Source organism: Sinohyriopsis cumingii, chromosome 14 (assembly GCF_028554795.1).
Source record: "Sinohyriopsis cumingii isolate HCF-2022 chromosome 14, ASM2855479v2, whole genome shotgun sequence".
NCBI classification, from domain to species: Eukaryota; Metazoa; Mollusca; class Bivalvia; order Unionida; family Unionidae; genus Sinohyriopsis; species Sinohyriopsis cumingii.
In genome coordinates this window covers 4,209,122-4,281,210 of record NC_142974.1, presented here as the reverse complement: position 1 = coordinate 4,281,210, position 72,089 = coordinate 4,209,122, and the positions used below count along the sequence as shown (strand labels likewise).

Below are 72,089 nucleotides of genomic sequence, written 5' to 3'. Positions count from 1 at the left end.
TTTTTGTAAGTCTTTGGTAAAACTTGGCTGGGGATCAAACACACAACCTCCCACATCTGAAGCTGACACTCTAACCAAAAGGCCACCAGAGCGGTCATACAAAAATGGTACTAACAGCTGCCTTGCTCTGCACTCAACATTAAGAAGTTAGTGTTACCACTGTTCGGATTAGTGACAGGATAATGTGACTGGATGGGACAATTGCTACATATCTGCAGCATGATGCCCCAGTGCTAAGACATCACTATAAACTCACACTGCAGACATCGTAGTGATCTGACTGAAACATTGTTAAAGTTGCATTAAAAATCCAAATCACACACACACACACAAAATTGTTAAAGCTACATTAAAATTTTGAATCAAACACACACTTTAAGCAATAATATTCAGTTCTACTACATACTTTGAATCCACAAAACAAAGTATGACTTCTTCAACTTTGATTGGATATTATCTTTTTGGGGTGCACAAACGACTCTGTACATATTTACACTGGGGGCCCCAAGTGGCTGAGTGGTCTAAAGCGCTCTCCATTACGAATCACTGCCATCTCACCTCTGTCTGCATGGGTTCGAGTCTCGGATTCGGCTAATGTGGGTATGTGAGAAAGCTTGCCAGTAGCTTCTCGTGGGTCACTGGTACTTATTGGGGTTTTACCAGGTTCTTCCTCCGCCATTAATACTGGCCGCCATGTATATAGCCTATCCTGTGCTGAAAAATGGCATTAAATCCAACAACAACAACAACATATTGACACTGCCACAAAAGATGTATAAACAGCTTCATGTTGACACTGCCACAGGAGATGTATAAACGACTTTGTACATATTCAACACTGCCACAGAAGATATATAAATGACTGTACATTGATGCTGCCACAGAAGATGTATAAATAACTGTACATATTGACACTGCTACAGAAGATATACCAATGATTTTACATATTGACACTGACATAGAAGATGCTTAAATGACTGTACATATTGAAACTGCCACAGAAGATGTATAAACAACTGTACATATTGACATTGCCACAGAAGATTTATCAATGACTCTACATACTGCCAGTGTCAAAGAAGATGTATAAATGAGTGTACATGTTGACACTGCCACAAATGTGTACATGACAAACATAATGACACTGTCACAGAAGATGCATAAATGATTCTGTACATATTGACACTGCACAGAAGATGTATAAATTGCTACATAAAGACACTGCCACAGAAGATGTATGAATGACTGTACATACTGACACTGCCACATAAGATATATCAATGACTACATATTGACACTCCCACAGAAAATGTATAAATGACTGTACATATTAACACTGCCACAGAAGATGCATAAATGACTACATATTGACACTCCCACAGAAAATGTATAAATGACTGTACATATTGACACTGCCACATAAGATATATCAATGACTACATATTGACACTCCCACAGAAAATGTATAAATGACTGTACATATTAACACTGCCACAGAAGATGCATAAATGATTACATATTGACATTGCCACAGAAGATGTATAAATGACTGTACATATTGATACTCCCACAGAAGATGCATAAATGACTACATATTGACACAGACACAGAAGATGCATAAATGACTGTACATATTGACATGGACATAAAAGATGCATAAACCACTACATATTGACACAGACACAAAAGATGCATAAACCACTACACTGTACATATTGACACGGACACAAAAGATGCATAAATGACTGTACATATTGACATGGACACAAAAGATGCATAAACCACTACATATTGACACAGAAGATGTATAATTGATCTGAGTTTGCTTTACAAGCAACATTTTTTTGAAGCCCTTCCACGTTTAACAAGGAATTGTTGCTTTTTAAAACAGATGTATATTTTGACTTCACTGTTCCCCCTCCCCAAAGTTTTCTCACCCATATTCCAAAGGCAAGTGAACTTCAAGAAGCCCAAGTTGCATACGTAAATATCTACTTGCCTTGAATGATAAATCTGCCCCATAATGATTTTAGTAACCATAAAAATTTTTTAATTGTTATTGGTACATATTTATCACTCTAGCTCTTGCCATAAGAGTTCTAAGTACTAAAAAAATCGAAAAATATCATAGGGTATGTTATTTATCTTGCAGAGAAAGTGGGGGTGGGTTGTCAGTTAAGGATAAGCCCCAGACATGTTGCAGTCATGTATTTGGTGCACTGCACCTGCAGTTTTGCAAGAGGGATTGTGGGTTTCCCCTAAATTTTTGTCCATTGTCTTCCAGATCTTGACTCGTGCACTCTTGAAATAATTTTTTTCCACAAAAAATTTAAAACTCCATCTCATTTAGTGCTAGTATGCCTATGTCCATCTTGGTTTAACAGAGACCAGAAAACACCATCAAAACGTTAAGATGGCAGTTAAGTTCCACTTTAAAGCAACATTTCTGGAAATTGAAACATTCAAAGTTTGTAGTACTCTGGTTAGTTCCATACATGTAGCTGATTGATGAACTAGAGGAGAATATTGAATTAATCATGATATTGGTGTCAACACCATATACATAGGTACACCGTTACTGATTGTTAACCATTGTTACTTCCTTGGAGGGGGCCCTGAGTGGCCGAGTCGTCTGAAGTGCTGTCCATTACGGATCACTGCCATCTCACCTCTGTCTGCGTGGGTTCGAGTCTCAGATTCGGCCAATGTGGGTATGTGAGAAAGCTTGCCAGTAGGTTCTCGAGGGTCGGTGGTTCTTTCCTGGGCTTTCCCAGGTTCTTCCTCCACCATTAATACTGGCCACCATGTATAGCCTATCATGTGCTGAAAAATGGTGTTAAACCCTACAACAACAACAACTTCCTTGGACCCAGGCAACAGTTGGAGTGTATTTCATAGCACCTACCCCCTGATTCGGGAGTTGAATAAATTTTACATACATCGATGTGATTTGCTCATTCTCAGTTAACTTTTTGCATTTAGCACAGGGTTTTTACGTTATTGGTGGAACAAAACCTGTACATTTCTTTTGAGGGATACTTTTGTACCTTCTCTAGTTTAGCAGGTTGTAAGGCAGTAAATTAATACAGTAAACAAATCATTTAGCCATGAAATGGGATGGTGTCTAACACTTTATTTGATACATCTGACAAGAGTATTTGTCATCTTTTATCATGGTGACTGATGGAAGTTTCACTGCACCTATGGTTTATGAATAGCTTCTGGTTTTAGCAGTCCACTGGCAAAGTCACTGACCTTAATTTTGAGCCCTGGCATTTGATGAGAGAAGTCTGTGACCTTCAGCCTGTGCAAATGGGATGAATTTACAATACTAATTCATGTATTAAATTATTTTCAATTAGTGATGTACTTCTTCAATACTTTTCAACATAATGAGCCTTTCTTGGGGATAAACATTCAGTTTAGGTAACGCAAGAAAATGCACCACCAGTTTGGAAAAAATCTTAGAGAATTTGTTTTGCTTAAAGGCTAGGTACATAAAATGTAAATCTTTAAAAAGGATAAAATTTCCAACAGTTTGAAAGTGGCCATCCTTTAGAGCAGTAATGAAAATGGTTTAAAAACTTGTGTTTCAGGTTGGTTCTTGGCAGTACAGATCATCATGACCCTTGTTCTGATCCTAACAGTGGTCACTACAATCATGACCCTTCTCTTCATGATTGGATGTTGTCCAGATCGTCGGGCTGCCACCACACAGCTGACCAACAGCCTCCTTATGTTTGGACTTGGTAAGTTATGATTACATTACTTTGAAAAAACATGTATATCCAGCCCTTTCTCACCATTATAAAAAAGTTCCTGTTATAGACGGGTACTGTCTTGGATTCCATTTCATTGAAGTTATGTTTACAGCTGTATAGTTTACTTCATTATAAGACACTCTCATTATAAAGTGATATACTTTTTATCTCCCATAAACAGTATTAAAATGGCAGTGTAGTGTACTGTGGACAACATTATGGGGGAATATTGAAATACATGCTTCATTTTAATGAGCGAGTAACATACTATATACAACTTACCGTCTTGTAAGGAAGTATTGTTCAACTGATCATAGTGTAGTGAGGGAGTATTGTGCCATGTACATTATCATTATATTGAGAGAGTATAGTACAGTATGCATAATTATAATGAGTGACTATTGTGCTGTATCCATGTACATAATTACAATGAGGGAGTCTTGTACCATTACATTATTATAACAAGGGAGTATTTTACCATGTATATAATTTATAATGTGTTTATTGTACCATATGCATAGGGGCCCCGAGTGGCAGAGTGGTCTAAAGCGCTTTCCGTTACGAATCACTGCCATCTCACCTCTGTCTGCGCCGGTTCAAGTCTCGGATTCAGCCAATATGGGTATGTGAGAAAGCTTGCCAGTAGCTTCTCGTGGGTCGGTGGTTCTTTCTGGGGTTTTCCCTGGTGCTTCCTCCACCATTAATACTGGCCGCCATGTATAGCCTATCGTGTGCTGAAAAATGGCATTAAACCCCACAACAACAACCATATGCATAGCTATAATGAGGAAGTATTGTACAGTTATGTATATCATTATGATGGGACAGTATTCTACCATATTTTTTATTATAATGAGAGTATAATTTCATATGCATCATTATAATAATGACATGTTGTACCATATACATCATCATAATGAGATATTATTATACCATGCATGGGCCCCGAGTGGCCGAGTGGTCTAAAGCACTCACCATTCTGGATCACTGCCATCTCACCTCTGTCTGTGTGGGTTCAAGTCCAAGGCTCAGCTGCCATGGGTACGTGGGAAAGCCGGCCAGTAGCTTCTCGTGGGTCGGTGGTTCTTCCCTGGGTTTTCCATGGTTCTTCCTCCACCAGTTATACTGGCCACCATATATAGCCTATCTTGTGCTGAAAAATGGCGTTAAACCCTAGAACAACAACAACAACAACAACAATACCATGCACATTATAATGAGGGAGTATTGTATCATGTACACTATAATGAGGGAGTATTGTATCATGCACACTATAAGGAGGGAGTATTGTGTCATGTACACTAAAATGAGGGAGAACTGAACCATGTACATTATAATGAAGGGGCACTATACCATGCACATTATAATGAGGTGTTCTTGTATCGTGTTTATCATAATGGGTGAATATTGTACAGTGTACATTGTATCAATGCGAGTACTGCACCACATACATCATTATTATCTGGCAGAATTGTACCATTTAACATTATGATGTTGTACTGTACCACATACATCATTATTATCTGGCAGAATTGTACCATTTAACATTATGATGTTGTACTGTACCACATACATCATTATTATCTGGCAGTATTGTACCATTTAACATTATGATGTTGTACTGTACCACATATATCATTATTATCTGGCAGAATTGTACCATTTAACATTATGATGTTGTACTGTACCACCATGAATAGGACTGTAATTAGCAAGTTGTGCATCAATTGAGCTTAAATTTATGTACAAAAAATAACTTGTCTAACAATACAAGTGTGAATGGGTCGGAAAATAAATGCCACTCTAATTCCTAAAAATAAAACATGTATATATAGTCATCAACTCAGATGGGATTGATTTTCCCTTCATCAATAATTATAAAAGGATAAATTTTACATACATTGGCTTTTTCTAATCAAAATGGGACTATAAAATCAGCTAGGTCATTCAGTGGCAAACACTAACTTCAACTGCTACCCAACTTAAGGAACAAATCTTGTATTTAGTTAATGGTGATGGAAATTCAGGAGTTTTTGCCAGTTTGTTTGCACCATAACTGCAGTAGATGGTCATGTGATGGAAAACAAGTCATGTGATTAACGACAGCAGTCATGTGATGAAAAACAACAATCATGTGATGAAAGACAGCAGTCGTGTGATAAAAAGCAATAGTCATGTGATGAAAGACAGCAGTAATGTGATGAAAGAACAGTCATATCATGAAAGGCAGCAGCCATGTTTTATAATATAAGATAACCTCAGTCATTGTTGTACACTGGAAAATACAACCATACACAGAAAGGTATGTGAGAAATTGTATTCCTCTACTCTGTTATTATGCTATGTAAAATAATCTTTATCAGAATACTTAATACATTGCATCAAAACTCCATGCAGAAAATGATATTTATATTTTTATGGCTCAGATTCTAAATTGTAATTGTAAAATCTATATGATTATTTTGTAAAATTGTAATTTCTTTCTTTCCACAGGTCTACTGATTGCCATCTCAGTAATTATATTTGGTGTACAGTCTGACACAGACAGGCAGTGGCTTACAAGACCAGACCAAAACTTCCTTTCCTGGTCCTTTGGCCTTGTAGTCTTAGCAGGATTTTTTGCCATTTTCGCAGGAATGTGTCTGCTGGTTGACTCTCTTCGACTCAAAGCTCAGGCACGAAAGGAAAATAGAGAGCCTATGGGGGGCTACATAATGAAAAGGGCACCACCAAACTACTGATACTTCTGATGCATTTACCATATGCTACAAAAGACTTCTAAACCATGTGGTACATCAACCAGTTTTTGTTGTACAACACAGATGTCATATATTTCTCTTTTGTTAACACATTTTCTTACAGTTTATCACAAATTAAACTTTATTTGAATGCAAATAAAATAAAAACCTTGCCGTATAAATGATAGTCAGTATGATAAATTGTTTGGTGACAAAACTTTTTCCAGAACTTCGTTGTTACTGGCTTTATTCATGTTAATAAAAAAAGTCATTTGTAAATTCCTGAAATGATTTGTAAACATTTAAGATACTTGTATCATGGACAAGTGGCATTGTAGATTGCAGAAGTGATTTTTTATTTAAGCATACTTTATTGTGGACAAGTGGCTTCATAGAAGTCCTTAAGAAATATTGATGTGTTAAACTAAAACAATTTTTGAAAACAATATTTTTGTCTAATTATTTTCTAACCTGTTTCCAATAATGTACAGTACATCTGAAGTGTACTGACCATTTTCCAGCATTTATCAATGGAGTTGGGCTGTGCAGATGAATACCATACTTAATTGAATAATGACCCATGATTTTTAGGGAATCAACACAACCTCATCAGGTAGAAGCCACACATGAAATGGAGATGAATGAAATTTAAACGTGGTGAGAAGAGTTCAGCCAGAGACAGGAAATTTCACAATGTTCACTTTACACTCTGCAGCGCTCATTACCACCACAGGTGAAATACAGAGAAGACACTGTGCATATTCTATTTTTGCAAATAAGATTTTATGTACATGTTGATATAGACATGAATGCCAGTGGTACGAAATCATAGTTCTGTATGTCACTCAGTAACATAACATGACTGGTATGCCAGTGGTACGAAATCATAGTTCTGTATGTCACTCAGTAACATAACATGACTGGTATGCCAGTTGTAAATGTCACTTGTCCAAGGGACAAGTAACTTAGAAAAACTACTTGTCTCTTCCGAGTACTAAATAAAATAGTGACGTGAATGAGCTTACGAATCTAGCCCTGTTTAAATGGGTTCTTTTAACATTCCGTAAAGAATTGGTTCTTAACAAGAATGATGTAAATTTACTTTCAAATTTATTCACCTCTTTGCCGTTCGAAAATATACAATCGATCAACTTGTCTGACTGTTTTAAAAAATGCTTATCCATATTCAGGGAATGTCTTGTGACATTGTACAACATTTCTTTTGATATTGTTCATGAGAACTGTATAAATTTTTGTTTGTTGTACAGCACAGTATATAGTAGTAATCACTTATTTTAGTAGCAACTTTAGGATAATACTTTGCACAGATATATTTTGTTTTATAAAGAATTTGCTTGTTTTGTACATTGCTTTTATATCATTCATGATTATTATAAGAGATAAGATCAAGTAGACAATAAATTATTTAATGGTGTACCCAGGTAGTGGTTTCCTGGGTAAGGGCATTGTGGGAGATGGTCCAGTATATTTCCCATGCTATCAAGGACTTGTTATGTGTTTTTAAGTACATGTAGAACCCATTAAGACTGTTGCTACATTACATGACTTCACAAACAGTATTGAAGATTATTGCTACATAACTTTACAACCAGTTCATAAGATTGTTGCTACATAATGTGATTTCACAACCAGTCTGTGAGATTCTTGCTGCATAACTTTACAACCAGTCCATAATATTTTTGCTTGATAACATGACTTTACAACCAGACTATGACATTGTTGCTACATAACTTTACAACCAGTCTATAAGATTGTTGCTCCATAACACAACTTTACAACCAGTCTATAAGATTGCTGAAACATAACTTTACAACCAGTCTATAAGATTGTTGCTACATACCTTTACAACCAGTCTGTAAGATTGTTGCTCCATAACATGCCTTAACAACACTTTCAAGATGCATCAGTATATAAAATCATGTCGAAGTATGTAAATTATTATTAGCACAGGAATCATGTACTTAGTACTTGAAACATTTTTATAAGTAATCTGTTGTGTTTTTAAAAACAATCTTCATAGCAGTTGATGTTATTATAGCTGCTGAAAGGTACGTTATCAGATAAAATCAGATTGATAAAAATTCTGAGAAATTAAAATCAAACTGAATTGATTTAAGACAGTTTCTAAAATTTGTGGATGAACAACAGTGTGTGTCATTTTGTTGGATAGTTATTTTTAGCTGTGATTGTCAAAACCAGAAGACCTTATGATGGCCAATTATTCATCCATTATGTTGTTATTGCTACTCTTAAACAAGATTTTAATAAAACTTCACATTGATCCGAGAGTCAAGATTGTAATAAAACTTCACATTGATCCAAGAGTCAAGATGGTAATACAACTGCACATAGATTACAGAGTCAAGATTGTAATAAAACTTCACATTGATCCCAGAGTCAAGATTGTAATAAAACTTCACATTGATCCCAGAGTCTAGTTTGTCCTTACTGGAAATGGTGCCTCGTGTATCCTATATCACTACTCCTCTTGAATGGATAGTAGATCAACATGTGGTTTTCACAACAAGATTAATTATGACATGTAAATGGTTGTATATGAAAATGGAGCTGATTTGACATCCAAAAATGGCCACCATGGCAGGCATCTTAAAAATCTTGTTGTCACTATATGGATATCAGGTGCCCCAGGGAAACAACTGGTTAAAAGTACTCGACTTTACAGTTCACTCACATCTCAACTCTCAATCCCCCCAAAAAATGATGACATCAACATGAGGTTGGTAGTGAAGGTTTTTTTGACAATATATAATTTTTCCTTAATGAAAATAGTGCAGACAGGCTGTTACCATGGAAAACCTTTTATGACTATTCCATCTGGACGTTTTTATGTTTTCTCTTAAGACATTTCTTGGTCCTTTGTTAAATGATTCTGATCTATCCTCCAAAATGGCTGCCTTGGTAGCCATCTTAAAATTAAACATGTGGTTACATTTCTTGGCTGTGCCATAAAATATACATGACCTTGTGGTCAAGTCAAAGGTCATCACTTACTCTTCTTTTGTGAAAACAAAATATGTATACAGTAGAAGGTCCTGGATTATCTGATCCACAACACTGCAAACATAGTGAACATATCAAGGTTTTATCCTTACTCCACTTGAGGAAATGGTGTCATGGATATGGGATAAAGTAAGAAATATTAATGCTAGAAAATCAGTTTCTCATGAACATGTGATATAATTTCAATACTCAGCAATTAAACAGTATGGAAGAAGTTAAGAACCCGAGTTGTGAATTCCTACAAATTCTTTTCTCCTAGTAGATCATGTCTTGTGAGTTTCTGATTTTATTTTTTTGTTTCAACATCATTTGGGGGAATGAAAAAGAAACGCTGCTAAGATACAATTTCTGTGGCTTATTATTTCATTTTCATTTTTCCCATCCAATATTTTTATTTTTTATTTTTTAGAATAAAGTCGGCTATTTACATATTATTGTAATAGTAACATATGTGTAATGTTAATTTAAAAAAAAAATAAAGTGGATTGGTTGTGAAAAATTGTCAAATAAATATTTATATAAAAGAAAATGGAATATTTATGGGGTTTTGTTACTAAAGGAGCATTTAAGAGGACAGATTTAATAATTATAATTAATACTGTGCAGAGTTATGCTTCTCTTCCAAGGAGAAAAAAAGGCATATATAATATTTTTTTGTAAATAATAACAACTGATTGTATGTACAGAAATGTGTAAATATATCTATATCACGTATACCTTGCTAGTAGAAAGTGCTTTGTTTTTCCTTTTCAACATAATAATTGGACAAATGCATGCTTGTCATGTGAATAAAGTTAAATCACTGAGGTGGGGAAAGGGATTTTTGTGTGTTGAGTACATGAGTACAGTCAGTAGTTGAGATTTTACTCATTTGGGGATTTTGAGGTTTTGAGCTAAAACTTTTGAATCAATCTTGAATTTGATAAAAATCGTGATTTATAGAAATTAGAATCTCATGCTTTCTCGTTATAAGTGTCAGACTTGCTCAATAATTAGTTGTATTTTTTCAAGATCCCTAATTTAATTGATATTCATGATTTCATCAGATGAATGCATTGGGACCATATCATTGTTTTTATCATAAGCATGTGTAAGGAGATCCTTGGTTACAAAATGTATACAGTAATACAAAGCACAAATGTGGAAAGAGGAAGAAGAAAACTCCATATGTATACAGTACAGGTTTGGTAACTCAACTGTCGATCACTCAAATGCATATCATTTCTCAGACAACTTCAGAGCATTCCACAATCCTAAAAAGTGCTGAAAATCAAGGAATGACCTTAAGATGAAACCCAGACATTTTGGATCTGAAATGCTTTTTTTTTGAGGGTTAAGTGAATTTGTATTGATTGTACATGTCATTAGTGATCAGAACCCTTTATATTGGTATATGACAACAATTACTAGGAGTCTGTACAAAACAAAATTTTAAACATATCAAAGTGATTAACATGTAGGTTTTAATGGTCTTATCAGGAGACTGTATCTTGGGATGGTAGCTATGGTAGCTCAGTTCTTAGATTGTCAGTCTGATTCGACAAGAATTGCAAGGTTCACTGTGTCCTTTGAAAAGAGTTAGCTCCCATTTCATCAGCACCATATAGCCAGTAATGGTGTGAAAAATACCATTAAAAACCATTCCCCAGTAAAACTTAAGAGTTGTGTTCCCATATTGTAACTATATCTCATTATATCCTCCATTTTGTGTACCCTCCATTTTGTAAATAAACAGTAATAAACACATTTTTTTTAGAACTTGTGTCACTCATTTGTTTTTCCTGCTGGATAATCAGATAACGTAGAAACTGTGTCTATCAGACACTGTCAGTGTACAGCTTAATTAACATATCGGCTTTGATGCTGTAAAAAGCACAAAAATAAAAGAATTGAAATACACAGAATATAATCAGAAATGGGTCTTGACACATTTTTGAAGAGAGAAAAAACCTTACCCTACATGACTGTGCATGTAATATGAAAGTGAAGTCGAGGAAAAAATTAGTTGCAAGATGGTTTATTTTTCCTATATAAGTGATGTATTTATTGCTGTCTTTCAATTCTTTTCTGTCTTGGAATTTGTTCATTAATCAAGAAATACCATATCTATACTAGACAGTAAGTCAAGTTCAGCTTCGTTCTGCTCAGAACCATCTCTGATGTTACAATATGCACCAGCAGATCTAGGTATATGCAGTTTGTTAGAAGTAATTGCTAGGAAAAACAACATAAACTCTTAAATCAGGGTCTTTGTTGTTTACAGTTGACTTACAAAGGAGTCTATATACAGTATTAGCATGCTGTACTTTCAGGTTATAAAAATTAATATCAAATATCGTATATATTTACTTATAAGTCAGATTCGACAGCAAACTGCACTGACCCAGATCTGCCATTGCATAATGTGCCAGCAGGTCAAAGTACATGCAGATTGTGAAGAGTAATCTGTAGAACATGAAGAGCATGATCTTCCTGTGCATTATGCGCCTGTAGATAGCTTCTGTTTTGTTTGCAGGTGAACCCATTTTATATGTGAGTATATATGGTAAATGGATTGTGAGACTTTGCTGTCGAAAAGTATATACATATAAGGCTGATATGCCACTAAGCATATGTGGTTATTATTCGGGCTTGACGATGTTTGCTATTTGTGTTCAATCTTTGATTTCAGCCACATTTTCGATACAGCTCCATCTGACAAAGAGTTCTGATGATTTTGTCATGGATGAATTTTGCTTGTAGTGTTGAGAGTTTTGGCCCTCTATTGGTTTCAAAATATTTTTCAAAGAGATTTGCAAATACTTGTGTATTCACATATTAAATTGTAGACCAACTGATCGGGGGTATTGAAATGTCCCATCAAGATCGCCAGATGTCGACCATATTTAAAGAGTTATGTCCCTTTATACATTTTGAATACTAGTTTATTTATTTAATGGCGTGTGAACACCACAGCGGCTTGTATCGTTGCTCACAATTGACTTGTCTGTCATGTACTATGTAGTTATTATATAATACATGTATGACAGGTCAATTGTAAGCAGCGATACGAGCCCCTGTGGTGAACACAATAACAGCTACATGAGTTTAGCACTATATATTAGTCAAAGACCAGAAGAGCTTGTGATTTTCATGCTGCCAGCATCCATTAACAGTTGTTTAATATTCATTATTAGAGAAACTTCAAGCACGTAAAGACGGAATTTGATCCAAACAAATTACACCCGAGCGTCACTTTAACGTTTCGGTGTCTGTGGATCTTAGCCTTGATACTTGTTCGTTACCTCATTGTCGGAGAAAAGCGAAGGATAAAGTGCTCGTGTTTTCGTCTGTTTTCCCATAATGTAAATGTCACTGAAGAAGCTTGTACACTTACATGTATCTTTACGAGAATGTGTGTTTACCTCATGGTTCCATATTCAGTGTCAAGGTTGTAGAATTGGGCCGATACACCCTCCATAATTGCATCTGGTAAAAGGCGAATAAAGAAGCCTGGGTGGCTAAATGGTTAGCGTGACGGACTCGAGACCGTACGGGTACGGGTTCGGTAAGGCACTTGACTCCAGTTGCCTCTGCCTCTAAATAATCGATCTGCGTTGCTGTGCGGTGAAACACCAAACCTAGCCAAGGTGAAAGATTCGTGTTTTCAGTATGTCATACCACTGGACGCTATTTAATGCTAAATTCACATGAGATAAATTTCTTAAACTTTCTTTACATCTACTTAAATCAAGGCTAGCCGAATGTGACGTTTTCATAAGCTATGAAAACTGACTTGAGGTTATAGTAACAAGGAAGGGAATGTAGTGCAGCTAAAGAAACAAAATTTGTGAATCACTGTTTTTTTTCTATTTTTTTTTTTTTTTTACAACAATCAAACAATCAGACGATAACGCAGCCCTTGTTGTTAATAACCTTATACAATCTAAACCGGTTGGTTTCAAAACCTTGGCTTTCAAGCGTACACTTTTTATCACTGGAAAGTTAAGACAATATGTCCATGCACGATCCAGTACTTCAGTGCGCGTGACCAGTTACGTTAGTGTGTACCTTATGCTGTATATTTTTTTTAAAAATCCTAATCCGGTCACTTTTGAGACACAATTTGCAAAGTCTGGTTGTTTTATCGAGGTGACCAGTAAAGGAGGGGTTTTAGGATTAGAACGAATAAGATGCAAATTTGAAGAGGGACAGAGAAGTGTAATTTAGGGAAATTCCACTGTATTTGCCAGATTAGTTCCACCAAAGACGGCAGGTAAGATTTTTAAAGCAACAGTCATGTATCGCTTTTACACAAAAGAAAACAAATAGCTTATTTGGGTCACTAAGGAAACTGACTCTTATGTTCATTTATATACAATATAAAGTTGCTGCAAATAGATCATGTACGTCAAAAATACAATTGTCATTATTATTATTATTATAAGATTCTCAACATCGCAAACTTTGTTGTTCTAATTATGACTTTTATAAATAATAATCCAGTGCTACCCCATCGGGATACCAGGATATTTATCAAGGCAATGGAGTAAGTGTTCTGGAAGCACCCCTGTGTGCGGGGACCACAAAACCCGATAACTGCACATGTTTCCTGGGGAGGAGGGCTTGGCCTACTGTTAGACCATTTAATCGAATTCCAACATCAACGAACAGCAGATTTCACTAACACGGAATATACTGGACAAAAGTCCTTTACTTTCATAATCATTCAAAACTCTCTGAAGATTTCGAAGATTGGTTAAATAATGCGATACATAAAAGTACGAAAATAATTAATTAATTACTTATGATGCCCTGTGAATTACTTCTTTAAGCTGTTATGTATATTTGATTTAATTATATCTGATTCAATATATATATTTATTTCAATTTAATCTTTTGTCAGATTAAAAAAAATCATTACATTATATTGTAATGTAAATTTATTCACTAGAGATGATATTTTTTTTAGAAAATAGTTTGAACTTGACTGTTAGTTTATAAACACCAGGTGTTGATATAAATCCTGACCTTGTTTCAGAATTTGTAGAAACCTTCGTAAACAAGTTTATTTTATTTTAAAATGATTGGTTGTTTCCAAGGTCATGATGGGACTTTGTCTTTAAGATATAAACAATTTTTTTTTTATTTCTTAGAGTAAAAATGATTGGTTTGCGTCAGGGTCACACTGGGTAAACGTGATTTTAGCAAGTACTTGCTTCCATAAACGTCCAGAAGATATTCACGTGACCCTTGTTTACGTTTTAGAAAGCCCATATAACCCATGTGTTGGAGAATTAATCCCAGTAGAAGCTGGGCTGTTAAACTATTAGTTGTATGTTGTGCTGTTTGGAGTTATTTCTAATTAATTGGTGTGGAGTTATTTGAAATTACTTAGATTCAAAAGGATTAATTCTGGGATTTTTTCTGGAAAATACATGTGCTCATTTAATATTGTGGAACAAGAACAGTCTTTTTAATAAAAATCTATTCAGCTGTTATAAACCGGAGTGATAATTTTTATTTCTACAAGGAACTGTAGACTTCATCTCTACAAGCAGCAGAGGGGCTGTACAGACCGAAACTTTTTGCACAATAAACCCCTCCAGGAAACTATTCCTCGATAGAGGGCTTATTTCGACGAAATAAACCCTTCTATTCAGAATACAGGACAAAAAAAAATGTCCCCCGAAAACTCGAAGAGTTTCCAGGGACAAACTCGTTGAGTTTGCACTGACAACTTGGGTTACTTCAATAAATCTGAAACAGTTTCCGTGGCGGGGTCGTTATTGAAAAATCCATGGGTCGGGTCCATCCCCTCTGCTGCTCTGGGAAATGAGTTTCCAAGGAAAAACATTTTTATGTTAGCGGAATTAAATCATTGACAAATAAATAATGGCAAATATTGGAGAAGCACATACGACTAGATTAGCTCGAGAACGTCTCGAAGCAATTCAGAAATTTCTTCCTGTCCGTGATAGTGTCAGACAAAAATTACAACTAAGACAGCAAGCACGGGAAGGCTTTGCAGAGACTACGGAGGAATTATTTAAACCCGTGACCAAAGCTACTGAAAAATCCGCAGCTGTTACCAAAGAGGCTTTAATAGAGCAAAGGAAAATTTTACAGGATATTTCAGCTGGACTTAAACCCCCGCCTCCACCCGATGAAGTTGTTGTGTCAGTACCTGCTGGTAAGCGAGTAACAGGGAGAATTACTGACCCCGCCAAAAGATTTACGCCGGATTATATTGAACTTCTTAAAAATGTACCAGAAGAGAAATTACCTGAGACAATACTGTTAGGATTGATTAGAAGAGATGTGTCTTTAAACCCAGAACACGGTTCTATGACAGATGATAATTTTATCAAATATTCGTATCGTATACGTGAAAATAAAAAACAAATCAGCAGGGACGATACAAAATACGATAGACTTGTAGATGCTATACGTAAACTTGAAATTCCACCATCGCAACCTCAAGAAGAAAAATCACCGTTGCAACACACAGAACGACAACAATATCCTTCACGGCGAAGAGCAATAGATCCTGACCTAACTCCGTTAAGTGAATACGAGGCTGCATCTGAAGGAAGTCCGCGGGGCCAAAAATTCAAACAAACTAGGTCGCCGATAATTAGCTTAACAACATCTTCTGAAAGTTTGCCTCAAGACATTTTATCTCCAAGAATTGTACCATCAACAGGGGAGGGTTTAGGATCCGGTTTTATTGCCTGCCCTAATAATATCATCGATGATGTATCACGGTTGGAAGTTCTCATCGGAGGAAGACGTGCCGGAAACAATTCTCCGGAAATTATAAATGAAGCCGCAGATATCTGTCAGAGACTATTTCAGCGTGGCATCATGGATATCAGCATCTACCGGGGGCTCATTGATGAACTCGCAGACGGTTACCACAGCGACTAATAATTAAATTTGCTAGCAAATTCAGTTAGATAAACAATAATTAAATAAAATGATACTACACGATTCTTTTCGCAGACCAAGAAGTGTCAGAGTAGTAAACTCACGATTACCAGTATACGAGGTTGTTTACGGAGATGGAGTCGGTGATGTTGTTAGGGATTTAGTCACAAGAATCGCTCCGAAAGCTGGACCGTTAGCAAAACAATTCGCGATGAAAGCCGCTGATGTTGTCAAGGATAAAGCCATTGGCACTGTTGGTAGTCTTGCCGGGAAAGCATTTCAATCAATCAAGGATCGACTAGCACAGCTGATACGAAAAAAAAACCCAGTCGAGAGGTTGGTGCCAGTAAAACTACCATCCACTGAAGCTATGCCGGCAAATGTTAGTAGCGTAGTAAATAAGGCCGTAAATCAGAAATTAGCTGAGATCGCAACAGCAGGAATTACCTCCAAAGCGTTGCAAGATAGTGTAACTGCTAATTTGATAGCTGGTAGTGGTTTCCGGTGACGATAACATTTTAATTAGATCATCACAAATAATAATAATGTTTGCACGAAAATCCAATGACGCGTTTGATATGTCCAAACCAGTACTTAAAGATGATTCTGTACGTGATTTTCAATATTATTCTTATGAAGCACGTGATCCTAACCAACGCGGAAGAATTGAACTACAGGTCCAGGATACAAGTAGATACTTCTTGCCCGCTGAGGCCTTCATCGAAGTTGAAGGTAGGCTTTTAAAGAATGATAACACTAACTACGGAATCGGCGACCGAGTTGGATTTGTTAACAACGGCATCATGGCGTTATTTAAATCCGCTATTTACATGATAGATGGAAAAGAAATTGAAACAATTCATGATAACGTCGACGTTGCCACAACAATTCTCGGGTTGGCGAGATACTCGGATGATTACACCAGATCAGCCGGACCATCAATGATGTTTGCAAAGGATATAACCGACAGCCCCGAGAACAGGAATGTAACAATGAATAATGCCGGTGACGCAGTTGCATCGATGAACGAAAATTTTAATTTGGGTTTTGCAACACGTAGATCGATGTTAAGTGGAGATGAAGAGTTCTCAGGTGTGATTCCATTGTCTCACATCTTTGGATTCTGCAGAGATGTCCACAAGGTCATATTCGGTGCCAAACACACAGTTGTACTTGTGCGAAAACCTGATGATAATGACGCTATCTGGCGAGATGCTGCTGTTGCCCCTGGTCAGGTAATACTAACTAAACTGTGGTTGTGGATGCCAGTGTTGTCTCCGTCAATCACCGAAGAACAACGACTGTTGTCTTTCATGGACACGGGCGGTAAATCACTGCTATCCTGGAAAACAACAACCACAGACGTTATTCAGGGTGATAATGGTGGGTTGTTTACATGGCATATATCATCGCAACAAGGAGTATCAGCACCACGACATATTTTCATTGCATTTCAATACCGTGCTAGAACAGATAGCCAGGAAAGAAATCCAATGGTATTTGATACACTTGGAGTTTCTGAAGTTTCGTTGAGAATAAATGGGCATCAGGAGCCATCTGAGGATATATTAATAGATTTCGAACATCATCGTGTCGCACGCGCGTATCATCGTCTGATGTCATTTATGGGGCGCGACCTTAATGTAGACACTGGCCTGCAAATATCACAGCGAGACTTTATGAGTTTATATCCGATTTATTACTTTTCGCTGGAACATCTTGATCTGGTTAAACAATCTGTTGTCGACCTACATTTCCGAGCTCGTGTAGGTGTTCCTGCTGGTGGTTACAGAGCGATTGCTGTCATACTCTCCGATAAAGCAATGCTGCTTGAAGGTGTTGGCGGACGAATGAGGGTCATCGACGCTCCAATCGAGAATATGTAACGCAATTAAAATCAAACTTAGGATATAATGTCATACAGTCATGTTAATGTCACCTTGACTTCCGGTCAAACGAAGAAATTGCAATCAAAGAACGCAAGCACGTGCGGGACATCAATAACACTAAAACGAGATCAGATTACTGGTGGTCCAAACAAATTGTCGTTGACTAATACTCAGCTTAAACATTTTAATAAGGCACTAACAGCAAAAACCGGTGTCCGACTTGATTTCTCTGCTGCAGCTATCAAGGACATGACTAAAACCGGTGGAATATTTCCTCTTCTCGCAGCAATACCGGCGTTGATTGCCGCGGCAGCACCAGCCGTAGCAAAAGCCGCAGCACTCGGTGCAGTTGGAACTGCAGCTGGAATGGCACTAAAAAAGGCAACGGGAAAAGGATACAAGAAAAAAAAGGGACGCGGTCTAAGACTACCAGGAACTCCACCATCATGGTATCCAAAAAAATTCTAACGCCGTTGAGCAATTTTGATTTACTCGATGCTGTTAAAAAATTGCGTGTAAAACATTTCAGAGGCGTATTTATGCGAGATCAATTACCGCAACGACCGAATAATCCAGAAACTGGCATTATCAATCTCGACAACAAAGATGGTCCGGGAACTCACTGGGTTGCTTACGCGATCGATCCACGTGGAATTATCTATTTTGATTCGTACGGTTTAGCACCGCCAGTTGAGTTTCTCAAGTATGTCAGCAGATTTTCTAATGTTCCAGTGTGGCAGTCGACGTTACCAACACAAACATTAATTGATCCGCCCATTTGTGGGAGGGAGGTTTTAAATGTTCTTGATGCAATCTCAAGAAATCCAGCAACTCCTCCTCATAAAGTAGTGTATGAATATACCGCATCGAGAAATGCTAGCATTAGAAAAACAGCAATAAGAATAATGGTGGATATTTACGGAAGACCTTTCACACGAGGAGGTAAACCAAGCACAGATGCTGATCTCTCAAAATATGCGACCAAAGATGAAGTCGATAATCTTTTGAATATAGCTGGAGTTGACCCAGATGAAGTTGCTATTTTCCAAGACAGGCAAGGAAAACTAAGAACGAGCAACATTAAGTGGAATGATATAATTCGCAGAGTTCTTGGAGCTACCAAGGATAACTTCGTTGCATTTAGTGATGGCGGCCGGATCAAGGACTCGAATATATCAATCGCAAGCATCAAAGACAGTATTGATAAAGGTGTTGATAAATGTGTGAAAAAAGCCGGTGACACGATGACAGGCGAACTCAGCATGAGCGGCAACAAAATAACCGCGTTAGCGAATCCCGAATCCGACCAGGATGCGTCAAACAAACAATACGTGGACATCGTCAACGGTAAACTAAATACGCTGCGTGCAGAGCATGATGTTCACGTGGGCGCGTTTACAAGATTTCGAAGAAACTTCGTAAAAACTGATGAGGTCGTGGATAAGTTCTTTGGGACTCCTCCAGTCGTCGATGTAAAACTCGCTGATGTAAAGACCGACATTAACACGATCAAACAAACACAGCAGGATATCGTATCGGGTATTCCTGATATCGTTAACAAAACCAGTTTGATTAAAGTTCCCACTGGAGTTACTCCGGGGCATATCACCAACATCGTATTCACGGTATCATCGGGATTCGCAACATGGTCACGACAAAATAACACTATCAAATATACAGCAACAGCCACCGGTGTTTACAGGTTGTCTGTGTTTTCAGCCGCTAAATTTGAAATCTTCACAACATATCCTTGGAGACATTCCACCGATAAGTATTCCGGGGTTTGCACTGTAATACTAAACAGCGGAACCGAGGAAACATTTATGCTTGAAGCCGAGGACGATAGTTTAACAGCAACATCTTACTGGTTTTGTTTGGAATTCGTCGCTGCAACGCCTCAATTGGTTACCGCGTAATTGAATAATGTCAACGACGCCAGATGCTCAACAATATCGATACAATCAAGTCCGTGAGTGGCAATCTGAGTTAAAAACTGTCATCGAAGTAACTAGTCAAAAAGTAAAAAAATACAAGCGCCGCATAACAGTGCTGGATATTATGGTTTATTCAGTATCTGCCGTTGTTGCATCTGCCGGAGCAATACTATCAGCGGTCACTCCGGTAACTGCAGCAGTCGCCGCCACGATCTGTGTTTCCGCGGCCACAACAACAGCTGGAGTTTTCGGCATCATAGCAAAAAAAATATCATCATGTGCTAACACAAAATTACACGATTACACGACAAAATTAAATACAGCCACGACCGCATATCAGAAATTATCATCGCTGATATCATCATCGTTAGACGTGCAAAGTAGCGACGCTACGATATCAGATTCTGAATTCAAACTAATGTCAGATGCGTACAATGACTATTTGAAAACTAAACAAATAAATAATGTCAATAGAACTGCTTCAACAAATAGTCACAAACACAACACCGGTAAGGACCACAATGATCTCAGTGTCCTCGACGACACCAGAATTCGGTATTAATTTTCGAACTCCAATTCCAGTGAGTGAAATCGCGTTAGCAAAGCTCAGTGTGTATCACAGCTGGCCCAATGTTAGGTCGGCATCATTTGGTGGTCTGCAGCCAAATAATTCATTCGTGTTCGGGAAAAGCAAAGCCGACTCCGGCGAACAGGGTGAACTTGACTGGAATACAATTACACTTCCCACTGGGAGTTATCAGATCGAAGAAATCAATAATGAGATACAACGCCAAATAAAACGAATCACCGGCAAGGAAGCCAAAATATCTATAACAGCTCATGAACCAACGCTGTCTGCGGTCATTGAAATCTCAACGCCAGGATACGCCGTGGATATTTATAACAGCTCAATCCGAACATTATTAGGATGGCCAAAGGCCCCCGAGGTTAAACCTCGTCCACCAAAACCTGAAAAATCGGATTTTATGACCTATAAAGAAGCACTACACGACCTCGAGTACAATTATTATTTACTCCTTGCAGATCAATTACTAGCAAGAAAAAGTACTTTAATGCCCGATACTTGGAGTATAGAAGCTCCACGTGTTAAGGGGGGGCAGGAGCTCCGTGTTTACCGTCTAGATGATATAGAATCTGAATTATTTATTCCGATCAATCTAGTACATAAACAACAGCTACAACTCCTGCGAGTATATTTCCAAGATTATATTTCTGATTTAACAAGTCCGCGTGATAATATTATCACAACCATAGAAAAACTAAACAAACTCGCATCGGCCATGGAAACTATAAATCTAAGAATAATTCAGGCTTTACTGGATCTTAAAGACTATATCGATGATAATTATAGACAGATAGCCAGAGCAGATTTTGCAATTAAATATGGTATTCAAGTGAATGATATTTCAGATTTTAAATTTCCTGGATATAACGTGCCCGAGCTGAGAAAATCAGTCTCTGATCTCATCGATCAATCTTTCGAAGATATTCTTGCCGCGTACGAACGAATAAAACCACAACCTGTTATTCTCAAGCACGACAACAGTACAGCATCCGATGGCAGACACATCTCACCCGGGATCGTAAATATCACAGATGTTATTGCGGTCAATCTTGTATGTGACGTCATCGATGGCAGTTACAGCGCATCAGATACTACGACGGCACAACAGGGGTTTATCCTGTATACGTTCACACCAAGAGACCCCCCTGGTTTTCTGATTGTGCAAGAACCAATCAATCCGGTCTATCTACGGTGTCATAACCCGTGGTTGTCAACGATAAATTTCAAACTCACCGACCAGAGGGGGAATTTGTTGGACCTGCGTGACGAGACTGTTAGTATAAACTTACTGGTGAAGTCCTAAGTCAAGGGATCCATAATATTTATAATAGTTTTTTTTTCTGCACTGATCCATTTTCGTCATTTTATCGTGCAAATACCCTATCAAAACCAGCATAAGTTATCGTTGAAAGTGCTAGCACGCATTTAAAAAAAAACGGTTGTGTATAATGTATCAACCCGAGTACATTCATGCACGAGTTCATATTCATGATAAGCAAATTCTTTACGAGGCAATAAAAACCGCATTTCAAATACAGACATTCCCAGAACAGTATTTCCCCGTTAAAATAGTTATTGACGTGTATGGTGACGAAGACTTCTTGTTAACTCCGTCACAATTAACAGAGCTACAGCAAAATCATATGATCATAGTTTGGTGTCAACGAGAACAGATTATGAACTATTCTCATTCCTGTATTGATGTTGAAACGCTTAAGCAAATCCTGAAAATCTGAAAGCGCCCTTCACTTGAGAAACTCTTTGAGTTTCCAAGGGCAAAAAAAATAATACACTTTTTTTTTTACCCGTGGAAATGTGCTTTACACTCCAAGCGGGGGGGGGGGGGGGGCGCTAGCGTTCTCAGGTTCTACTTTCACTTTGTGCTGTGAGTCACACGCTATGCGGTTTATACTTCCTTGTCGGCCTCGTAGTCAGAAACACTAGTATTTTTGTCAGAAATGCAAGGCATTTCCGTGTCTAGATTCTTTATATAACCTTTTAACCGTCTCACCCTGGTGCTAATTAATTTTCGAGTCTCATACTCTTGTGACAATCCAAGACGAATCTTCTCAACTGCACGGCACAGTGGAATAAATTCAGATACCTGATTTTCAGTTATCCCGGCAAGTGATCTGTAAACACGATCTTGCAAACCCTTAATGAACCTATAACGAGCAGGGAGATTGTTCTTCCCCAAGCGTGATAGCTCATTCAAGGATTCAAAATCTGACATAATTGTTTCAGTGTCTAGTAAAATATTAAAACCTCGCTGTTGTAATTCTTTAATTTCAACAAGTATGGTATTTATATTTTCGTGATTCACATTATTATATATTTTTATATTTTTAATAGAAACACTTTGCATGAGAAACGCTAGCTTTCCAAAACAAAACGAGACAGTCGGAAACATTTATCCCCTGCAAGGGCCTAGATCGTCAAATAACGTTCTAGAACCCCACGAGGACTGCTTCCGACATGACAATACAACATGTAACACGAAACACTTTATCCCCTGCAAGAGCCTCTAGATCGTCAAATAACGTTCTATAGGCTCAAGAGGACGTGTTTAGTGAATTGACAAGGACAAACATATAACACGTAACTTATCCTAAGGACGGACCCCTCTGACTGCCAAGTGACTCAGAGGCACATTTATTTACAAGACGAGACAGCCCTGGCTTCTAGGATCGAGTTCTCTAGCAGGCCCGGCAAACATTTATTTGACAACACAAACAACCTTTACCTCTGATTCGAGTATCACAGCAAGCAAAGGTACAATGAACATGTAATCTTATCCTAAGAGACGGTACAGAACAGACAACCTTTACCTCTGATTCGAGTATCACAGCAAGCAAAGGTACAATGAACATGTAATCTTATCCTAAGAGACGGTACAGAACAGACAACCTTTAACCTCTGATTCGAGTATGACAGCAAGTAAAGGCACAATGAACATGTAATCTTATCCTAACTTATCCTAAGACCTTATCCTATGACGACACAAACATACACAGGTGGGTCATTTTCTACGGTCAGCAGCAGAGCAAAACCATCCATTGAATCGACCATTGGATGGTGCACAAAAGACACCCGCCATTGGCGGATTAAATTTATGGTTTTGCTTGCGCGTGCTGACTTTCGATCGACCCAAAGGTCTTAGGGAGCGATTTCGTATATAACCCAACTGTTACTTGCGAGTTGGAAATTCGCTCTAGCAGTGGGCGGGACTTGTTTAAAATATTTTAATTGTATGTTTTCTTAAGCGCGGTCATATAACAAGCACAGAAGAGCAAAACAGTCGGATATATTCAGTAAAACGAGGATATTGTTTGTAAAAAAATATATATTCTACGGTAAATAAATGATTACATGTTATGAACTCGATAAAATATTTTATCAAGGTGGCTTTCTTAGGGGGAGCAAATCCTCTGACCAGCAACGACAACTCTGCAAAGCGTTACACACTCTCGGAGGAGTTATCGTCGTTTGTGTCAACGATAAGAGTTATATAACAGAATGAAATCTTCTGTTTGAGCTTCTTTGAAAATGCTGTTTTGTAGATCCCATCTGCGACATGCTGTACAGAAGGTGGACAAATACCGAAATACCTACCGGCTGCGCTCATTGATTGAAATATTATTTCTTCACGAGTCTCAACATTCACAGATTTCACTGCTCTTCTTATAGCTGTTTTACATTTAACTCTTCCTCGTATGGTATTCTTGCTCTGAGTGATCGCTTGAAGGTTTTCAATACTGTTATCAAGTCTGTTCCCGTTAATATGATCAATGACAAGGCCTTTAGGGATCTCTCCGTTAAAAACCTCATAGACGAAACGATGACATAAATACCTCCCTTTCCTAACAGTAAATCTTAAATAACCAGCATTATCAACTGTACCAACTTGTTTCCTCAGCCTGTAGGTTCTCACTATGCCATCTCGGTTTGCCTCATAATTTGGAATAGTTGGATGTCGGACGAATTCTTGATTCATTATACTATAAGCAAATCATTGTCTAATTCATAATTTGTCTGAAAACTTATTTATGTAATCACGCTCGCATTTGAGAGCGTTATCACAGTCTGGATTTTTTTTATCATAATACCGTTTTAGTTCTCGATAGCGTTTTCCACCACACGCTGAACATAATTGCGTTTTTCCTCGTACTCCAATGCCGCATCTGATACACGGTATCGGTCCTAGACTCCCACCGCGGACCTGTTGAGCATGTTGTCCACAGTATTCGCCTCTGCAGGGTTTGCTACACGGCGCTGATGAATTTAGTTTGATCCACTTGCATTGGTTCATCATATAATATATTTGTCTATTTAAATATTTGTCTTAATTATAATAATGGGTTTTGAAAGACTATCCAGAATAAAACCCATATCAGGTTCTAGATTCGATCTTGACCGGTTAACCGCTGATCCACGACGAAGAGAGTTAGCAGAGGTAATTGGTGTTATCAAGAATGCCAAAGAAGAGTTTCGTCGTGATGGTGCCGCACACACGTGGTCTTCGTATAAAATTATCCTCGGAAACGCGAGCGTTTCTCGGGAAATGCAAAGCATTTCTCGTGACCGTATCATTGATGCTACCATGAACGATACAATCGCGCGTAACATAATTGGGTATCTCGACGATAGAAGATATTTCGTACAGATAAAATTTATTGTTGGAGTCGGCGAGGGAACGTGGATTATCAGAGACAAACTAGACCCTGTTCTTGATGCCAGAGGCGTTCGTGGAAAAACCGTTCTGTTAAGTAAAGACTCAAAACCGGGAGTACTTGTTGAGATTGATATACCATATTATGCCAGAGCGTATCCTGTGACCGCAGTTGTTTATGGAATTTATCCGATGAAGAAACCACGCGTTGATAAACTCAAACCGATGAAGGTGTCGGTGTTGAATTGTGTAGCTGAGCGAGTAATGGAACATTTTAAAAATGCAATGCGAGGAAACGGCCTAACACCGCTAAGACAAACTAAAATAACAGCGTGGGCGACACGAGTAGCGGATAAAGGAGCGTCAATAAATGATGTTGCTGAGCTAGAGCGATTACTAAAATTTCCTATAACGGTTTCATCGTTAACCGGTGAGGTATTGTATGAGTGTAAATACAATTCCCGTGGAACACCAATAACTATTATCGATCATAACAGTCACGCCTGGACTGACTCGGTTAGGATATTTCCGCAAGACCGTGTTGTGAAGTATTATCCGGAATTGCAAAGCAATTCTGGGAGCATGTTTGATTTTATTTATCAGATAAGTAAAACCGATCCAGTGTCTGTGTGGTTATTCAGAAGTAGCGAAGATGGAGAATATGATCAGTTTGTGAGACCCAACGGGGAAATATACAGAACAATGGCGTTACAGCAGGAAATGAAAAAACTCGCAGAAAAATATCATGCTGGCAACACTGATACGTTACTGACACACTGTTTTACTGTCCCGGGTGTTGTCGCGCATGTAGCCCGGGAACGAAATTCATGGAGACCAACTCCGAAAAGTTTTCTTGCTGATATCCAGCAGAGCTGTGTCGAATACGGACACGGCGGTTTGTGGAATACTCAGTATGATCACCGCGGTATGATATCCGTGGACATGACGGCGTGTTATCCAGGAAGTTTCCTTGGGCGTGGAGAATGCAGCGAATATTTTAAACGGTTTGGCCACGCTGGCAATACCATGACAAGAGTAGCTGTCAACGGTGTTTTACCCGATTTTGACTTGACCGGATTTGCTTGTGTGTCGTCGTTTAAATTCGCTAAGGATTTACATCCTGTGTGTTATGTTTGGTTTGGCAGACATTTCGTTGAGAAGCGATGGGCACCGATAGTGTTATTGCGATACATGCTTGACAGTCGAATACTGTTGTCGCTGACGGTCAGCGAAGCGATTATATGTTATTGTCGTCAAACCGAAGTTTGGTTGCCAACTCCAACGCCGGTTACGTTAGAAGAAGTCATCGAAGATTGGTCACGAGAATATCCAGAAACTTCTATCGACGCTATCATCAAGAAAGCTCCTGAAGTACTTAAAAGCAAACTCAGAAATGATGAAAGCACAGCAAAAGATCTAGGACGAAGAATAATAGGGAAATTCACTCAAGGTGGAGCGTATGATCATAAACAACATCACAGTCGATTAATCATGGACAAGACTGAATTGGATCTTATTGTCGCTGATGCAGCCACGAACAACATGTTCTGTAACCGCAAAGATGTGTTTCTGTCAAACGGGGAAAAACTAGGGACTGTTTTTAGTTATATTGACGGAGAATCATCTCAGTACATACATTTGAGATCTTCGATGCTGGCTTATGTATCCATAAATTTGTTGTCGATGATCAATAGATTCCCTGTTGCCGCAGTGAGAGTTGCAACGGATTCATTTTATATTGATAAAAAACACTCAGCGCTGTTGGATAATGTTATATCGGATGATCCATCGTGGGGCTCGTGGAGAATAAAGAATGAAATGTTACACGGATATTGTAAATCGGCTGATGTTGAAATCGAGGATGAGTATCGCAGCGCAGAAATATCTTCGATGGTTTCGTCGGGGGCAACTTCGTTGTTGCCGCCGGTGCACGATCCTGTTACAAGACACAAAACAGTTTATCTGAACGGTCCTGGTGGTTCTGGTAAAACAACTCGAGCAATTGAATTATTTAGAAACTCTGACATGATTGTGCTAACACCCACACACAGACTTGCCAGGGAGATGAGACAACGGGATGTTAACGCGTGCACGTATCACAGTTTTTTCAAATACAGCGGCGGCACGTGGACACCTGAACGAATGGGAACGAAATATATTCCCGAGAAAATCATCTGGGATGAGATAGACACTGTGCCGTTGGATACATTAAAACAGTTTCTGGATTGGCTGCTAAAGAAAAATACCGCAGTGGTGATGTGCGGCGATCATGGTCAACCACCCCCATTTACAGGTGAATCTCCACACGAGTGGCTGAAAACTTTTGTAGATTATTATGAGGAAATAACTAACGATGTTAGAGCACTCGATGAAACGCTGAAAGAGTTTAAGGCACTGATCAGGCTACAAACCAATAAAGTCCAGTGTGAGATAATGCGTGAAATAATTCCAGAGACTTCGCTGAGCGACTTTTGGGAAACGTGGAAACCAGGTGATTTAATTGTGGCAAGTAGAAAGATAGTCAGGGACACACTTCAGCAGCGGTTATTTCAGTTACATCAGAAGAAATTTCCCATGTTGCCAGTGCCGTTGTGTTATAGACCAGCTGATACGCGATTGCAGAATATTGATGTTGATATTCCAGGGCGCCTGACTGCGTCGGGTCCGGAGAAACAGAATTTAGTATTAAATGATATTGTCACAGTTGATGTTGATGCTGTTGAACAGGCACTGAAAATGAGCAAATCCCCGTGGACGCTAGGATACGCTATGACCTTCCACAGTTCGCAGGGACTAACTATTTCAGATACAACAGTTTGGATTGTTGATGATCGCATCGAGTGGTCAAATTTAGTTTATTTAGCCGTGTCAAGAGTAAGAAGGATAGGTCAGTTACGAAGAATTGTATTAGATGATGTTGTCAACGACAGCTCAATCGCTGATGACACAATAAGAAAGAAATTAGCCGGTTACAAACAGAGCGACAAAAAAAATGGTAGAGAGTTTGATCCCAAACAAAGTTTGGATGTTGAATTTGTAATACAATTACAACAACAGCAGAATAATCACTGTGCGAGTTGTAATTGTTTATTGCTGTGGCAGTATTCGAAAAACGACCCAAGGCAATTCACCGTAGATAGAATAGATAGCAGTCGCGGTCATACACGTGAAAATGTGATGTTGACCTGTCTTGAGTGTAACCGACGCAGAGGTGTTGCTGCAGTTATTTAAATGATTGAATCACTTCAGTGCGGATCACTTTAGTGATCGGGGTGGTAATTGTGTATCCTCGGGAATCACCTGAAGTTGCTCGCGTTTAAATCCGCGTTGAGGAGCAGTCGAATCTAATCTGTAGATTGCGTTTCTCCCAGTTGATCTGGTTATGCTGGATATCTTATGTGTAGTAACACTCCATGTGGGATCGGTTGCTCTTTTTTTTCCTCCTTCTAGTTCGCCTGGTTCGTATAAATACCTAACGGTGACATTACCCAGCAGTGGGGACGCTAGCGTCCCTGGCTGCGTTGAAACATTTTGTTGCTGTTGTCCGCGTTCACTGACGCGGGGTATATATTTTTTTGTGATTGCATTTACAGGTCTCATGTTTGTTGTTCTGGTAATTTCATTATTCAGTGCGGCTATCACGTTTGGCAGTCTTGCAACCCATTCACGAGATCTCGTATCGTAAATGAATTCCCTCGCGTACTGGTATCCGAATAATCTCTCAGCGAGTGTTCTATTAAATCGCTCAACAATTGCCTGATCCCGATGAATTTCAGTATGTCCTCGTCGTATGGTAACGTTATGCTGCTTTGTCAGTGATGACACCGCGCCCTGAAATTCCTTGCCAGGATCAACTTGTAATAATCGTGGCCAGTTTAGAGGTCCTCGTTGATAAATTCGTTTAAACGCAGAGGCGACTTCGGACGCTGTTTTAGTCGCTAACGGTTCTGCTTCTTTGTATCTACTGGCAACATCAACTACTGTTAGCGCGTATTTGTATATTTTTCTACGGACAGTATCATGAGGCAGGAATAGTATGTCAGCCTGATGAACTTCATTGGGCACACTAACATCAAAATGTGCAAAGTTGATTTGTCGAGGTGGTGGTAAGTAGATTTGCCATATTGCTTGTTTTGATAGCCAATTTTTGGCAACCTCGCGTGTTACTGATGCCGCGTTGGCGAGTTTATTAATTGCTGAGTTACCTCTCCAGTATCCGATTGGGGAATAATAAATCGCTTGCATTTTTATTTAATTATCCAGCGCCTAATACTAATTTAGATTTCATCGCTGATCTTACTAACCAATTAGCGAGTGACTCCTTAAATGATTTATTTTTTATGGCGCTTAGTGCATGAATTAATTTCACATCCGCGATATGCCTGTCTTGTAGATCTTTACTTCGATAAGCAACATCATGTATGTGACACGCTGCGTCGATAGCGTTTATCGGATACTCTCCCGGTTTTGGTTTAGATTGTTCATCAAGTCTGATATCTAGTCGGGTCCCTGGACCGCAGTAATTGTATCCTGGGAGATGTTTTTCTCCGGGATACTTTGCCCAGGGAGTTCCGGGGAGCTTTCCAAGTTTGGCTGCAATGTCACCTCCGCTAAATTCTCGCTTTTTTTTTGAAATCTAAATTTTTTTGTGCCACATCGCGTACACTTACCAGAAAGTGCTTGTCTGTTATTTTTTGTTGTAATGGTTGTTAGATCATTCGTAGGGGTTCGTGCCTTACACTTCACACAATATAGATCCATAATTATTATTCTTTATATACAAATGGAAATTACAGATTTTTCTGCGACAAAAAAGAAAGAGCCAGTTAAGCATAATTCAGTGCTACCAAACTCTATCCGCGCGATTATAATTGGGCCATCCGGTTCAGGTAAAACACAGCTGTTGCTGAACTTGATAATGAAGTGGATGAAATGGGATAAACTGTATTTGATAGCTCCATCTGTAGATGATCAACGATGCTATAACGTTATAAAAGATTTTAATGAGAGTGCAAGCGCGCTGAGTAAAGACGGTGAGGATGTTGTTGAATTTATCACTGATATCGAAGAAGCCCCCAGCGTCGAGGATCTTGATGAATCAATTAACAACCTAGTAGTGTATGATGATGTTATGTTGGACAAGCAAAAAAATCCCGCAAGAATATTTTCCCGGGGACGTCACAAAAACACTGATGTGATTTATGTTACTCAGCGTTATACACAAATTCCTAAAGTAATCAGGGATAATTGTAATCTTCTTGCGATATTCAATGGAGTTGATACACATACACTGAGAAATATTCATCAAACCTGGTGTGGTGGCGATATGGATTTAAATAAATTTAAAAATTTCTTCAGTCATGCTCAAAGAAAACCTCACGGATTTGTGACAATAAATTTACACGATCCCAGAACAAGATACCGTATTGGACTTGATACACTATTTGCAACATAAAAATGTTTTTCCTTGGAAACTCATTTCCCAGAGCAGCAGAGGGGATGGACCCGACCCATGGATTTTTCAATAACGACCCCGCCACGGAAACTGTTTCAGATTTATTGAAGTAACCCAAGTTGTCAGTGCAAACTCAACGAGTTTGTCCCTGGAAACTCTTCGAGTTTTCGGGGGACATTTTTTTTTGTCCTGTATTCTGAATAGAAGGGTTTATTTCGTCGAAATAAGCCCTCTATCGAGGAATAGTTTCCTGGAGGGGTTTATTGTGCAAAAAGTTTCGGTCTGTACAGCCCCTCTGCTGCTCTACATATTACAGCATACGCCATCGTCTTCCATCTTGGCTTCTTCGTCGGGATTCGAATGTGAAATCAGAACATTTTGTTATTAGGACTATTAAAATTGTGTTCTCGGATTATTTTTGGATTATTTTTGGATTTGATTCTATAAAACCGGAAGTTCATATTCTTTTCATTTTTACAGAATTTTTCCAGGGAAGTAAATTATTGTATTTTTCAAAGATTGTTGTTTTCGCTCTTTCTTGTGTTACTGTTTATTCGAGCCTAAACAAGTGACATAAGAAAGCAAAATAATAAATAACATAAAACCAATACTAAACTAGATAATTTATTGTTTTAGAGATATGCACACGCAGAGAGAGAGAGAGAGAAAGAGAGCGCGTGACAGAGAGAGAGAGAGATTCGTGGCTTGTAAAGGAAGTATAACTGATTTGAAATTCCGTTTCGTGGATGCCTTGTGTTTGATCAGGTGGGCGAGACTACAATATAATTTCCGTTTCATGTTCTGATATGCGCCTGTGTATGTCAGATACAACATTTGCGGTATCCCACTGAGACTGAAAAATGCACACTGAGAAACGCACTGTACAAGAGGAGAAATAAGACAAAGTATCGGTCTCTGAAGGTAAGATATTTTTCTAACCATGTCTATGTAATTGAAGGAATAAGTTAAAATATAATATACTTTGAACGTTTTCAATACTTTTTTCTTTTCTTTGAAAACTACACAAACTATCAATTATACTTGTGATATCTTACGTTGCTTTTATTCTGATACGAAATTGCTGCTGCTACGATGATGACAACCACAACAGCTACTATTACTATTGCTTCCACTATCCCCACCAAATAGTGTTGTGCTACCTTGTGTACGAAACCACTACTATTTCTACCCGTATTATCATCAATTTGACTGTTAGGACTACATTTCCCATTAGTGTTGATGACATACTTCACGCAAAGTTGTTGATTAATTGTTTATTTGTTGTACCAGTTTAACGCTGGATCGAGAGAAACAAGCTTGTGCCTCTTATATCGCCATGCGTTATATCGCCATGCGTTATATCACCATTCACACTTATAGGTGACGCCATACATTTTGCTCCACCGTATGTTATTTTTAAAAGTTCTTCAGGCAGTAACTCTGTTACGGGCGTTTGTGAAACTATAGATTTTCACCATCGTGTTCATAAATATTGAAAGTTTCATAAATTATCATGTAGTGAACTGAAATTTTAACATAAAATTTAATACAATGTACGCGTTTAATTTTCCATATTAAAAGCAGACACACATTTCATTTAAGACGTAGTGTTCACCATCATAATAAACAAAGTGTTTGAAATATGACAAAATTAACAATCACTTTGCTTACCTTTCTTTATTTCACAGTTTGAGTTGCATTAACTTGAGATCAAGGCCCATTTTGGTACAATATTTCATCTAACCACACTCGGTATAACGCCACCGTTTATCGACTTAACACATATTTGCTTTACATTTACATCAAGTATCAGCTTATCGGCATATTGAAAGCCCACCTCTCTTTATATATATATATATATATATATATATATATATATATATATATATATATATATATATATATATATATATATATATGAGGATCGATAAGTAAAGTATAGGGATTTCATGACTGTCACAATTATATAGTTGATATATTATTTTATTTATTAAATTTTGGACGAAAAGTAAAAATACACAAAATAGAGATATTAACTCATCATGTGCATGGGCAATGCGCACAATAAGTATCGACTATATAGGTATGGTTACATGAATCGATACAATGGCATAAACAGATACAATAACATAAACACATAGAATGACATGAACCGATAGAATTATGCGACCCGATAGAACGACGTAAACAGATGGAATGACATAAACCTACAGAATGTTAACCGATAGAATTATGTTAACCGATGGAACGACGTGAACAGATAGAATGGCATAAACAGATGGAATGACGTGAACAGATAGAATGACATAAACAGATAGAATGATGTGAACCGATATAATGACATTGGCCGTTAGAACTAAGTGAACCGATAGAATTATGTGAGCTAATACAATGACGTAAACAGGTAGAATGGCATGAACCAATGGAATGACGTAAAAGGTGGATCTCAAATGGGTAATGATTTAATATTGAATTTATGAAACGAGTCGAATAATGCACAGCTTTTGCAAGCCTTGGCAAGCAAAAGCTGGACATTATCTAATGAGTTTCATAAATTTAATATTAAATCATTAACCATCTGAGATTCTTTTTATCACATAGTTTTTATTTCTGTGGAAATTACTTAGATGGAAAGAATAACGAATAATTTCGTTCATTCTGACAGATGTTGCACTTTTCATATGTCGTGCGTAAAAAAATAGTCCAAAACAAAGTTGAATTAGTTTTAACGTTTAAAAGTAGATTATACTTTTCTTACAATCCATAAGTTAAAGAACGAACGTCCTTCCTAATAAACAAAACATTTTGCACAAAGTCACTTTTCAACACAGAACGTCGATGCGCGTGATGTCGCATTGTTTGATGCAGTACCCCATTAAAAAAACACTGCAGTAGACGATCCATGTTTATGTAACCTAACATGTCACCTTCACAACTAAACATTACATTGATGCAATATTCGTGTGCAAGAAGGTTTAAGGGATGCATACATTCCCATATTTACGGTAATGTATTTGTGACCGGATATTTGTAGTATTTGGCTTGGGACAACAGCATACTACAGAGTACATAAACAAATCTCATTTTGAGTCGGAATTGCATCACATATTGAATGCGTATATATGCGGTGGTTGGATAAACTTCTGTCAGTTTGGAGACCGGTTTCTGACCACATTCTTCTCTGAACAGAGGTGAGTTTATTTACTTCTGTAAGTTAACATTTAGCCCATGCTTGTATATAGGGTGGATTCCATGCAACAGATATACCGCCTCCCTCAACCCCCACCCCACACAAGCAATACCCGTAGTTTTGCTTACTGCAAATATCCGGTTACAAATACATTACAGTAAATATGTGTATTTCTGCATCCAATAATCTTCTTTTCACAACAGTATCGCAACAATGTAATGTTGTGAAGTAAAATTTCAACGTAAGCACTGTCATTGCGTAGCGTAGGCCAACTCGATACCCGTACAGTTCACCGTATTAAAACAATGTGACATCACACGCATTGGACATTTCGTGTTGACAAATGTTTTGTCTTTTGTAAAATGATCTGTTTATTTGGATGGACGCTTGTTCTTTGATTTATAGTTGTCAAAAATGTATAATATACCTTTACTATTTCAACTTTGTTTGGGACTAATGAAAGTTACAGCGTCTGTCAGAATGAACGAAATTATTCTCTTCTTTCTGTCTAAATATTTTCTACTGAAATAAAACTATGTGATAGAAAGAATCTCAGATGGGTGATGCTTTGTTACTAAATTTATGAAACTCGTTAAATAATGTCCATATCTTCCTCGCAAAAGCTGGACATTAATTTTCATAAATTCAATATTAAATCGTTACGCATTTGAGATCCTTTTTGAATAACCGATACAATGAATACATAGACCACTCCGGTGGCCTAGTGGTAAGAGCGTCCGCCTCGGATGCGGGAGGTCGTGGGTTCGATCCCCGGACGAGTCATACCGAAGACTTACAAAAATGGTACCAACAGCTGCCTCGCTTGGCGCTCAGCTTTATGAGGTTAGTGTTAGGACTGGTCGGTCTGGTGTCAGGATAATGTGACTGGGTGAGGCATCATACTACATGTCTGTGACATGATGCCCCAGTGCTAGACATCACTATAAACTGTCACAATGCAGACATCGTAGCGATATGACTGAAAAATTGTTAAAGCTACGTTAAAAATCCAAATCACACACACACACACACACAGACGCGTACACATACATACATAGACTTAAACACATGGAATGACATAAACCGAATGAATGAACAGAATGACATGAACCGAAAGAATGGCTGCCAAACAGTTTTTGAAAATCTTCTCTGTACATTCCCCAATTACTTGAAAATAATCCTTCTGTCTCCAAAGGGGCAAGGTCGTTTAGTTGGGAAGTCGTTATGATACCCTTTTCTCAATTAAAAAAAAAAAAATCAATATTCATCTCTTTCTTTCATTTTATTTTTACTTTTTCTTTTTGTTGCTTAGGAATAGCTTCAGTTGTTGTATATATTGCAAGAAAGATGGCTTAATATCTTACTTCGTGACCAAACTTGACAAATCATTTTATAAATCCTTACAAAAGCCAAGAGGGATTTCCTTTTCCATCATTCGAATACAAGTGGAATATACATGAACACGATTGTTCAAAATGTCAGGTCCCTGACATTCCAGAGAAAATAAAATAAAAATAACTTTCTCTGACCTCATTTAAACTAAAATGTATAAAATAAACCATGTGATTGAAGTGTTGTTATTTATAAGGTTTCCTATATTTTCAAACACTATAACAATAGAGATAAGGTGTGTACATGCGCAATTCGCACGTAGAGAGCAAAGCCTGTATAAGTAAAATTAGTATGTGCTTAGGTCCTGGTAAAATTGTCGCCCTTAGTCTGTGAGGGAGTGGTAAATTTCGAAGAATAGGTTAGGGAGACATCCCTTATATTTCTTCAGGAAGTTCCCAGGGCGTTTGTAAGAGTCTGCACTGAGAGTATCCCAGGATGTACGTAGTCACGACACCGAGAGAAAAATAGGGAAGAATAAGGGAGGAAGAAAACAGGGAGGAAGGTCAATAGCAAAATATCTCGCATGAAGGGCATGAACCGATACAATGACTTAAACAGAGAGAATGGCATCAACCGATATAATGACGTGACCTGATAAAATGACGGGAACCGAAATAATGACGTGACCCGATAAAATGACGGGAACCGATATAATGACGTGACCCGATAAAATGGCATGAGCCAATACAGTGATATGAAATACTGTTCTTTCCTTTAGTTTTAGGAACCGTTATCCCTTTCTTTCTTTCATTCTCTTTATAGTTTTTCTTTTTATTGCTTAAGACTAATTTCAATAGTTTTATATCTTGTATAAAAGATGGCTTTATATCTAACTTCGTGACCATACATAGCAAATCATTTTATAAATCCTTAAAATGCCAAGAGGGATTTCCTTTTTCATCATTCCAATACAAGTGGAATATACATGAAAAAGATTTTTCAAAATGTTAGGTCTTTAACTGACCAGGGAAAATAAAATAAAAATAGCTTTTGCTGACCTCATTTCAACCCAAATGTATAAAATATATCATGTGATTGAAGTGTTGTTATTTATAAGGTTTCCTATATTTTAAACACACTCTCCGATGGTCTAGTGGTAGAGCATCCGCCTCGGATGCGGGAGGCCACAGGATCAAACCCCGGTAGAGTCATACTTATAAAAATGGTAGCAGCATCTGCCTCGCCTGGCGATCATTTCACAAGTTCCGAAAGATTGTCAAAACCACCCGGAAGACTGAACTTGTGAAAATGAAACTGACATCAGCTTGTCTCGAAATTTCATTTTAAATGTAAACATACTCAGAATGTAGTGTCAGGCATAATCGAATTAACTTGAATTCCACTCATCTGTTCTAGGCTGTAACGATAATAGTATGCCATTAATAGATATGTGTATTTCATATTGAGGTTAAATATGAACGAGATGTGAAGAATATTGGTTCAGTATATACAGGTGACCTTTTCGTGCAGATATCATGTACGGCAGGTTAGGCTATGATTATCTTTTATCTACATTTTGTCATCTAATATTCTATTATTTGATTCACTGAATTATAAATTCTGTCTAAAACAATCATACTCAATAATGTGAACTCTTTAGTAGGTTCTGCTTTCTATGTCATGCCTTAATAAAACCAAAAACATTCTGATTTTGATTTTGATGTTTTACAGGAACATCTGATAGACGATGGAAGAAAATGACACCAGTAAAGAGTACTACGACAAGTTAATGGAAATGAAGAACAAGGAAGAGCTTGAACACCTGACACCAGCATTCGTTATGGTGACTTTATTTATGATTGTCGGTTTGCCAGGAAATCTTTTTGTAATCATCGTCTACTACCGTAAGATGCGACGAACAACATCAAGGTATTTCATCATTGTACTTGCTGCCTTGGATTTCGTCAACTGTGTTTTTACAATGCCAGCGGAGATGGCTTTGTTGAGTAACTTGTATACCTTTGACGTTCCTTGGTTTTGCAAACTAAGTCGCTTCATCTCCTACATCGTAAATAATAGCTCTGCCATAATTCTTCTCGGAATTGCAGTGGACAGATTCAGAAAAATCTGCCAAGCTACAAAGAGAACTTTTTCTCTGAAACACGTTAAGATTTTCTGCATCTGTTCCATTACCTTTGCAACATTATCTTCCACACCTTCGATAGTATTATATGGAACTAATAATAAAACATTAAAAGTAGTCGTGGAGGCTGTAAACAAAACTTTTAATGGAAAGACGTGCCTTGTTGAAGATAAGTATTGGGGATCAAATTATAATGCCGCTTTCAATGCATATCTATTTTGTTGCATGGTCATCATCTTCGTCGTCATCTCTATCGTCTATGTCATTATCGGAAAAGAGATCTTCATCAGAAAAGACTTTGGGTCTTTCCGTAAGAAATCAAGTTTTGCTCAGTGTAAGAACTCAAGCACATCGGAATCAGAGAACAGTGCTTTCAGCACTTCGTACAATTCAGAGGCGAAGTTAGACGAGGCACATTCAGTAGGTCAGTTGTCCTTACGTAGACACGTTTTGGTAAAAGAACAAACATCGACTGCAAATATCATTAAGAAAACAAAACCAAACACTAAGGACGAAGGTGACGTGATGGAACTTAAGCCGTTGGCAAGCTCAGGTTCAGATAGGGATCCATCTAGTACATATTTAGTTCACGAGCCACGTTCTCGATCAAATACCATAGATGTGCTACCGTCCCAGTCGGAGTTGGTTATACCAGATAAACCACGATCGCAATCAAAGACCTTCGATTTACGACGAAATTCCGATCCAGGTGTAAAGAAAAATAAAAACTCTCTGAAAACTTTGGCCATGAAGAAAACTTTACTGGCAACAATTTTGGAGTCTCAAAAGCCCAAGACGGAAAAAAAAGAAGGCAGGATCAGCGTCAAAAAAACAACCTTCTTGCTCTTTTTAGTCACGTTGTTCTACATAATCAGCTTTCTGCCTTTCATGGTCATAGTTACCATTCGCAATATAAAACCTAATATCTATGACAGAATGTCATTTGTGGAAAACAGCATCTATAACCTATTTCTACGCACTTATTTTTTGAACAATATGATTAATCCAATATTGTATGGATTTCTAAATGAGCAGTTTAGGAGAATGGCTGTCCAAGTTTTTCGAGAAATATTTTGCTGCTCTCGAGACACTGGTTGCGGTTCAGAAAACTGAGATGAACTGTAAGCGGTTCAGGCAACTAAGTCGAATGGTAAATATAATAAGATGCTATCATTTCTCTGTTAATTTGAAGATAAGTGTTTCATTAATCCGAAATTCAGATCTTTAAAATGCAGCGATATTATATTTTGCCAGATTTTAATTTTTCGAAGAGAGCACGGATGATTTTCTGTCTATATTTAACATGGAAAATCGTAAAATCTTGTAAGGAATTAGATTCATTGGTCCAATTATACATATTTACCTCTTAATTGTATAACCTTATTGTATTGACAGCGAAGCAAATACTCTGGCGTTTTTTCACACACACACACACACACACACACACACATATATATATATATATATATATATATATATATATATATATATATATATATATATGGGGGGGGAAGTCCGAGTGAGTAAGACTTCACAAGGGAAAGTCCGTGTAAGAACTCTAGTGCATGAGATTTGATCGAAAGGTGCCATTTCTCGCGGCATTGTTTCGATTTCTCTTTAGAATGCTTACAGCTCTCTAATCTGTTTCATTATACGAAGGAGAGCGGAGACTGGGGAAAGTGGTAAACCTTTATCACAATTAATTGTAATACGTCCATTTTCGTTTGAGCTCCCTAACGTTGCTGATTACTATTGAAGTGTTTGAACATTTGACGATTACCATTTTCAACGTGTCCATCTATATTCCAGTATGTATTTGTTTATAATTGGAAAATAAGTACTATTTTTAGCATGTTATCTAATGCATATTCGTTATCATAAAGAAGTCCAAATGCACTGATTCAAAAATAATAATAAATAATTAAACGTAGAAACGAACTTAAGACATTTTTCTTAAAAATAATGTTTGTTCCAAATCCGCTCTTTTTGGGTTATTAACTTTTCTATGCTATGATTCTAGGAATAACGTGGTCGACTTTGTCATTTTTCAAACACCATATAGTAGAGGTATTTGTGAAAAACATATTCTCAGGTTAAATAAGCTGCCGAATGTGTCTTTAAACGAGACACTTTCCTCTCTTACGAACAAAAGCTAACCAGAGCTACTGGGCACAAAGCGGGTTTGCCCAGCGAAACCAGAAATGTTGTAGTGTTTCTACAATGGAGACTAATCATTGTTTTTATTAACATATGGGTATCACCGAAATCTCAAATGTGTTTTTCGTACCTTTTAACCTTGTGTTAACGCAGAAAAAGACACACTTTTTGTGCTACATAGGTAAACGCGTAATATATTGTCACGTGGACCCATTCTAGTCTAAGTGTCTGACGTCATTCCTAAGGACCATCACAGACAGTGAGAAATACAAATAAGATAAATGGACCGGAATTAAAACAGGATCATCGATCAGTGTTTATGAGTTGATACATCTTTCATATTAGATATATCTTTCCATATTAAATTACATGGTGAAAATTTATAGAAACAAAATAGGTATGATGTATTAGGATGAAATTGCCGGTTTAGTCATGCTTTAAAAAAATGCCCTTAGGGTCCACTGACACACATCCTCGCTTCTACCCCCATGACATAGTTATCCCTCAAGCAATCGATACATGTTAAGCAATTTTAACTTTGTACGCTGGAGTGCAAACACACACGTCACGCGACTGAGCCAATCACGGGGTAGAGTCTGGTACGGATGTTAGTTACCCCATAGGGTTTCCAAAAATGGTCAAAAGTTGAACCGTTCGTACTACTTGAATAATAAAGCGTTACTCTGTTGTGATTTGAAAGGAGATTCCGTACAGTGTATAATTATTCTGACAAGCCTATGGTAGCGATCGCAAAATCTTGCGAGCTGATTAAATAAATATATTGTGTTTGTGATTGATAATCGCGTGAGAATCGATACTGTTCATTAACAAAACTGCTGATCCTCATAGTTTTGAAACGAAAGTTCGGTTTTGATATTATCAGCTGTGCTTTTGCTATTTATTTGCCTTCTTCTTCTCCATGTCGTTGTTTTAGAGCATATTATACAATTTTAATCAAAGAATATTATACGATTTTAATCAAAGCATATTATACGATTTTAACCACAAGTGTGATGATACTGCTGTAATATTTGCAAGTTTTAGGAATTTAATTAACCTTTCTTCCATATTTTTTCTATTTTTTTTCCAGGTCACTGGATTGTAACATTATCACAGACATATCACATCTCAGCATCGGTAGAGTTTATTCTAACGAGTGTCTGAAGTCTAATAAGGCTTCTAACTATAAGATATAAGTCTTTTTGATTGTTAGCAGATGGTTTTACTCAGACGATTTTCCATTTCTGCCCCCACAATCTCAAACTCAGCTGCACTGATTATTTTATCTTCGATTGCGACTGAATACAATTTATTGATTGTACTGAGACTGCTTTGTGTGGCCGCAAGTAATTTGGAGTATACGCATATTCGGGAATGTACTCGCATTGAATTTTATTAGCTAGCATCACCAGAGAAACGGGTTACTATAGATATAGCTCTGACAATAATACCAGCTGGTGCACCTGAGGTGGTTGATGTGGTTGTGATTTCAATCACACCAAGAACCAATAGTTGCTGCCGCAGCAGGACTGCACAAAACATCTACGACCAAACACACGCTTTTGTATTCATGATTAGCGTGGTTCTCTTGGTAATTTCATCCCGCAGTTTTCATTCCGCTTCGATACTTTTTCTTCTCTCGCGCCGGTAAGACTGAGGATCCGTAATGGATCTACAGTTAATAAAACAATCGCATATTTTAATTACAAGACAGGCAGACTGTCCGGTCTCATTATCACGCGCACGAACTTCCAACCAATTATCCTTTTTTACTGGTACAATTTAATTTACTCGGGTCATACAAACGCGAGATGTATTTCATCAGAATGAACAAAGTAATTTTTTCTATGTATAAAAAGAAGAGTTTTGTTTAAGTTGGCAACAAAACGTATGCTAATTTACTCACACGTAATGTTGTAGAAGGAAATCCTTAATAAAGTTGTATGTACTATATAGTGAAATGGAAACTCGAGCCTCATTACAAACTTTTTTCTTTCGTTTTGTTTTGTTTAAAAGTGTCTACAGTGTCTCATTTGATTTGGAATAACATAGCTTTCTTCAGACATAGATTTTGTTTTGTTTTTCTTTGTCTTTGCCGTAAAATAAGCCAAAATTTGCATGTTCTTTCAATGATTTAATCACCCAACTTTGAATTATCACAACTGTAGTGTAAGCCTTAATCTAATTAGCTTTGAAACATCACTTGACAGTAAAAGTAATCAGACATTCCACACTGCACTAGAACTGATACACACCAACAGCTGGTTTATGTTATACATTCACTAGGGTTTAAGTTCCATGGGAAATAGACACTCAGGGCAGACTTTACTCCCCTTCCAAGCTGTATTGATGTCTTGTATATAATAAATACTATAGAACGCCTTCTGCAGTTATTCTTCAATAACAAATAACATTACATGGTGGCAGCGGTAAAAACACAGGATCGAAATTATCAGAGTTGAAAATGGCTACATTTCAATTTACAAATCCGGACAAATTTGACTTTTCGAGACCTGAAACTTGGGAAAAGTGGTTTCAGCGCTTTGAACGCTTTCGGCATGCGTCTGGAATTAGTGAAAAAGAGGAAGAAATTCAAGTGAATACCTTGATTTATTCCATGGGAAGTGAGGCTGATGACATTTTGTCTTCGTTCAACCTGACAGTGGGGCCCCGAGTGGCCGAGTGGTCTAAAGCGCTCTTCGTTACGGATCACTGCCATCTCACCTCTGTCTGCGGCGGTTCGAGTCTAAGATTCAGCCAATGTGGGCATGTGAGAAAGCTTGCCAGTAGCTTCTCGTGGGTCGGTGGTTCTTTCCGGGGTTTTCCGGGTTCTTCCTCCACCATTAATACTGGCCGCCATGTATAGCCCATCGTGCTGAAAAATGGCGTTAAACCCGACAACAACAACAACAACAACAAAAAATCAACCTGACAGAGGAAAATCAAAAGAAGTGGAAGCCCGTGACATATAGATTCATGCTATATTTCATTCCAAAGAGGAATGTAATTTTTGAAAGGGCAAAATTTAATCAAAGAAAACAGGAAGAGGGAGAAACAGTGGACAGTTTTGTTACAGCTATCTATGTGTTAGCAGATAATTGTAATTTCGGGCCACTACATGATGAAATGATCAGAGATCGACTTGTAGTTGGACTGCGAGATTCAAAGCTGTCAGAAAAATTGCAGTTAGATGCAAATCTAACTCTAGAGTCAGCCGTTAGTCAAGCTCGACAAAATGAAGCTGTGAAAAAGCAACAAACAACGATACGAGCAAGTGGAGAACGAATGTCTGAAATGGATGCAGTAAAATCGTCTTCACTGAAATATGGGAAACAGAAACATAAAATCCCAAATGTTCAGCAAAATAATGTCAGCAGAAAAGGATGCATGAGATGTGGAAAGAAAATTAATCATTCTCGAGACCAATGTCCAGCAAAAGAAGCAGAATGCTACAAGTGTAAGAAAAGAGGACACTATGCAAAATGCTGTTTGTCAAAGTCAACAGTTCGCACAATAGAATCTAGAGAGGAATCTGGATTTCTAGGGACTATTAGCACGAAGAAGGGTCAGCCGTGGATAACGCGTGTGAGATTAAACAACACTTCACTTGTATTCAAGATTGATACTGGAGCTGATGTGACTGTAATTCCTGAGAGAGATTTAAGAAAAATTGGAGACCAAAACTATCAAAGTCTGATCGAAAACTGTATGTACCTGGAAACTTTGAACTTAAAGTGCTTGGAAAATTCACATGTGGACTTGAATCAAACGATGCATTCAATGTACAAGACATATTTGTTGTAAAGGGACTGAATCAGGCACTCTTGGGCAGGCCCGCGATTCAGGCTCTCAAGATAATTGAACAGGTAAATATATCCTCAGTAAATGCCTCAGATAAAAACTCACAAAATGCAAGCAAAATTCACGATAAATCCATACATTTAGATAGGGATTATCGCGAGAAATTTCCAAATTTGTTTAAAGGTCTAGGGAAAACAAAATGGTTCTATAACATAACTCTGGACAAAAATGCCAAACCTTATGCCTTATCTACCCCAAGAAAGGTTCATATCCCTTTATTGAATAAAGTTCAAGAGGAGTTGGATAGAATGGAAAAAATAGGTGTTATTTCAAAAGTAGATGAGCCCACTGAGTGGTGCGCGGCAATGGTTGTTGTTCCGAAACCAAACGGTACGGTACGAATTTGCGTGGATCTAACAAAACTGAATGAATCGGTTAAAAGAGAAAACCACCCACTACCATCAGTTGAAGAATCCCTTGCAAAACTAGCAGGTGCAAAGTTTTTCACCAAACTTGATGCAAACTCAGGCTTTTGGCAGATAAACCTGTCAGAAGATTCACGCCGCCTTACAACTTTCATTACTCCTTTTGGAAGGTTTTATTTTAATCGCCTTCCATTCGGAATCAGTTCTGCGCCTGAATTTTTTCAGAAAAGGATGTCAGAAACGCTGGAGCGACTTGACGGAACACTCTGTCACATGGACGATATTCTTGTCTTTGGGGAAACGCAGAAACAGCATGACGAAAGACTAGAAATGGTAATGAAATCAATTCAAAAGGCCGGCGTCACTTTGAACGCTGAAAAGTGTGAATTTTCGAGACCATCAATAAGGTTTCTTGGGCATGTTGTTGACGAAAATGGTTGCCGACCTGATCCAGAAAAAGCCAAAGCTATAACGGAAATGGAAACACCGAAATGCGTAACAGATATACGACGACTTCTCGGTATGGCAAATCAGCTTGGCAAATTTAGTCCAAATTTGGCAGAAAAATCAAAACCATTACGTGAGCTTTTGAAAGGTAAAAACTCGTGGACTTGGGGTCCAGATCAAGAACAAGCTTTTAGAGATATCAAGCAAGAAATGATATCTTCACCAACTTTAGCACACTATGATCCAAATAGAGAAATAGTTGTATCTGCAGATGCATCTTCATTTGGACTAGGTGCTGTGCTACGGCAGAAGCACGGAAGCACTCTGAGACCGGTGGCGTTCGCATCACGAGGTATGTCAGAAACTGAGCAACGCTATGCTCAAATAGAAAAAGAGGCCCTAGCAATCACTTGGGCTTGTGAACGCTTCAGTAGCTATTTAATTGGGTCACAATTCAAACTTGAAACTGACCATAAGCCATTAGTACCACTAATGAGCACAAAAATCTTGGGAGATTTACCCCCTAGAATTCAACGCTTTAGAATGCGTTTGATGAGATTCAACTTTTGTATAGTTCATGTTGCTGGCAAAAATCTATTAACTGCTGATGCTCTATCCAGAGCGCCTTTAAGTTATCACTCTGAGAGTGACAGAGAATTTCAGGCTGAAACTAACGCCTATGTTGATTTCGTAGTTAGCAATTTGCCTGCATCAAATACCCGACTTGAACAAATAAAGTCTGAATATCGAAATGATTCGATTTGCAAACAACTTGTACAATTCTGTGAAACGGGGTGGCCAGAGAAATCCGCTATTGACGGAAAACTTCAATCGTACTGGGCAGATAGAGGTGAATTTACAGTTCAAAATGGTCTTTTAATGAAAGGTACACGCCTTGTCGTACCAGAATCACTTCAAAGAGAAATCCTAGAGAGAATTCACGATGGTCACCAAGGCATAGTTAAATGCCGAGAACGCGCCAAAACGTCAGTTTGGTGGAAAGGACTAAGTACTCAGCTAGAGCACTTGGTAAAGTCTTGCCAAAATTGCATCGAAAACTCACGAGATCAAGCTGAACCAATGATACCAAATGAATTTCCATGTCGACCTTGGCAAAGAGTTGCTTCAGACTTGTTTGAACTGAATGGTCAAACATATCTCTTGGTGATTGATTATTTCTCACGATACATCGAAATAGCAAAATTGCAAGGCACAGGTTCGAAAGCAATTGTCAATCATCTCAAATCAATCTTTGCGCGACACGGTATACCAGAAGTTTTAGTTTCAGATAATGGTCCGCAATACACATCCGCTATACTCAAAGATTTTGCAAAAAGTTATGGATTCAGGCATATTACAAGCAGTCCAAAATATCCACAGTGCAATGGCCTCGCCGAAAGGGCTGTTCAGACAATTAAAAGAATGCTTAAAAAAGCAAACGATCCTTACATAGCTCTTTTGACATATCGCGCAACACCATTACCAAATGGATACAGCCCTGCTGAATTACTGATGGGAAGAAAATTACAAACTACTTTGCCAATGGCACCAAACAACTTAGAGCCGAAATGGCCAGATTTAATGAAACTGAAGAAATCGGAAAACTATCAAAAGCAAACTCAAAAGAGAAATTATGATCGTCGACATCGCGTCCGAAATATGAAAAAACTTCAGGTAGGGAATAAAGTATGGATTAAAGATCATTTTTCTTCAGGGATAATTAAATCTGAGGCATATACACCTCGTTCATACATGGTAGTAACTGACGAGGGAGAGATACGGCGTAATAGGAGAAATTTAGTTCCCATGCCTACCACATTATCGGAGCCTCTAAAAGTGACTGCTTTAGACCCTGATACTTTGACTGACTCAGATGAAAGCAAAGCAGTGCCAACCAGTCAAAACGGATATTTCACACGTTCGGGAAGATTGTCGAAACCACCTGAGAGACTGAACTTGTAAAATAAATTAAGCTGATGTAGCTTGTTTAGAAATGCGGTCATCAGATCACGTTTCGTGTTAATGTAAACTTCTCAGGAAGGGAGATGTAGTGTAAGCCTTAATCTAATTAGCTTTGAAACATCACTTGACAGTAAAAGCAATCAGACATTCCACACTGCACTAGAACTGATACACACCAACAGCTGGTTTATGTTATACATTCACTAGGGTTTAAGTTCCATGGGAAATAGACACTCAGGGCAGACTTTACTCCCCTTCCAAGCTGTATTGATGTCTTGTATATAATAAATACTATAGAACGCCTTCTGCAGTTATTCTTCAATAACAAATAACATTACAACAACTTCAATTGGATATGGTGCTCTGAATGATTTAATCACCCAACTCTGAATTATCACAACTTCAGTTGGATATGGTGCTCTCAGTGATTTAATCACCCAACTCTGAATTATCACAACTTCAGTTGGATATAGTGCTCTGAATGATTTATCACCCAACTCTGAATTATCACAACTTCAGTTGGATACGGTGCTCTGAATGATTTAATCATACAAATCTGAATTATCACGACTTCAATTGGATATGGTGCTCTGAATGATTTAATCATACAAGTCTGAATTATCACAACTTCAGTTGGATATGATGCTCTGAATGATTTAATCACCGAACTCTGAATTATCACAACTTCAATTGGATATGGTGCTCTGAATGATTTAATCATACAAATCTGAATTATCACAACTTCATTTGGATATGGTGCTCTGAATGATTTAATCACCCAACTCTGAATTATCACAACTTCAGTTGGACATGGTGCTCTGAATGATTTAATCACTCAATTCCGAATTATCACAACTTCAGTTGGATATGATGCTCTGAATGATTTAATCACCCAACTCTGAATTATCACAACTTCAGTTGGATATGGTGCTCTGAATGATTTAATCACCGAACTCTGAATTATCACAACTTCAGTTGGATATGATTCCCTGAATGAGTTAATCATACAAATCTGAATTATCACAACTTCAGTTGGATATAGTGCTCTGAATGATTTAATCACCCAACTCTGAATTATCACAACTTCAGTTGGATATGGTGCTCTCAGTGATTTAATCACCCAACTCTGAATTATCACAACTTCAGTTGGATATGGTGCTCTGAATGATTTAATCATACAAATCTGAATTATCACAACTTCAGTTGGATATGGTGCTCTGAATGATTTAATCATACAGCTCTGAATTATCACAACTTCAGTTGGATATGGTGCTCTCAATGATTTAATCATACAACTCTGAATTATCACAACTTCAGTTGGATATGGTGCTCTGAATGATTTAATCATACAAAACTAAATTATCACAACTTCAGTTGGATATGGTGTTCTGAATGATTTAATCACCCAACTCTGAATTATCACAACTTCAATTGGATATGATGCTCTCAATGATTTAATCACCCAACTCTGAAATATCACAACTTTAGTTGGATATGGTGCTCTGAATGATTTAATCATACAAATCTGAATTATCACAACTTCAGTTGGATATGGTGCTCTGAATGATTTAATCACCCAACTCCGAATTATCACAACTTCAGTTGGATATGATGCTCTCAATGATTTAATCACCCAACTCTGAAATATCACAACTTTAGTTGGATATGGTGCTCTGAATGATTTAATCATACAAATCTGAATTATGACAACTTCAGTTGGATATGGTGCTCTGAATGATTTAATCATACAAGTCTGAATTATCACAACTTCAATTGGATATGGTGCTCTGAATGATTTAATCACCCAACTCTGAAATATCACAACTTCAGTTGGATGTGTTGCTCTGAATGATTTAATCATACAAATCTGAATTATCACAACTTCAGTTGGATATGGTGCTCTGAATGATTTAATCACCCAACTTTGAATTATCACAACTTCAGCTGGATATGGTGCTCTGAATGATTTAATCATACAGCTCTGAATTATCACAACTTTAGTTGGATATGGTGCTCTGAATGATTTAATCACCCAACTTTGAATTATCACAACTTCAGCTGGATATGGTGCTCTGAATGATTTAATCATACAGCTCTGAATTATCACAACTTCAGTTGGATATGGTGATACCTTTCACTAGGATCCTACCGAAACTAGTACCCATTAATTCAGATAACACATAAACTCGCCTTTGTTTTTTGCTTTTTTTTAAATGCCAAAAGTCAGCATTATAATCTGAATGTTTATAATAACATTAATGACATTAGTTCCTGCACAATATCAGTCTAGTGATTTGATTGGCTGTAACCACGTTCTATATTGGTTGCGTAAACTCTCAATCTAAACTTTTATCTATTACTAGTGTATCTAGTCAGTATGTTGAGGGATAGAAGCGGTTAAAAATATTATTGCATGATATTAACGTTGCAGTCAAATTCTGTGGACATTATTTAGTACAGCTGATTAAAATTACTTGAGAATAACAATGTGAATTATTTTAGGAATTTCCTAGTATTAAATAAAATTAAATATTAGTTATGTGAATAGAGGGCAGTTCTGCTTCCTAAAAATGGGTTAGTGAAAAACGTGTTTTGTGTGGACCAGAGACAAGGCCAGTTGAACCGCATGTTCAGATACAAAAGATGTGATTGAGCTCACACAAGAATCGAAATGACCAAAAAGATCTTTTAATGAGTACCTTCCCATTCGGGAATGTGTATTTTTCTGTGCTTGATTGATTGATTGATTGATTGATTAAAGAAGAACCTTCTGATAGACTGACACACACATACACACACAGAGTGATTGTGTCAGAGAGAGAGAGAGAGAGATTTTATAAATATACACCAAGCTGAACGGAAAGTTTTATCCCTGGATTCTACAGGAGAATGCTTGATAATACTCGACATAATTAATATCTAATACAAATAATAATAATAAATAATAATACTAATAACAATAATAATAGTAATAATGTGGACTTTGTATAGAGCCTAATCTTTAGAAGCTCTAAGCATTTTACAACATTAGACAACACATATAACATAAAAAAAACATATATAATGATATGATTAGAAAAACAAGCACCATGAAATTAGAAAACATTAAAATACATGCTGAAAATACTTAAGGTAGGAAACATTATTTGGTCTTTAAGTTTATTCTTGCAGTCGAAATAAGTGAGTTTTGAGAGCACTCTTGAATGGGATCACTGTGTCTTTGTGTCTAAGTTCAGTGGGCAATTCATTCCACGTTGTTGGGCCCTAGTATGCAAAAGAACGTTAGCCATATGACTTCGTTTTCTTAGTGGGAATAGCAGCAGAGAGGGCGAATATACTCTTATTGACTCACCCTCGAATTGCAAAAATAAGCCTTCCTAAAAATCGCAAAAAAATAGAAAGGGGGTGGGGGAACTCCGTGACTGGGTGCCGAGTAGGAGACTTCGCCCTTTCTGCTGATATCAATTAAAATAAAATTATATCAGATAATGCCACCAGCGCAGGAATCTTACACAGCTTGATTAGCTCGAGAGCGGCAAAAAGCAATTAAGAAATACATTCCGTTGAGAAATGCTGTTAAATAAAAACTACAAGCGCGTCAAGAACCCCAAGTTGAATTTGCGGAGAGTGCAGAACAGTTATTTAGACCAATTGTCAAACCAGCCAAAGAGATTGCTACAGCTACAACAAGTTATCGAAACATTTCCAAAACAAATTAGCGAAGTTGTGGAGTCTTCTGTTAAAACACGTGCTGAAATCGAGGATGTTAAAAATATCGTCGATGATCTATCTAAACCAAAATTAAAAACTAGGTGTTTTACTCAGCAAGGCTATATGCAAGTTACAGGTGATCCTCTTGCTGTTGCTGCGATTGGGTATCAACTATGACGTCAGCTTCTAAAGCCAGAGTTTTAAAACTCTCCAGAACACTAGTGGACTGCTAAAGTATTTCGTGAGTACAAGGATATTTCACAAATCAGTGAAACAAATATAAGCAAGATGATTTTGTTGAAAAAGTTAATGAAATAAATAAGGTGTTGGAATGCCAGTTATATCGCCAAGAAAGCAGAGATTTCGACCACGGAGACAACCATCACCTGATCCTACTCCGGTAGAGCTGGGTGTAACTGGTGCTTGTCCTAACAATATTCTCGATGACGTGCAAGAGGTTCTCATAGGAGGAAAACGAGCCAGTAACATATCTCCAGAAATTATTAAAGAAGCAACTGATATTTGTCTGCGATTATTTCGCGGCGGTATCATGTATATTAATGTTTATCGATCTCTCATTGATGAAATCGCAGACGGCTACTACAGCGATTAAAGGAATAAATAACAAATAGGATGATCATACACAACAACGGTCACCGCAGACACCCGATGGTCAGAGCAGTAAACTCACGATTACCTGTTTATAGAGCGTATTACGGAGATGGACTCGGTAAAGTTATTCAGGGACTATTTAGAAGGATGGCTCCCAAAGCAGCACCAATCACAAAACAATTATCAATGAAAGCCATCGACGTTTTTCGTGAGAAAGCTCCTGGTGCAGTTCCTAGTGCTGCTGGTAAAGTCTTAACGGCAATCAAAGACAGAATAGCACGTCTATTACGGAGACGTCCAGTACAACCACAACAACGAGTAAAACTACCATCCACAGAGGTAATGCTCGCGGATGTCAGTAAAATAATAAACCAAGCTGCAAATCAAAAATTAGCAGCCATGGTAAATCAAGGTGGAGATGAAAAAATAAACACGAGTTTTATTTCAGGAGATGGAGTTTCCCGAAGATCCAGGCGACCACGATTTAAAAATCAGTATGATAAAGATGCTCAAATGTATATCCGATACAGCATTCGACATGGATGAACCCGTTAAAAAAGATGAATCTGTGGGTGATTATCAATGTTATTCTTAGGACGCATGTATACCTAACACATGAGGAAGAACTGAATCGCAGGTCCATGATACAAGTAGATAGTTTCTACCCGCTGAGGCTTTGTATAGACGTAGATGGTGAGCTTGTAACATGTTCCTCTCAATACACCATATGGGAGGGATGTCATGTCTGGTTTTGTTAATGACGGTATTATGGCGTTATTTGACAGTGCCACATACATGATCGATGGAACAAACATCGAGACAGTTCAGAAAGAGATTGATATTGCCACAATAACAGTAGGGTTAGCAAGATACTCCGACGATTATACAAGATTAACCGCTCCGTCAATGATGTTTGCCAAAGATTATTCTAATTATCCTGATACAACCCATTTCGTCAAGTACAAGTACCACGAAATACTGCGACTGATCCACAACCTCCTGGAACGATATATAGACCAGGTGCTGACTTCTTGATGCCACACAGTCCCAATAACAATTACAACATAGGATTTACTACACGTTCATTAATGTTAAAAGGTGACGTAGAAGATTTTCGTGCGCGATTCCACTATCACATATCTTTGGATTTTGCAGAAATGTCCGAAAAGTCATCTTTGGAGCTAAACACACAGTTATGCTTGTACGAAAAGGTGACGATAACGATGCTATTTGGCGACCAGCCGCTGCTGCAGCTGGTAAAGTAATACTGTTTAAACTATCGCTATGGATGCCAGTAATGACCCCATCGATTGCTGAAGAACAGCGATTACTTTCTTTTATGAACACAGGTGGTATAAGTCTCTGTTGTCATGGTTTGCAGTGTCTACAGATAGTATCCAAAGTAATGTTGTCGGTTTATTTACGTGGCAAATAGCGACTCGGGAAGGTATTTCTGCACCGAGACACATACTTGTTGTGCATCAAAATGCTGATCGGGTGGGTAGTCAAGAACACAGCCATATGATATTTTACACTCTTGGAGTTAGTGAGGTTTCTTTACTAATAAACGGGCATCAAGAACCATCCGAGGATATAATTAAAAATTTTGAAAACAATTATGATGCGCGCGCGTATCATCGATTGTTCACGTACACGGAACGTGATCAAAACGTAGATACTATGTTACAAATCTCACAGCTGGATTTTACAACATTGTATCCAATCTATTACTTTTCACTAGAACATTTAGATTTATTTAGGCAATCTGTCGTTGATATACGTGAATCCAGGTGCTAGTACTAATTTCAAAGCAATCGCGGTTATACTTAGCGACAAAGCGGTGTTACTTGAAGGTGTTGGTGGTCGAATGAATGTTGTTGATGCGCCAATGGAAAATCTTTGTGTTACCTTAATCCACGTTATTTAGAAACACGAGTATTTTATAAATTCATCATATCATCACGTCAGTTCAGATCAAGAAACTTCAAACTGCATCAGTAAAAAGGACAGAAACGACAATAACGCTAACACACAATCAGATTACAGGTGGTCAAAAGAAGTTATCGTTGACAGAACGTCAACACAAACATTTTGATAATGCCAAACAATCCAAGACTGGAATACGACCTGAACTCTCCATCGGTACAATCAAAGATGCTGTTAAGACCAGAGGAATATTTTCACTTCTCGCGGAAATATCAGCATTGATAGCTGTTGCTGCCCCAGCTGTTGCGAAAGTAGCCGCGTTAGGTGCTGTTGGAACCGCCGCTGCAATGGCATTACAAAAACAACGGGAAAAGGCTTAAGACTTCCGGGAACTCATTGAGGAAAAGGTCTAAGGCTTTAAATGGCCAATTAAATAACATCAGACAATAACAAATATCAACATTTATTATAAATACTTAAACATTATATCAATTAAATAAGAAATCCCCCGCCTGAAGAGCCCATAGGCTAGTCGAAACACACCAGGAGAGAGAGAAGAATGTCTTTGTTTACAAACCAGGAACTAATAATGCAAAGCCAAGTGACTTGTAAAACCAGGTGGATACCAAGGGACCGCTCTCTAATGATAACACACAGACTTTCTTCTCTAATATACATGAAAGATACTACGACTGCGGATAAAGTCTGTCCGCCGTTGTAGCTTCATTGACCAGTACAGAATAAATAAACAACCATGTATAACGGATTTGACCTACAACCAACAAGCTGTGGCGGGGCTCCATGAGGGACAGATCATACCTGATTCTTTAACAAGACCCCTCGGAGCTCCTCCACATCAAACCCAAGCAATACAAATATGACCCAACAAAACAAATGAACCTACCACTATATAAAATAAATTAAAAGATGTGATAATTCAAATCAATATTCAAAATTCAAAAATCCATCTATAAATAAGGGCGGGATGCCATGTGAGAAATCATAACTGACACCCGAAAAGGGATTCATATCGGCTCACCCTCCCTTATAATTCTTTTTTCATAAATATGAACTAGTAAATATTTAGATCAATATGAAGATATCTATCTAATAAAGACGGGGCGGAGAATAAAAATTCATATGAGAAAATGATACCCAAAAGGGATTTATTTGCAAACCTCTTCTTTATAAATAATTAAAATAAAATTGAACACAAAAATAAGGAAATACTTTACTTAGAATATAATTTGAATTATATTTTAATAAAGAAATAATACAGTACTAACTGAACATTAAAATTCGGACGTAAATTATTAGATGAACGATGAATGTGACAGAGGTTTCATCTCAGACGGTTATTAAAGTTTCTGATGATGGAATCTGTGCCACAGTCGTATAACCATCTTATTCAAAATTAAATCCTAAGGAAATAATTATATATACATGAACAAGCCTGATGGACTAGCAGAACACCTCCAGACACAGAGCGCCAGGAGGTCAATTTGCCCACGGATCATTTCATGAAGACTGACTCCGGGCAAATTCTTCAGCGAGATGTACTAAAACCAGCTTTGAGCAAATAATATACAAACTCAAGTAACACATTAAGATCTAGCAAAGGTACATAAGACCTACATAATAAACAATTTGACCCAGCCAAATAAGAAACTAAAAGAAATATAATACTACCCAAAAGTCTACATAATGATTAGAAATACAAGAGTACCACGGTACATCAATTAAAACCTAATAAAGCTCTCATCTCCCTGTTTAACAAACGGGGAAAAGAGAACTACACCGAATTAAGATGCACGCACTAAAAAGTGGCAAAATTGAACTATAATAAAAACCAACAACCTGCTAAAATCTATATAATATGCGAAGACGCAATACAACCCTCCCCCCCCCCCACAAGATACACAAACACACAAACATATATACACACTTTATTATTCTTATATACTTACCTAAGAGGAAGACTGGAACCATTTGACATAGATAAGCCAATACAAAAAAAAAAAAAAAAAAAAAAAACATACGTGAAACATACTTTAAAAAGATAAAAAATATTTAAAAAAATCATGACATTAATATGTCATTGGGACAATAGTACGACCCTAAATCGGAAGTCAAAACTTATGGAACTCGGACCCCTAAAAAGTCCTATGGGGGTCGGAAAGTACATACAATTTTGACTTCATGGGATTTAAAAAAACTTACAAATATGATGATAAAAAAGAAATTAACCCTGCAAAATTCAAAATCAACATTATTGTTTTTATACAATGAACATACACAGATAACTTATGGGAGGACAGGGTCAACCCACAATAAAATACACTTTTAGATATAATCAGGGTGTCACTTCTAAGTTCTAACCAACTATATATGCTGGGATGGAGCTAAGATGTGTCAACAATAAGGCTTCCAGGAGAACTTCGTTGAAAATCAGCAGTTTTACTCCTTTGTCAAATTTTGATTTACTTGATGCTACCATGCAACTGAAAATCAAAAAACTTCAGAGGTGTTTTTATGCTAGATCAATTACCACAACGACCAAACAATATATAAAACGGTATTATTAATCTCGATAATTCCACTGGGGATTGAACTCACTGGGTAGCATAGGCGATTGATCCACGTGGAATTATTTATTTGTACTCATACGGGTTAGCTCCACCGCAGGAATTTATCAATTATGTTGCACAGTGTAAGAACTCAAGCACATCGGAATCAGAAAACAGTGCTTTCAGCACTTCGTACAATTCAGAGGCGAAGTTAGACGAGGCACATTCAGTAGGTCAGTTGTCCTTACGTAGACACGTTTTGGTAAAAGAACAAACATCGACTGCAAATATCATTAAGAAAACAAAACCAAACACTAAGGACGAAGGTGACGTGATGGAACTTAAGCCGTTGGCAAGCTCAGGTTCAGATAGGGATCCATCTAGTACATATTTAGTTCACGAGCCACGTTCTCGATCAAATACCATAGATGTGCTACCGTCCCAGTCGGAGTTGGTTATACCAGATAAACCACGATCGCAATCAAAGACCTTCGATTTACGACGAAATTCCGATCCAGGTGTAAAGAAAAATAAAAACTCTCTGAAAACTTTGTCCATGAAGAAAACTTTACTGGCAACAATTTTTGGAGTCTCAAAAGCCCAAGACGGAAAAAAAGAAGGCAGGATCAGCGTCAAAAAAACAACCTTCTTGCTCTTTTTAGTCACGTTGTTCTACATAATCAGCTTTCTGCCTTTCATGGTCATAGTTACCATTCGCAATATAAAACCTAATATCTATGACAGAATGTCATTTGTGGAAAACAGCATCTATAACCTATTTCTACGCACTTATTTTTTGAACAATGTGATTAATCCAATATTGTATGGATTTCTAAACGAGCAATTTAGGAGAATGGCTGTCCAAGTTTTTCGAGAAATATTTTGCTGCTCTCGAGACACTGGTTGCGGTTCAGAAAACTGAGATGAACTGTAAGCGGTTCAGGCAACTAAGTCGAATGGTAAATATAATAAGATGCTATCATTTCTCTGTTAATTTGAAGATAAGTGTTTCATTAATCCGAAATTCAAATCTTTAAAATGCAGCGATATTATATTTTGCCAGATTTTAATTTTTCGAAGAGAGCACGGATGATTTTCTGTCTATATTTAACATGGAAAATCGTAAAATCTTGTAAGGAATTAGATTCATTGGTCCAATTATACATATTTACCTCTTAATTGTATAACCTTATTGTATTGACAGCGAAGCAAATACTCTGGCGTTTTTTCACACACACACACACACACACACACACACACACATACACACATATATATATATATATATATATATATATATATATATATATATATATACACACACACACACACACATATATATATATATATATATATATATGTGTGTGTGTGTGTGTGTGTGTGTGTGTGAAAGTCCGAGTGAGTAAGACTTCACAAGGGAAAGTCCGTGTAAGAACTCTAGTGCATGAGATTTGATCGAAAGGTGCCATTTCTCGCGGCATCGTTTCGATTTCTCTTTAGAATGCTTACAGCTCTCTAATCTGTTTCATTATACGAAGGAGAGCGGAGACTGGGGAAAGTGGTAAACCTTTATCACAATTAATTGTAATACGTCCATTTTCGTTTGAGCTCCATAACGTTGCTGATTACTATTGAAGTGTTTGAACATTTGACGATTACCATTTTCAACGTGTCCATCTATATTCCAGTATGTATTTGTTTATAATTGGAAAATAAGTACTATTTTTAGCATGTTATCTAATGCAAATTCGTTATCATAAAGAAGTCCAAATGCACTGATTCAAAAATAATAATAAATAATTAAACGTAGAAACGAACTTAAGACATTTTTCTTAAAAATAATTTTTGTTCCAAATCCGCTCTTTTTGGGTTATTAACTTTTCTATGCTATGATTCTAGGAATAACGTGGTCGACTTTGTCATTTTTCAAACACCATATAGTAGAGGTATTTGTGAAAAACATATTCTCAGGTTAAATAAGCTGCCGAATGTGTCTTTAAACGAGACACTTTCCTCTCTTACGAACAAAAGCTAACCAGAGCTACTGGGCACAAAACGGGTTTGCCCAGCGAAACCAGAAATGTTGTAGTGTTTCTACAATGGAGACTAATCATTGTTTTTATTAACATATGGGTATCACCGAAATCTCAAATGTGTTTTTCGTACCTTTTAACCTTGTGTTAACGCAGAAAAGACACACTTTTTGTGCTACATAAGTAAACACGTAATATATTGTCACGTGGACCCATTCTAGTCTAAGTGTCTGACGTCATTCCTAAGAACCATCACAGACAGTGAGAAATACAAATAAGATAAATGGACCGGAATTAAAACAGGATCATCGATCAGTGTTTATGAGTTGATACATCTTTCATATTAGATATATCTTTCCATATTAAATTACATGGTGAAAATTTATAGAAACAAAATAGGTATGATGTATTAGGATGAAATTGCCGGTTTAGTCATGCTTTAAAAAAAATGCCCTTAGGGTCCACTGACACACATCCTCGCTTCTACCCCCATGACATAGTTATCCCTCAAGCAATCGATACATGTTAAGCAATTTTAACTTTGTACGCTGGAGTGCAAACACACACGTCACGCGACTGAGCCAATCACGGGGTAGAGTCTGGTACGGATGTTAGTTACCCCATAGGGTTTCCAAAAATGGTCAAAAGTTGAACCGTTCGTACTACTTGAATAATAAAGCGTTACTCTGTTGTGATTTGAAAGGAGATTCCGTACAGTGGATAATTATTCTGACAAGCCTATGGTAGCGATCACAAAATCTTGCGAGCTGATTAAATAAATATATTGTGTTTGTGATTGATAATCGCGTGAGAATCGATACTGTTCATTAACAAAACTGCTGATCCTCATAGTTTTGAAACGAAAGTTCGGTTTTGATATTATCAGCTGTGCTTTTGCTATTTATTTGCCTTCTTCTTCTCCATGTCGTTGTTTTAGAGCATATTATACAATTTTAATCAAAGAATATTATACGATTTTAATCAAAGCATATTATACGATTTTAACCACAAGTGTGATGATACTGCTGTAATATTTGCAAGTTTTAGGAATTTAATTAACCTTTCTTCCATATTTTTTCTATTTTTTTTCCAGGTTACTGGATTGTAACATTATCACAGACATATCACATCTCAGCATCGGTAGAGTTTATTCTAACGAGTGTCTGAAGTCTAATAAGGCTTCTAACTATAAGATATAAGTCTTCTTGATTGTTAGCAGATTGTTTTACTCAGACGATTTTCCATTTCTGCCCCCACAATCTCAAACTCAGCTGCACTGATTATTTTATCTTCGATTGCGACTGAATACAATTTATTGATTGTACTGAGACTGCTTTGTGTGGCCGCAAGTAATTTGGAGTATACGCATATTCGGGAATGTACTCGCATTGAATTTTATTAGCTAGCATCACCAGAGAAACGGGTTACTATAGATATAGCTCTGACAATAATACCAGTTGGTGCACCTGAGATGGTTGATGTGGTTGTGATTTCAATCACACCAAGAACCAATAGTTGCTGCCGCAGCAGGACTGCACAAAACATCTACGACCAAACACACGCTTTTGTATTCATGATTAGCGTGGTTCTCTTGGTAATTTCATCCCGCAGTTTTCATTCCGCTTCGATACTTTTTCTTCTCTCGCGCCGGTAAGACTGAGGATCCGTAATGGATCGACAGTTAATAAAACAATCGCATATTTTAATTACAAGACAGGCAGACTGTCCGGTCTCATTATCACGCGCACGAACTTCCAACCAATTACCCTTTTTTACTGGTACAATTTAATTTACTCTGAATGATTTAATCATACAAATCTGAATTATCACAACTTCAGTTGGATATGATGCTCTCAATGATTTAATCACCCAACTCTGAAATATCACAACTTTAGTTGGATATGGTGCTCTGAATGATTTAATCATACAAATCTGAATTATCACAACTTCAGTTGGATATGGTGCTCTGAATGATTTAATCATACAAGTCTGAATTATCACAACTTCAGTTGGATATGGTGCTCTGAATGATTTAATCACCCAACTCCGAATTATCACAACTTCAGTTGGATATGATGCTCTCAATGATTTAATCACCCAACTCTGAAATATCACAACTTTAGTTGGATATGTTGCTCTGAATGATTTAATCATACAAATCTGAATTATCACAACTTCAGTTGGATATGGTGCTCTGAATGATTTAATCACCCAACTCCGAATTATCACAACTTCAGTTGGATATGATGCTCTCAATGATTTAATCACCCAACTCTGAAATATCACAACTTTAGTTGGATATGGTGCTCTGAATGATTTAATCATACAAATCTGAATTATCACAACTTCAGTTGGATATGGTGCTCTGAATGATTTAATCATACAAGTCTGAATTATCACAACTTCAGTTGGATATGGTGCTCTGAATGATTTAATCACCCAACTCTGAAATATCACAACTTTAGTTGGATATGTTGCTCTGAATGATTTAATCATACAAATCTGAATTATCACAACTTCAGTTGGATATGATGCTCTCAATGATTTAATCACCCAACTCTGAAATATCACAACTTTAGTTGGATATGGTGCTCTGAATGATTTAATCATACAAATCTGAATTATCACAACTTCAGTTGGATATGGTGCTCTGAATGATTTAATCATACAAGTCTGAATTATCACAACTTCAGTTGGATATGGTGCTCTGAATGATTTAATCACCCAACTCCGAATTATCACAACTTCAGTTGGATATGATGCTCTCAATGATTTAATCACCCAACTCTGAAATATCACAACTTTAATTGGATATGTTGCTCTGAATGATTTAATCATACAAATCTGAATTATCACAACTTCAGTTGGATATGGTGCTCTGAATGATTTAATCACCCAACTCCGAATTATCACAACTTCAGTTGGATATGATGCTCTCAATGATTTAATCACCCAACTCTGAAATATCACAACTTTAGTTGGATATGTTGCTCTGAATGATTTAATGATACAAATCTGAATTATCACAACTTCAATTGGATGTGGTGCTCTGAATGATTTAATCACCCAACTTTGAATTATCACAACTTCAGTTGGATATGGTGCTCTGAATGATTTAATCACCCAACTCTGAATTATCAGAACTTCAGTTGGATATGGTGATACCTTTCACTAGGATCCTACCGAAACTAGTACCCATTAATTCAGATAACACATAAACTCGCCTTTGTTTTTTGCTTTTTTTTAAATGCCAAAAGTCAGCATTATAATTTGAATGTTTATAATGACATTAATGACATTAGTTCCTGCACAATATCAGTCTAGTGATTTGATTGGCTGTAACCACGTTCTATATTGGTTGCGTAAACTCTCAATCTAAACTTTTATCTATTACTAGTGTATCTAGTCAGTATGTTGAGGGATAGAAGCGGTTAAAAATATTATTGCATGATATTAACGTTGCAGTCAAATTCTGTGGACATTATTTAGTACAGCTGATTAAAATTACTTGAGAATAACAATGTGAATTATTTTAGGAATTTCCTAGTATTAAATAAAATTAAATAATAGTTATGTGAATAGAGGGCAGTTCTGTTTCCTAAAAATGGGTCAGTGAAAAACGTGTTTTGTGTGGACCAGAGACGAGGCCAGTTGAACCGCATGTTCAGATACAAAAGATGTGATTGAGCTCACACAAGAATCGAAATGACCAAAAAGATCTTTTAATGAGTACCTTCCCATTCGGGAATGTGTATTTTTCTGTGCTTGATTGATTGATTGATTAAAGAAGAACCTTCTGATAGACCGACACACACATACACACACAGAGTGATTGTGTCAGAGAGAGAGAGAGAGAGAGAGAGAGAGAGACAGAGATTTTACAAATATACACCAAGCTGAACGGAAAGTTTTATCCCTGGATTCTACAGGAGAATGCTTGATAATACTCGACATAATTAATATCTAATACAAATAATAATAATAAATAATAATAATAATAATAATAGTAAAAATGTGGACTTTGTATAGCGCCTAATCTTTAGAAGCTCTAAGCATTTTACAACATTAGACAACACATATAACATAAAAAACATATATAATGATATGATTAGAAAAACAAGCACCATGAAATTAGAAAACATTAAAATACATACTGAAAATACTTAAGGTAGGAAACATTATTTGGTCTTTAAGTTTATTCTTGCAGTCGAAATAAGTGAGTTTTGAGAGCACTCTTGAATGGGATCACTGTGTCTTTGTGTCTAAGTTCAGTGGGCAATTCATTCCACGTTGTTGGGCCCTAGTATGCAAAAGAACGTTAGCCATATGACTTCGTTTTCATAGTGGGAATAGCAGCAGAGAGGGCGAATATACTCTAATTGACTCACCCTCGAATTGCAAAAATAAGCCTTCCTAAAAATCGCAAAAAAATAGAAAGGGGGGGGGGATCTCCGTGACTGGGTGCCGAGTAGGAGACTTCGCCCTTTCTGCTGATATCAATTAAAATAAAATTATATCAGATAATGCCACCAGCGCAGGAATCTTACACAGCTTGATTAGCTCGAGAGCGGCAAAAAGCAATTAAGAAATACATTCCGTTGAGAAATGCTGTTAAATAAAAACTACAAGCGCGTCAAGAACCCCAAGTTGAATTTGCGGAGAGTGCAGAACAGTTATTTAGACCAATTGTCAAACCAGCCAAAGAGATTGCTACAGCTACAACAAGTTATCGAAACATTTCCAAAACAAATTAGCGAAGTTGTGGAGTCTTCTGTTAAAACACGTGCTGAAATCGAGGATGTTAAAAATATCGTCGATGATCTATCTAAACCAAAATTAAAAACTAGGTGTTTTACTCAGCAAGGCTATATGCAAGTTACAGGTGATCCTCTTGCTGTTGCTGCGATTGGGTATCAACTATGACGTCAGCTTCTAAAGCCAGAGTTTTAAAACTCTCCAGAACACTAGTGGACTGCTAAAGTATTTCGTGAGTACAAGGATATTTCACAAATCAGTGAAACAAATATAAGCAAGATGATTTTGTTGAAAAAGTTAATGAAATAAATAAGGTGTTGGAATGCCAGTTATATCGCCAAGAAAGCAGAGATTTCGACCACGGAGACAACCATCACCTGATCCTACTCCGGTAGAGCTGGGTGTAACTGGTGCTTGTCCTAACAATATTCTCGATGACGTGCAAGAGGTTCTCATAGGAGGAAAACGAGCCAGTAACATATCTCCAGAAATTATTAAAGAAGCAACTGATATTTGTCTGCGATTATTTCGCGGCGGTATCATGTATATTAATGTTTATCGATCTCTCATTGATGAAATCGCAGACGGCTACTACAGCGATTAAAGGAATAAATAACAAATAGGGTGATCATACAGAACAACGGTCACCGCAGACACCCGATGGTCAGAGCAGTAAACTCACGATTACCTGTTTATAGAGCGTATTACGGAGATGGACTCGGTAAAGTTATTCAGGGACTATTTAGAAGGATGGCTCCCAAAGCAGCACCAATCACAAAACAATTATCAATGAAAGCCATCGACGTTTTTCGTGAGAAAGCTCCTGGTGCAGTTCCTAGTGCTGCTGGTAAAGTCTTAACGGCAATCAAAGACAGAATAGCACGTCTATTACGGAGACGTCCAGTACAACCACAACAACGAGTAAAACTACCATCCACAGAGGTAATGCTCGCGGATGTCAGTAAAATAATAAACCAAGCTGCAAATCAAAAACTAGCAGCCATGGTAAATCAAGGTGGAGATGAAAAAATAAACACGAGTTTTATTTCAGGAGATGGAGTTTCCCGAAGATCCAGGCGACCACGATTTAAAAATCAGTATGATAAAGATGCTCAAATGTATATCCGATACAGCATTCGACATGGATGAACCCGTTAAAAAAGATGAATCTGTGGGTGATTATCAATGTTATTCTTAGGACGCATGTGTACCTAACACATGAGGAAGAACTGAATCGCAGGTCCATGATACAAGTAGATAGTTTCTACCCGCTGAGGCTTTGTATAGACGTAGATGGTGAGCTTGTAACATGTTCCTCTCAATACACCATATGGGAGGGATGTCATGTCTGGTTTTGTTAATGACGGTATTATGGCGTTATTTGACAGTGCCACATACATGATCGATGGAACAAACATCGAGACAGTTCAGAAAGAGATTGATATTGCCACAATAACAGTAGGGTTAGCAAGATACTCCGACGATTATACAAGATTAACCGCTCCGTCAATGATGTTTGCCAAAGATTATTCTAATTATCCTGATACAACCCATTTCGTCAAGTACAAGTACCACGAAATACTGCGACTGATCCACAACCTCCTGGAACGATATATAGACCAGGTGCTGACTTCTTGATGCCACACAGTCCCAATAACAATTACAACATAGGATTTACTACACGTTCATTAATGTTAAAAGGTGACGTAGAAGATTTTCGTGCGCGATTCCACTATCACATATCTTTGGATTTTGCAGAAATGTCCGAAAAGTCATCTTTGGAGCTAAACACACAGTTTTGCTTGTACGAAAAGGTGACGATAACGATGCTATTTGGCGACCAGCCGCTGCTGCAGCTGGTAAAGTAATACTGTTTAAACTATCGCTATGGATGCCAGTAATGACCCCATCGATTGCTGAAGAACAGCGATTACTTTCTTTTATGAACACAGGTGGTATAAGTCTCTGTTGTCATGGTTTGCAGTGTCTACAGATAGTATCCAAAGTAATGTTGTCGGTTTATTTACGTGGCAAATAGCGACTCGGGAAGGTATTTCTGCACCGAGACACATACTTGTTGTGCATCAAAATGCTGATCGGGTGGGTAGTCAAGAACACAGCCATATGATATTTTACACTCTTGGAGTTAGTGAGGTTTCTTTACTAATAAACGGGCATCAAGAACCATCCGAGGATATAATTAAAAATTTTGAAAACAATTATGATGCGCGCGCGTATCATCGATTGTTGACGTACACGGAACGTGATCAAAACGTAGATACTATGTTACAAATCTCACAGCTGGATTTTACAACACTGTATCCAATCTATTACTTTTCACTAGAACATTTAGATTTATTTAGGCAATCTGTCATTGATATACGTGAATCCAGGTGCTAGTACTAATTTCAAAGCAATCGCGGTTATACTTAGCGACAAAGCGGTGTTACTTGAAGGTGTTGGTGGTCGAATGAATGTTGTTGATGCGCCAATGGAAAATCTTTGTGTTACCTTAATCCACGTTATTTAGAAACACGAGTATTTTATAAATTCATCATATCATCACGTCAGTTCAGATCAAGAAACTTCAAACTGCATCAGTAAAAAGGACAGAAACGACAATAACGCTAACACACAATCAGATTACAGGTCGTCAAAAGAAGTTATCGTTGACAGAACGTCAACACAAACATTTTGATAATGCCAAACAATCCAAGACTGGAATACGACCTGAACTCTCCATCGGTACAATCAAAAATGCTGTTAAGACCAGAGGAATATTTTCACTTCTCGCGGAAATATCAGCATTGATAGCTGTTGCTAAAGCTGTTGCTGCCCCAGCTGTTGCGAAAGTAGCCGCGTTAGGTGCTGTTGGAACCGCCGCTGCAATGGCATTACAAAAACAACGGGAAAAGGCTTAAGACTTCCGGGAACTCATTGAGGAAAAGGTCTAAGGCTTTAAATGGCCAATTAAATAACATCAGACAATAACAAATATCAACATTTATTATAAATACCTAAACATTATATCAATTAAATAAGAAATCCCCCGCCTGAAGAGCCCATAGGCTAGTGGAAACACACCAGGAGAGAGAGAAGAATGTCTTTGTTTACAAACCAGGAACTAATAATGCAAAGCCAAGTGACTTGTAAAACCAGGTGGATACCAAGTGACCGCTCTCTAATGATAACACACAGACTTTCTTCTCTAATATACATGAAGGATACTACGACTGCGGATAAAGTCTGACCGCCGTTGTAGCTTCATTGACCAGTACAGAATAAATAAACAACCATGTATAACGGATTTGACCTACAACCAACAAGCTGTGGCGGGGCTCCATGAGGGACAGATCATACCTGATTCTTTAACAAGACCCCTCGGAGCTCCTCCACATCAAACCCAAGCAATACAAATATGACCCAACAAAACAAATGAACCTACCACTATATAAAATAAATTAAAAGATGTGATAATTCAAATCAATATTCAAAATTCAAAAATCCATCTATAAATAAGGGCGGGATGCCATGTGAGAAATCATAACTGACACCCGAAAAGGGATTCATATCGGCTCACCCTCCCTTATAATTCTTTTTTCATAAATATGAACTAGTAAATATTTAGATCAATATGAAGATATCTATCTAATAAAGACGGGGCGGAGAATAAAAATTCATATGAGAAAATGATACCCAAAAGGGATTTATTTGCAAACCTCTTCTTTATAAATAATTAAAATAAAATTGAACACAAAAATAAGGAAATACTTTACTTAGAATATAATTTGAATTATATTTTAATAAAGAAATAATACAGTACTAACTGAACATTAAAATTCGGACGTAAATTATTAGATGAACGATGAATGTGACAGAGGTTTCATCTCAGACGGTTATTAAAGTTTCTGATGATGGAATCTGTGCCACAGTCGTATAACCATCTTATTCAAAATTAAATCCTAAGGAAATAATTATATATACATGAACAAGCCTGATGGACTAGCAGAACACCTCCAGACACAGAGCGCCAGGAGGTCAATTTGCCCACGGATCATTTCATGAAGACTGACCCCGGGCAAATTCTTCAGCGAGATGTACTAAAACCAGCTTTGAGCAAATAATATACAAACTCAAGTAACACATTAAGATCTAGCAAAGGTACATAAGACCTACATAATAAACAATTTGACCCAGCCAAATAAGAAACTAAAAGAAATATAATACTACCCAAAAGTCTACATAATGATTAGAAATACAAGAGTACCACGGTACATCAATTAAAACCTAATAAAGCTCTCATCTCCCTGTTTAACAAACGGGGAAAAGAGAACTACACCGAATTAAGATGCACGCACTAAAAAGTGGCAAAATTGAACTATAATAAAAACCAACAACCTGCTAAAATCTATATAATATGCGAAGACGCAATACACCCCCCCCCATAAGATACACAAACACACAAACATATATACACACTTTATTATTCTTATATACTTACCTAAGAGGAAGACTGGAACCATTTGACATAGATAAGCCAATACAAAAAAAAAAAAAAAAAAAAAAAAACATACGTGAAACATACTTTTAAAAAAAAAATATATAAAAAAATCATGACATTAATATGTCATTGGGACAATAGTACGACCCTAAATCGGAAGTCAAAACTTATGGAACTCGGACCCCTAAAAAGTCCTATGGGGGTCGGAAAGTACATACAATTTTGACTTCATGGGATTTAAAAAAACTTACAAATATGATGATAAAAAAGAAATTGACCCTGCAAAATTCAAAATCAACATTATTGTTTTTATACAATGAACATACACAGATAACTTATGGGAGGACAGGGTCAACCCACAATAAAATACACTTTTAGATATAATCAGGGTGTCACTTCTAAGTTCTAACCAACTATATATGCTGGGATGGAGCTAAGATGTGTCAACAATAAGGCTTCCAGGAGAACTTCGTTGAAAATCAGCGGTTTTACTCCTTTGTCAAATTTTGATTTACTTGATGCTACCATGCAACTGAAAATCAAAAAACTTCAGAGGTGTTTTTATGCTAGATCAATTACCACAACGACCAAACAATATATAAAACGGTATTATTAATCTCGATAATTCCACTGGGGATTGAACTCACTGGGTAGCATAGGCGATTGATCCACGTGGAATTATTTATTTGTACTCATACGGGTTAGCTCCACCGCAGGAATTTATCAATTATGTTGCACAGTACAAAGTCGGACACAGAATGCTAATCTGGTATGCAACGCTACCAACACAAACACTAACTGACACACCGATATGCGGCCGTGAAATAATTGCTGTATTTGACGCTGTATCAGCGACGCCATCGTTGCCACCTCACAAAGTTGTGCACAATTATACAAGTCAACAGTCTGAGAAATCATTGATTTAGATCAGAAAGAAAAGAATAATGGTAGATATTTACGGAAGATCCCGCGGTAAAGACGATCTTAATGATCTTATGAACATCTCTGGGGTTGACTGAGATGAGGTTGTTGTTTTCCAGGATAAATACTGTGTTTTGAAACGAGCAATATCAAATTGAATGATATAATTCGTAGAGTTCCCGGTGCTACCACAAACAAACACCCCTGTGTTAACTGACGGTGGTAGAATCAGAGACTCGAATATATCGTTTACAACCATCAAAGATGAAATTGCAAGAAACGTTGCTAATCGTTTGAAGAATACCGGTGACACGATGAAAGGTGAACTCAGCATGAGCGGAAATAAAATAGTAGTGCTAAGAGATTCAACATCCGACGAAGATTCCGCATCAATAAAATATGTAGACGTTAACTGCAGCACAGTAGATGGTAAATTATCCACGTTGCGGGCCGAGTATAATGTTCACGTAAATATGTTCATGAACACCCGTAGAAAGCTCAAAATCTCAATAAAATCGCAGACGATTTCTTTGGCACCCCGTTGACAGTTGACGTAAAACTATCTGATGTCAAGACGAATATTGAAAGGATTATTAAAAAAAAAACACTAGAAGATGTCGTAAGTGGAATTCCTGATAACGTTAACAAAATTAATCTGATTAAAATTTCTTACAAACAGATCACCATTATAGTATACACAGTGTCATCGGGATTCTCGACATGGTCACAGTACAATCTTCCATGAAACTCCTAGATTGTCAAATAACATTCTGCAGGCTCAAGAAGATATATTTACAGTAAACCTGTATTTTAAGGACGGTACAGTACATTTAGTATATACAAGGATGGCACAATATATATAGTGTATATATATATATACAATTTTAATTAAGGACACAACAACATACACGGGAGCCATTCTCTACATTTAACAAATGTTTGCACACCCTCCCCAGAAATCAACCCCGAGAGAGTGCTAAAAGGTACCCACCACGTGGTGGGATGGTGTGTGTTTGTCTGTTTAAGATCGAGCAATCAGGAGAATACTCCCGATAATAAAACGGCTCCTATAGTATATAAGCTAACTAATACTTGGAACTTCGAAAATAGCTTACGCGATTGGGCGTGCTTATTTGCTGTTTGTAATATTATGTTTTCTTAAATACAATCGCCGAAAAATGCAGATGAACCAGGAAACCGGCCGGGTTCAGTAGAACGAGAATATTGTTTCTGTAAAAATGTATTATGTGTCCTTAATAAACGATTGCACCGACCTTTACTGGTAGTCCTTGGTAGAAATCAACGGGAAGTAATGTTACAATGGAGATAACTGTCAACACTTGAAATAGATACTTCCCTGAAATCTAATACTGTTTGTTGTAACACAGGCTGATTGTTGAGATAGAGCGTAATTATTTACTTCCATGTTCAGTTTCGGTTTGTCGAATTAACATTACAGTATTACAGATTGTTTTGTTTTAACTGTTAGATTTGTGACTTTAGGAATACATGACATGAGAGAATTAACCGCAAAACGATATTTATTTACAAGTTAATATTAATGTTCAAACTATCCCGTTGATTTCTAGTACTAATATTAGTACCCTTACTCGTACCTCGTGGACAGGGTACTAACATGAGCATATACGTGTTAATGGAGCAAGCCGGGTGTGATTCACACCCGGCGCTCTCTTAGCCTAATAATAACACTTTAAACATATTCATTGCATATAATTCAATAAATTGAGTAGTCCTCTTATTTAATACTGGAAATATCGAAAATCATTGTAGAAATAGTTGAAAAATCTCGTTTACCTTTTTTAGCCGATATTTTCGTTTAGATCGTCCTCCATATTATTTCTAATAATGATTACTTCCGTTCTCAGCCTCGTTTGTTTGTGTGCCATATAAGGACATTGACGCCTTATTTGGAAATGTAAACAAATCTTAGTAAAAATTTGGCGCCGTTTGGGTCAGAAATTCTGCGCATTAAAAGTAAATACGGTTTATCGGCAACTTTGAAATTCACCAAGAAGCGATTATTCGCACTTGATTGATAATAATATAGCGTAGAATATCCAAAATATGGTCTGGCAAGCCTTACGTAGAAAAGGGGTCACGGCGAGAGTCTCGCGTTATCTGTCATGGCGTACAGTATAAGGTTAGAGTAACCATGCCAATTTATTTTATCGTATAAGGGCTTAATAAATTCAAAATAAGCCAAACTTCTTTCACAGCATGATTATACTTATGTAGTTGATTTCTATACTGTTTGTTTTTCTGACTTTAGTGATGATATTTTTTGCTCCATTACCTGATATGGGATCAGTTCGTAGCCTCAACCACAACAAAATCAAGTTGAGGCTACGACATCGTAGCTAGTTGATTTCTATCATGTTTGATATTTTGGGTTTAAAGGTCCCCGGCTTCCCTCTCCACCACCCTATATCTACAGTTTGTAGCAAGGGTCAATCCTAAATAGCTAAGATCACCATCTCCCAGTTTTAAATTTATATTCTGCCTATTCCTAGATGGGCCTAAACTGAATACTTTGATATGCCTGTTGCGGTTATTATGCGACCGCTCCGGTGGCCTAAGCGGTTAGAGCATCCGCCTCGGCTGCGGAAGTTCGCGGGTTTGAACCCCGGTCATGTCATACCAAAGACTTAAAAAAAATGTATTAGCAGCTGCTTTTCTGGGCGCTCTGCATTAAGAGGTTAGTGTTAGAACTGGTTGGCCTGGTAGCAATATCATGTGACTGGGTGGGACTTTATGTTACATGTCTGTGGCATGATGCATCACTATAAACGGCAAAAATCGTAGATATAAGACTGATAATTGTTAAAAGCTACATCAAAGATCAAAATTACAAGCACAGTCATTATTATATTGCTTTACACATCTCTTGGCTTATATGAAGATGTAACAACATCGTCTTCACTACGGTCATAGGTACCTGGCTATATATCGATCAAATAGATCATTAGAGGAAGAAGAAGAAAAAACAGGACAAATATTTTTTCTTCTAATTACTTGACTGCGTGTAAATAAAAATCTGATTTCTCTCCACTGAGAGACAAACGACTTTATATCCATGTACGCGTTCCTTAAGTATTTTCTAAGTGATAATAGAGTTAACCTAAACCCAAAGCATGTGTAGAGTCCATAAGTGTACAGAACAATGCTTTGCATAAACTATTTAAATATTCTTGTAAGGAACTCTACACCAAAATATCATCAGCTGTGAAATATCTTTAACTCGGTCGGTCTGTCATAATTTCTTTCACGAAAAAGCAACATTCTTTTGTTAAGAACAGAAAACACGATATCTTACCGAGATAATTCGATAAAGCAATAAGCACGCAATTTGCATGATCTTATTTATCTTCCTTGCTTTAGATTATCCCCACTAACACAGAATGATGAAACACTACCTGTTCTTAAAATCTGACTAAATAAGATAACGTAAACAGGAATACATATTTCCAAATATTTACTGAAAATGGAATCGTCACTAAGTGACTTAGTTCGTTTCAAATCTCTTGACACTTGTGGCATTTTCTCTGAGAGATGGCCATTGAACACTATAATGTTTTTCATTTAATAGTTCCCATTTTGATCGACATCATCATTATTTCATCGTGTGAATTTATATATTTTTATCTTCACATTCATTTTCTGCCACGGATAAGCGCGTATTCGCATCTGTGCATGCTATAAGAAATACTGGATTATATTATCAAATTCAAACGGAATTAAATAAAAATCATGAAAACATATTTCTTTAGTGAAATTAAAGCCCTCAAATGCTGTCATTAATTAGTCTGTTCAACATGTTTCTATACTTGTTTATTTGCTGATTTACATTGGCATACCCAGTTCTAGAGATACGTGGTCCCTGTTTATCAAAGGTATATCTTTTTGACTTGGATCTCAGTCTTAACTAAGACGGTCTATGGCGTTAAAGTTATTAAAAAATATTCGATCATAGGCTGTCAGCATTTAGAACATAACCTAAAAATGTAATCATTTTATTCTCTGAAATTCAGCTGTTCTCATCTCCTAATAATAACACATTTGTCTTTAGTTTCATTAATTGCAACCAGTACCTCTTCCTCATTTTCATCCAAACCATCTATTGAAGAGTATTCTAAACAATTCCATGTATGAAATCCTAATTGGTTTCGATCAACTATTTTCAAACCTTAAACCAGATTATATATTTTCAGATCTTCCTTTACATTTTCATGTATTTATTTGCCCATTAATTTCCTTGGAAGGAGAGCTGTGTTACTCGCAATACGTTTTGCACTGTGTCTAGGTTTCAATGCTTGGAAATAGATCATCCAAGTGAGTGTTTTGCTTACATTATCTACAGGAACTACCCTAAACAATAGATAAAAGGACAAAAGATTTATTCCATTTCGCTACTATGTCTGTCATAGCTGCAAGTTTCTTAGTTTTTATTGGCAAAAGGTTTAAACGGTTTTAGCTTTATCCCATTTTGGCCTCATGTTCACGACATTTACCTCCCTTTGTCCAGATTTATTTTCTTCTGTTGTTGTAAGCACCATATCTTGATAAGCATAATACTATCTTTCGAAAACATTAAAGAATAGTCTA

General features: G+C 37.3%; 2 protein-coding genes across 6 annotated transcripts in view; both read left to right on the top strand.

The window, feature by feature from the left end:
- Window positions 1–11,299, top strand: part of LOC149783120 (uncharacterized) — a 13,702-nt gene extending 2,403 nt beyond the window's left edge. Inside the window, exons 2-3 of the mRNA XM_089931339.1 lie at window positions 3,597–3,749; window positions 6,255–11,299. Of these exons, the coding sequence (XP_089787465.1) occupies window positions 3,597–3,749; window positions 6,255–6,502 (401 nt within the window). The 3' untranslated portion in view covers window positions 6,503–11,299. The remainder of the gene's footprint in view (window positions 1–3,596; window positions 3,750–6,254) is intronic.
- A 2,478-nt stretch (window positions 11,300–13,777) lies between these two features.
- Window positions 13,778–59,079, top strand: LOC149783119 (uncharacterized). 5 transcript variants are annotated; one of them, XM_089931335.1, is made up of 4 exons: window positions 13,778–13,796; window positions 31,809–31,904; window positions 37,237–38,798; window positions 40,896–41,872. In XM_089931335.1, the coding sequence occupies exon 3, from the start codon at window positions 37,253–37,255 to the stop codon at window positions 38,759–38,761; it is 1,509 nt and encodes a 502-aa protein (XP_089787461.1). In that variant the 5' UTR covers window positions 13,778–13,796; window positions 31,809–31,904; window positions 37,237–37,252; the 3' UTR covers window positions 38,762–38,798; window positions 40,896–41,872. The 5 variants fall into 5 exon arrangements, with proteins under 5 accessions (XP_089787461.1, XP_089787464.1, XP_089787460.1 ...); XM_089931338.1 differs by lacking the exons at window positions 13,778–13,796; window positions 40,896–41,872 and adding an exon at window positions 58,383–59,079 and having other exon boundaries at window positions 31,763–31,904; window positions 37,237–37,434; XM_089931334.1 differs by lacking the exon at window positions 13,778–13,796 and having other exon boundaries at window positions 31,774–31,904.
- Window positions 59,080–72,089: the final 13,010 nt, after the last annotated feature.

Bases quoted from the DNA above. Each gene is read 5' to 3' on its own strand.
- LOC149783119 (XM_089931335.1), top strand. From the start codon at position 37,253: ATGGAAGAAAATGACACCAGTAAAGAGTACTACGACAAGTTAATGGAA.